The sequence below is a fragment of the Lactuca virosa genome, chromosome 7, assembly GCF_052849685.1.
Source record: "Lactuca virosa cultivar CGN04683 chromosome 7, Lactuca_virosa_CGN04683_v6, whole genome shotgun sequence".
NCBI classification, from domain to species: domain Eukaryota; kingdom Viridiplantae; phylum Streptophyta; class Magnoliopsida; order Asterales; family Asteraceae; genus Lactuca; species Lactuca virosa.
Genome location: NC_136432.1, coordinates 142,696,915 through 142,769,003, shown reverse-complemented (window position 1 = coordinate 142,769,003; position 72,089 = coordinate 142,696,915). Strand labels below are relative to the sequence as shown.

At 34.8% G+C, this 72,089-nt stretch overlaps 3 protein-coding genes and 1 pseudogene across 19 annotated transcripts in view; 3 read left to right on the top strand and 1 right to left on the bottom strand.

Annotated features, from left to right (window-relative positions):
* The window catches only part of LOC145124862 (receptor-like protein kinase FERONIA), an 8,275-nt gene extending 5,608 nt beyond the window's left edge, over positions 1 to 2,667 (top strand). For 2 of the 8 annotated variants that reach the window (XM_079060341.1, XM_079060334.1), the window contains exons 6-10: positions 1 to 893; positions 1,272 to 1,372; positions 1,453 to 1,605; positions 2,161 to 2,308; positions 2,422 to 2,665. The exon at positions 1 to 893 is cut by the window's left edge and continues 64 nt beyond it. In XM_079060341.1, the coding sequence (XP_078916467.1) occupies positions 1 to 244 (244 nt within the window). In that variant the 3' untranslated portion in view covers positions 245 to 893; positions 1,272 to 1,372; positions 1,453 to 1,605; positions 2,161 to 2,308; positions 2,422 to 2,665. The other 6 variants (XM_079060336.1, XM_079060335.1, XM_079060337.1 and 3 more) reach the window with 6 other exon arrangements.
* A 16,641-nt stretch (positions 2,668 to 19,308) lies between these two features.
* LOC145123444 (putative receptor-like protein kinase At5g59700) lies at positions 19,309 to 27,622 on the top strand. 5 transcript variants are annotated; one of them, XM_079058653.1, is made up of 13 exons: positions 19,309 to 20,461; positions 21,858 to 22,144; positions 23,611 to 23,749; positions 23,814 to 23,944; positions 24,048 to 24,171; positions 24,935 to 25,243; positions 25,326 to 25,364; positions 25,470 to 25,891; positions 26,270 to 26,370; positions 26,455 to 26,603; positions 26,708 to 26,884; positions 27,152 to 27,299; positions 27,413 to 27,622. In XM_079058653.1, exons 1-6 carry the CDS (start codon positions 19,390 to 19,392, stop codon positions 25,240 to 25,242), a joined length of 2,061 nt encoding a protein of 686 aa, XP_078914779.1. In that variant the 5' UTR covers positions 19,309 to 19,389; the 3' UTR covers position 25,243; positions 25,326 to 25,364; positions 25,470 to 25,891; positions 26,270 to 26,370; positions 26,455 to 26,603; positions 26,708 to 26,884; positions 27,152 to 27,299; positions 27,413 to 27,622. The 5 variants fall into 5 exon arrangements, with proteins under 5 accessions (XP_078914779.1, XP_078914780.1, XP_078914777.1 ...); XM_079058654.1 differs by having other exon boundaries at positions 21,882 to 22,144; positions 25,326 to 25,891; XM_079058651.1 differs by having other exon boundaries at positions 25,326 to 25,891; positions 26,712 to 26,884.
* A 9,578-nt stretch (positions 27,623 to 37,200) lies between these two features.
* LOC145127199 (peroxisome biogenesis protein 2-like) lies at positions 37,201 to 38,676 on the bottom strand (annotated as a pseudogene).
* Positions 38,677 to 51,593: 12,917 nt separating this feature from the next.
* LOC145127886 (putative receptor-like protein kinase At5g59700) lies at positions 51,594 to 60,213 on the top strand. Of its 6 annotated transcripts, none has more exons than XM_079063017.1 (11): positions 51,594 to 52,846; positions 54,188 to 54,474; positions 56,606 to 56,744; positions 56,809 to 56,939; positions 57,043 to 57,166; positions 57,449 to 57,757; positions 57,840 to 57,878; positions 57,984 to 58,884; positions 58,965 to 59,117; positions 59,666 to 59,813; positions 59,927 to 60,211. In XM_079063017.1, exons 1-6 carry the CDS (start codon positions 51,739 to 51,741, stop codon positions 57,754 to 57,756), a joined length of 2,097 nt encoding a protein of 698 aa, XP_078919143.1. In that variant the 5' UTR covers positions 51,594 to 51,738; the 3' UTR covers position 57,757; positions 57,840 to 57,878; positions 57,984 to 58,884; positions 58,965 to 59,117; positions 59,666 to 59,813; positions 59,927 to 60,211. The 6 variants fall into 6 exon arrangements, with proteins under 6 accessions (XP_078919143.1, XP_078919141.1, XP_078919139.1 ...); XM_079063015.1 differs by adding an exon at positions 59,226 to 59,398 and having other exon boundaries at positions 51,595 to 52,846; positions 57,840 to 58,884; positions 59,927 to 60,213; XM_079063013.1 differs by adding an exon at positions 59,222 to 59,398 and having other exon boundaries at positions 51,595 to 52,846; positions 57,840 to 58,884; positions 59,927 to 60,213.
* Positions 60,214 to 72,089: the final 11,876 nt, after the last annotated feature.

The window sequence follows — 72,089 nt, the reverse complement described above, 5'->3', positions numbered from 1 at the left end:
TGATGGGGCATGGGGGTCGCCTAATTATCAATTAAATTTGGCAGAACTGGCAGGTCCATTCCTAACAAGCAGAAGCAAGCTAGATAAAATAATGGATCCACGTCTACAGAAAGATTACCAGCTAAAAGGTGCTTTCAAATGTGCTGCACTCGCATTAAGATGTGTAGCTACCGATTCTAAGGATAGACCTTCAAGTGAAGAAGTTTTGCAGCGCTTGGAACGAATATATGCTCTAACCAAATAATGTAACTGTTAAAATATGAACTTGATACTTTGGTGCAGAGTCATTAAGGATTCTTATGTTGGCTAGAATTTGTCAAATTGCAGAAAGCTTGAAGGTCTCAAATACCACTACTAGAAAAAGAGGTATCAGCGATGAATTAGCCACCGAAAAAATCCCTAGCTAATCAGTGATGAACTTGCAAGGGTTTAGCGACCGAAGTTATATTAATGTGTAATACTGAATTTCAGATGTGGTTGATTCAATGGATTCTTTTCATCCGGGAAAAATCGGTAGCTGATTTTTTAATTCCCTCCCATTTATTTGGTTCAACTTTTTGTTTCCCTCCCACTTATTTCGTTCCCCCCATTCATCTCTCCCAAATCGACACCCTCAACCTCTCTTCCCAAATCGACTCCCTCACTTCTCCTCCCAAATCTTCTGTAAATCTTATGTAACATTCTTTTACATTTAGCCCTTCGTCTTTCTCATCCTCCATTGCGCATCGAGATGGCGCCGATCGATCTCAGGTTACAAAATGCGAGAAACCCTAGCGATAGCATCATATTCATCATCGACGACAACAAATGTCATCCCACCAGCCGAAGCAGCTTGGGTTAATACATATGAAAGATTATCACCGCGCTGAAAATCATTCACCCCTCCTTCTCAGGTATTGACTGGACATCTTTTTTTTTAGTTTGCTTTCTATTAATTCTTCTTCCCATGTCAATCCAAACGAAATCAATGTTCATGAATCTCATGTCGTACTAAATAGTTAAAATCAGAGTGATAATATATTGAGCTGTTAGAAGCAAAATCATTATTTAGGATTATGAATCTCATATTGAACTAAATGATTAACCTCAGAGTTATTTAGTTGGGTTACTGGAAAGAAAATTAATGCTCAAAGACCTCATATAAATTCATCAACATCTTTCTAGGAGAAAACAAGTTTTTTTTTCATATCCCTGAAGGTTCCTTAGCCCCTCTCATTTTTAACACGACCTAATGGATTTGTTGGTGATTTCCCTGCACTCTGCAATTCCAGTTGTGATATCTAGAGTTAACCAGGTGGATACAGCAAGACTTGATGTTGAGATGTCAGCCATGTTGAAAGAGCAATTAGTCAAGGTTTGCTCTGAAATGAAGGTATATTATCACATAGTCGAGGTTTTTCTTTTTGTTTCCATCTTTAATTTAATTACCAAATCTTATCCTTTTGGGATTAGCCAGGATTGTTTTTCAATACGAAGCTGAGCTTGATGCTTTCCTTGAGTTTCTCTTATGGAGGTTCTCCATTTGGGTTGATAAACCTACTCCAGGAAATGCTCTCATGAATCTAAAAAATAGAGATGAGCATGTCATGACTACAAGAGGAAAAAGTAAGAAGTTTCAAATATATTATTATATCCCTAATCCATTCTATCATGTGCAAATTGTGTGGGTGTGACCATTTAGCCTTACATCTCAATTAATTTCAATCTATTCTCTAGTTAGATCATGATTGGAGGGACCTGAACTCACTATTGCGTAAAATATATGGTGTTGTGTTGCTACAGTTGGTGGACAATATATTTGGACTTGTCTACAATATTTTTCTGGTTTTTGTCGATGGGGTGATTTTAATTAGATATATGCTATTCCATGTTTAGATAATTGAACCTAATAAGGTATAATTGCAATCCTCCCCTCGTATTCTGTTAGTTTTTATATTTTAGTGCTGCTACAACTTATTTATAACTAACTATTTAAGTAACTTAATTTTATTATAAAATGGTACTAGATGTCAGCAAATACTTACTTGGGATAAGGGAAAAGAAACTTGGAAGCACATACAATATAAAAGAATATGGCTAAATATATTAGGCATATCCTGATATATGATATATTTGAATCTAGAAATGAAGACATCATTATTAGTTGTATATTATTTACAGGTACAAGAATCTTAGTGAGAGAGCCCTAGACATATTCGCCCCTACACAGTCAAATTGACGTATTTGCCCTTCTGGTTTGCTACTAGTACCAAGATAAACTCCAAATGATTCACCCGAGATGGAAAACTAGTGCAAAGTCTCTTATAAGGTATAATGTTATCATCAATTAATGGTTTGTTTTCCTTTTAAAATGATTTTATTTTTAAAGTATAAAGGATGAGCTTATTGAAAGTACATTGTTACAAATTGTTTTCTTTGTAGGCTATTCTTGATCGTATACGTGAGGAGATAAAGGATGTGCTTAGGGTGGAACGTGAATAAATTAAGCCATAAAAACAAGAAATTTTCAAGATTTATAACGACATTCACACTTAATTCACTAGAGGAAGTAACCTACCCAACTAATTAAACTTTCACATTTGATTTTTCTAATTTGGTTTCGATACTTTGAAATCGATTTACACTTTGACTCTCGATACTTGTGATTTAGTTTCAATACTTTGAATGTGATTTGGTTTCGATACTTTGAAATTGAATATTAATCTTCATTTACCTGGTCAAATATTTATATTTAATTTAGTAATTGAATTTTAATTGTAATTTATTATATACATTAGATTTATTTTGTAGATTTTGGTTATAGATTTAGAATATTAAAACAAATGATATAATTGGCAATCAACGACAAAATTTATTGGTTTTATGAGCTTTCTTAAAAAATTATATTGTAGCTAAATAACTCATCAATGACGGATTAGCGACAAACATCAACGACAGATTAACGACAAAATCCAGAGGTTCCATAAGCAATTTGTGACTTCGCTAATCCGTCACTAATTTGTCGCTAACTATTAGCGACAAGGTTTTTTCGACTACCAAATTCCGTCGCTAATCCGTCGTTGATGGCCTTGAGCAACGGATCAGCGCAGAATTGTCCGTCAGTGATACCTCTATTTCTAGTAGTGTAGAAGCTGAAGATGTTGATGATTGTTCGTGACTAAGAAAAAGATGTTGGGGCTAGATGGAGCAAATGTTCCAAGTATAAGAAGAATAAGATGCTTAGGGTGCATTTAGTTACAGATAAATGGGCCATTTTTTGGAAAAAATTTCCAAGAAAAATGAGAATTTTAAAAACGTGTTTAGTTCATCGATTTTTCTCGGAAAATAAAAATTTTCCGTTTTTTAAAACTACAAAGAACTTAGAAAATTTTGGAAAACCGATAATCATTGTTTTCCACATTTTTCTAATTTCAAAAATATAAACATACACCCACCCCAACCCTACACACCTCTACATACCCCCACCTTAACACCCCCAACCCACACACTCCTAAGAGCATCATGGGGTTTAATCAGAGTTGAATAGATGATTACTAGGATTGAATAGAAGTTTAATGGAATGTGAGTGATGACATGGAGGAGAGTTGAATGAGAGAGTTGTATGATCATTGAGTGGTTCAATATATTTAATCTTTTCTTTTCCAATTAAATTTCAAACAAAATATAGAAATCCATTAAACTTTGTAGAGTTTAATAGAGTGTGGATGTTAAAGAGTATAGTTGAATAAAAAGTGAAATGTTGATGTTGTAGTGATGTGTCAATCCATTGAACTTCGTAGAGTTCAATGGATTGTGGATGCCCTAAGCTCACCTCAACCCCACCCCCACCCCCACAAATATACACACACACACACGCACACCACAATTACCCCCTACAAACACACCCACACCCACCCCCTACAAACACACACACACACATACAACCACTCCATCCCCCCCCCCCCTCATAAACACACACCACCACTAGCACTACCCCCACAAAAACACTCTCACACAAACCACTACTGTAAATTCCGACCTACCATCACATCCACCATTACCCTGTCACCGCCACAATCACCTATGCCACCTTGTCACCACCGTCATACCGCCACCACCACAACTATCGCCATCATCGCCACCACGTTGCCGCCGCCACCACCACAACTATCGCCATCATGGCCGCCACCACCACCACCATTGTCACACCCCCAAACCGGATGGCGGAAACGTCCGGAGGTGGAATGAGAACACAGTATCACAAGTACATAAACAACCATCATATCATATGATTATATCAGTTACATGACCCAAATGTTACTTACTATCAGAATACATTACAAGGTTTGCATGTTATCAAAGAAAGTAGTTCTCGTAATGATATTTGGTGTTTTGTCTTCAAAAGTAGCTCCACTGATCCGAGCTTAATTGTTTCCTGAGATTACATGTCGTTTTAAAAGTCAACATAAAGTTGGTGAGTTCATAAGAGTTCAGTTGTAGAAAAATCCGATATTTTTCCTTAGATGAAAATTGTATCTCCGTCTTGTAAAAAGTTTTGTATTTGTACGCCTTCAGCGTAAAAGAAGAATGTATGTGTGTAGTATGTATCCCAAAGCATTAATAAAATAAAAGTTCCCATAACTTCTAAAGTTATAGAAAGTGTGACTTGTCATGTGATTTTTATTATCCAAAAATCGAGTGTATAAGTAAATAACCATACTTATAAATGTGTTTTGTACTAGAATTTCACTATTCGATGTTATAGTGAGCCCTTATGATCGAGCTATCGACTGTAATGCTGCCCGCTACGATGCTTCTTCGGATGTCGTGAAAATGTTAAGACAATTGTCACCCTTGACCCGTCGATCGTGGTTGTAGCTAGAAACCATAGGTGCGGGTTGTCAATCCCATATAGATCTATACACAATTATCCCGCTCACTTAAGATTTAACGATTATAAGGTCCGGGTCTTAGCATAATGGTTAAAGAAATGTCTCACATAACCCGTCGAAAGTATGTTATTCTAGGTTGTAAATGAAATTGAAGTTTTCTCATGTTCAAAGTGTTGTTCTACATGTATGTTGGTTACCCAGTGTATAATAGTATTACCCAGTGGATAATGGTATTATCCAATGGGTAATGGTTTTATTCAATGTGTAAACACAAAGTTTTAATCTTTCAAAGCTACACTTTTGGTAAAAATGTTAGTTTGTGTTTATCCAATGTGTAATAATATTATCCAATGGATAAAGATATTATCGATCAAAGAATAGATCCAATATTAGGAGCTTGTGCATATGAAAGAATGAGACTTGTGTGTTTTCTTTGAAAACATGAATGTATGTATATATTTCATAAATAGAACATAAACATGCATGTACGAGTCTTACCCAAAGGTTAAAAGTTTTATCCATCATATATTAGATCTAGGACCTTTGTGTAAAGTCATTGTCCAAAATGTATTTTGTTTGCATGGCATGTAATCTCCTCCGAAAGTGTAAAATGAGTGAAAATGTAACGACCCAATTTTCAAAAGAAAATTTTCATTTTTCAATAGCCAAAAACACTTTCCATAAACCATAAAATCTCAAATACAATTTTTTTCAAATTCATATCAATAATAATGTTATTTCAAAACATCAGAGTGTCCCATAAAAACGCATGAGAGAGAGCGCACGTCGCGTCATCAAACCTTGCCCTTACCGTTAGGGTCAGATGAACCAGAAACAAATCCACAAACTGTAAGCTAATTCTTAGTGAGTTCCCAAAGCATACCCCACACAATCCACATAATCACATTATCATATTAGCTATAAAAGCTACATAAACGACATAAGCCATGCATACAACATATAGGGATGTCATGGGCTCGTCCCCAGGGTTTTACTCCAGGATGCCATGGGCTCCCCACATGATCTTACACCTAAGTGTCATGGGCTCTCCCATGGTCTTTAATAGGAAAGCCATGGGCTCTCCACATGGTCTTACATCCGAGTGCCATGGTGTCACAACTAGCAAATTAGGGTTGAGATTTTGATTCTTGTACGAGACAATATCCTCCATCTAACCTTGCAACACCCCATTTAGTGAAATTCAAACTACAATGTTATTTAAAATCATACGTGCATACATTGTAAATTAAGCCTCGTACAAGCCCAAAAACTTGATCCAATAGTTAAGACCAATCCGTTTTGGGCTTTCATCCAAGAATTCTCGGCCCAACACCCTATTGGGCCTTGTTGGGCCGACAACCCTTCGTTGGGCCCTATTGAGCCGAAAAGTTCTATTGGGCCGAAAACCCTTCCTTAGGCCTTATTGGGCCGAAAACTCCTACCTTTGGGCTTTAATGGACCGAAAACTTTTATTGGGCCAAGCAAAAAATCGAAACCCACTCTTTTTGGGCCACCCTTTGGACCAAGAACCCTATGGGGTCGGTTAGGGTTTGAACAAAAAAAAAGGAAAAATGAATGGAACAAGGAGGTGTCACCTCATTTTTGCCCTACATGCAACAATGTTTTAACCTCCATGTATCAAGGCATGCTTCCCATCAACTTTCCACAAGTCAACTTCTTTCTCCTTCCTCTCTCTTAGGATCGCCCGACGCCCCCCCCCCCTCCAACACACCTCAAAAACTTCATTTTCCTTCACTTAGTCTCAAGAACTCCTCCTACTTCTTACTCTCAAAAAATCAAACATCTCTTATTTTTCCTCTAAAATTTCGTGGGTGTCTGTGTACCGTCTTCAAAGGAGTCTACTTCAAAGGTTCATAAGTTTGGTAAGACCTTCATGTAACTCTTGTAAATCTAAACATTATTATGATAACAACTCCTTGTTTACACACTTTTGTTGTGTGTTAAGCTCTTAGAACACCACCATTCTCGAGAATCTCTCCAAGACAAGGCTAGGCTCGAAAATTTCCTTCTTCTTCTTCTACCTCACGAAATCAACCAAGGTGAGCTTCATACCCCACTATTTTCGTGTTTTTCATCCTTTTGGGGGGAATACAAGTCAAGTTTGTTTAAATCTTTGGATATTTGCATGCACTTGTGTATTTATGTAACAACTTGTGGTTGAAATGTTGAATACCTCATGCTAACACTCCATAAACTCGAGATTTACAAGCCTCATGAGACTAGAGTAAATCTATCCTTTGGAAAGTTTCATGTATCATGGTTATGAGTTGAAGATAAAACAAGTTCTCAAATAAAAAGGGTGCTTAATGTATGTTAAAAATGAAAGACAATGTTAACAACATATTTGTGTTATAAAAGTTTGTGGGGTCATCTTAAAACACCTAAAATGGCGAAAATATGGGTGTTACACTAAAATATGGTTAACTTTGGACATATGCATTTTTTTAACACTTATACTTACAAAAATGTTTGGATGTAATAAATTTCAAGATTTTATGTGTATTTTGGTGAAAATCGTGATATGCTAGAGTCACAACAAAATGTTATATTTGGTGTTACAAAAGTCTTAAACTAAATTTGGTGTGTTAAGCAAACTACAAAACTTGATTATTTTACTAAAAATAATTTTTACTAGCAAGATAGTCGTAATATGTTGTCACCATTTTTGTGGGTTAAAAACTTAGAGGATTATGCTATTTACACAACATATTTTACAAGTAGACAAGTCCATAAATGATTATTTATAAAATGTGTTATAAATAATTTAACGGTATACAAAACAGAATTATTACGACAGAAAAATCTGTGTGTCATAATCTGTCCATCATAAAGCTTTTAAAAGTACAAGTATAAAATGTATGTCATAAAGCTGTAAAACGCGTGTCATAAAACTCCAGTCACGAATTTACACTAGTAATGTTATTTTCATTATTCAATAATGGGAGTCAAAGTTCGCGTAAATTTGTTAAGTCACTTGTGAGACTTTCCTTCGCCGTACCTACCTAGTGTACACCGTAAGTCCTGTAGTTATAACCAGAGTCTCCTGGAGGGAGAGCGAGGTAATTATGTATAGATCTATAGGGGGTTGACACCCCCACACCTGAGTTGTTCACTACAGCCAGACGAGGCCAGTCTAGGGTGACAAATATCTTACCAAAACCGACACCTGAAGAACATCATGACATACATTTTAGTCGTATCAAGCATGGTTGTAACGACTCACATAGGGATTAACAATGTTATTTTGGATTTACGAAATTATACACTTCACTGGTTTTATAAAATATAAAACCACACTCATATTTTTGTACATTAATATCACCATCCCAGTCTTAGGGTTTTAAGACTACAATTTTTCATAAAACAGGAAATATGTGATTTTCTGGGAACACACACTCTCTCTAATTACAAATAAAAGAAAACAAAGGACACGCATGCAATTATTCACAGTTTTAGAAGGAGACTTACAAACCATTTTTCACAGAAAATATCGGATTTTCTGGAGTTTTACAAATTATTACAATCAAAGATGTTACAAAGCTTTTTATACAAATATGCTTATGAACTCACCAAATTTTTAGTTGACGCTTTTCAAAAAGACTTGTATTCTTAGGGACTCAGTGAGCAGGTATTTGGGCTATGGATTTTGGATATTTGCTACATTTTGGAACATCATATTTTATGTCACTATTTTTGTAAATTTGTGAACAAATACAATCTGTAAACAATTTATGTTGGTATCTTTTAATGTATGATGTTTGGTTACTGTGTTTCATTCATATTCAATTGTTATGATACTATACAATGACGTCATCCGCCCCCGGACGTTTCCGACGTCCTGGTTCGGGGGTGTGACAGATTGGTATCAGGGCATTGTTTATAGTGAACTAGTATATCTAACCATACAAGATATACAACTATAAATACAATGGGACTAAAACACTCTGATTAAAAGTATACTTTAAAAATATAAATATTTTACCAAAGTGTACACACATACATGCATATTAGAAAACAATATGTAACATCCCAATTTTCAAGACAAAAAAATTTCATTTTGATATAATAATTTAGAAAACATTTATAAGAAAACATCATCAAGTCACATCATTTCATAAAATCATAATCTCATGTCTCAAAGTCATGTCATAAAAATAGTAATAAAATCAGAGTACAATCCCATAGATCTCAATATGTGGAATCCTATGTGAATGTGATGTGCAGCTACCGCGCCGGCTCCTTCCTCTTCGCTGAAGATGTACCTGACACAAAACTGAAAACTGTAAGAACGGAGCTTTGTGAGTTCCCCCATCATACCACATACCATACAATAACATACTGTCAGGCATATCTGGGTGCCCGACCTACCCAGCTGAGCATACCGGGGTGCTCAACCTACCCCTGTCAGACATACCGGGGTGTCCGACCTACCCCTCGGTCCTAACAACCGAACTTGGGGACTATTCCCCTCCTACTACCACTACCACATACAACATATCATACTAGCACATAAACATCTCAGGTAGTAGCACACCTAGATGAATATCACAAAGACAATCATCTAACATACAACTCCTACTGGTGGGTCGGCATTGTGGCCGTAGACCCACCGCTACTGGAAGGTAACTCACCTCGATGTCGTGTAGTATCTGTTGGATTAGGTGTCTAAGTTCATAACTATTCCTGGAATGTACTTGACCCGATTGGCAAGGTCCATTTGGGTTGCATGGCATTGCAACACTTGAATAGACTAAATGAGAAAAATGACACTTAAGGATTATTAATATATTATAAGTTCTAATATATTAATAATATTATTTAATTAGTATTGATCAAAGAATTAATTTGGAATTAATTAAGTGATCAAAAGGAGACTAATTAAATATATGGGGTTGATTGTGTAAATCATCTATTCTTGTATAGTGGGCTAATGATCCATGGTTTGTATGGATTGGGTTAAAACCCATAAGGTGCTCCATGGATAATCCATGGAGGTTACAAACCCATGGATCATGGAATATGGAAAGCCATGACAATTAGGGTTTACATGGTGTAACCCTACTTGTGCCACAACTATATAAAGAACCCTATGCAAGCAAAATCGGCACTATGACTACTACTTGTACAAGAAAGAGGGCAAGCCGATTTTGAGGTGTAAGTGAACTTCTCTCAAGGTCATTCCAAGTGTTGTAGTGTTGTGTGAGACATTTGAGGCATCACACTTGAGGTTCTAGGCTCACAAGGTTCTCAAGGAATCCAAACCACAAAAGGTATGTTCTTCTTCTAGCATTTATGTTTAAAAGTTCCCCATGCTATGCTAGATAGTTGAAGAACCTTGGAAAATCAATTTTGCATGTATCTTAGTAAAACATAGATCCAATGTTTCTAGGTTTGCATGTACACCATAGGAGTGTTAGAATGCTCAAAACCCAACAGTGGTATCATAGCCTAGGCTTGTTTGTTTGATACTTGATGCAAACTTGTTAAAAAAACTCAGTTTTCTGTATTCTGCAGCATGAACTCGCCGAGTCCATGGGGGGGACTCGACGAGTCCATGAGTAAATTCATCCTACTCGTCGAGTAGGTTCGTGCACTCGACGAGTAGGAGCCCCTGAATGCATATTTTCGAGTTTTGCTGCTGGAAATGGACTAGAAACATTACCCTAAACTGTTTTGATGTTATAAAACTTGTTTTAGATGGTGTAATGGTTATGCTAATCCATTTTCAATAGCTATTATCAAAATTTCAAGTTTTACATGGTTTATTTATGATTCTTGAAATTGTTGATATGAACATTCATGAACTTATGAGTTTAGAAGATCATAGGAATTATTTGTAACTTGCTTGTTAGTTTAATTCTTGATCTTGATGTGTTTTAATGGAATCCATAATTTGCCCTCAAGTTATGGATTACCTAAAGTCACTCTTTTAAAGTCCATTATTAAACACATAGGTTACATAAAATGAAAAGTCTCTCATTTTATTAATCCATTAACTCATATGTTATGAAAGATGAAAAGTTTTGAAAGTTACAAAAATTGCCCTCAAGTTTTGGAACATGTAAAGTCACTTTAAAAACTTTAGTTCCAACCCCTAGAATTTTAAAAGTTAAAATTCAACCATTATACTTTATAGTATTATAAGTTAATAATATATATATGTATAAAAATAAGTCGTTTTACCGTTAGTAGGCCTCATTCACGAAGCCGGTCTATAAGGGGGTATAAGGTTGTTGCCTATAAAATGACAGCTTAATGGGTGTCCACTCTCTCCCACCGCTTCCTTGACTGGTGGAGGGTCGTTAGCCGAACGGGTAATACAAGGACTTTAAATCCTCATTAAAAGTATGATGGAATATAAAGTAAATAAATGCTTTATAAAATTCCCAATCTTAGTTACTTTAGGAAAATGTGAATAAGGTGCTAACCCATGAAATTACACTTTGCACTTTGATTAAGTCGTTAGTGGAGTGTGTGTGGTTAACCGACACACTAACCTGGACTTAACAAGGTAGGCAAAGGGTAACTTAATGTTTATAATAGTATCAATGGAGCGTGTGTGGTTAACCGACACATCGATTGACGGGTAAATATTAAGGGTACCAAGTATATTTGCATGGTTATTCACACCTTGTTTTGTGATCCTCGACATCCCAGTCACAAAACCTGAAGGGCACACTCGAGATTGAAACATGCCATTGAAAAGTTCAATGAATCTCAAAGGATCTAGGAGTTTCAAAACCAATTAAAACCTAATAATTTATTTCATTTTTCATGGTAGAAATTGGTGAATCATCATTCACCTACCTTCAAATATTTTATAGCTTGGATTACGGCATCCCTCTTCTAAGTTATAAAATATTGTGTTGGGTCCTAGCCTTAATATTTCATATTGGGTGTTATATTAAGGACTTTAAATCAACTATCTTTAATATCTCCCAAAAGATATCTGCTTCAGACAATTATGATCTTCCCAAAAACTCTTGAAGATGATGTCCCGAAAATCATTCTTCACTCCCTCCACCTCCTCCAATCATTCTCCCTAACCCACAAGTTCTTGAATAGTTCAAGGTCACTCAAGCCCTATTGGCAAGCAAGGTCTATATGTGCTCACATCGTGGAGATAAAGTCACATATTGACAAGTCGGGAGAGTTGGGTGTCAAAGTCTTGAGAAAGTTGGTTGTTCAATCACTTTCTAAGTCACACAGTGAGTTCCTTTGGGACTGCTATGTAACAGACTATGACATGACCCTAATGATCTTATCTATTTGCTTGGTGCTGCTGAATCAGCAATGATTTGGAGCTCTGGTAAAGCAATTTGATTAGTAGATCAACTTCCAAACTACCATGGACATTGACAATTGGTAACATTGGATATCTAGAAAAGCCTTTTCTTCCCAATGGAAAGGGATCGGCGATAGTCAACTCGGTTGACCAAATGGTAAAGAGAAAGGCTAAGTCTAAGATAGTCCTGTGTGCCCTTCCCAAAGGGTTCATATGTTTCTGTTGCCAAAGGAAGGGGCATTGGTTGCGAAGCTGCCTTAACTACCTGAAAGATCTGAGAGAAGGTCAAGTCAAAAGTTTGACTCTGCTTCAGGTAAGTCCACTATATAACTCTATTAAGTTCCTATTTTGAGATTCTTATTACATGATGTGACTGGGTCACATGTTGAAGTTTTAAGAATCAAAGAAAAGAGAGGAAGCTTAAAGAAGAGTAAGTTGATTCTGATCGCGAAGATGGATTTCGATCGTATGGTTTGGTGATCAGAATTTTTGAGCTGCTGCTTAAGAGTTATGATAGATTGCTTAGGAATAGGTAAGAACAGAATTTTCATATGCATTTGCATTGTAAGGGTAAGTTTTTCCGCAAGTTTAAAATAAAAGAAAATGTTTGATTTTATTTATTTTAAGTATCCTTACAATGGCATTTGTGAAAAATTGTTGTTTATATGATTCCATTGATAGCAACATTGGAAAATGGATCTAATTCTGTCGTTTGTGGTAGTGTCATAATTTACCAAATAAGGAAAGATTCTCATTGACCAAGTTTCAGTTGGAAGAAAACTTGGAATCATGCAAGTTGTATTGTATGATGAATGAGAATTTTTGGAAAATTAAGACTAGTTCCTTATTCACATGTATATGTGAGTCAAGTGAAGGACTAAGGGATCGAGTGCACATTCTTGTGCACTGGTTAAGTCCACCACAAAAAGATCGATAAGACTATTCACCATGCTTTACTAAAGTTTAGTAAATATGGTTATACTTACCAGTTTAAGTATAATTCTGAAACATTGGAAAAGTTTCAATGTATGGCAGGACGAATGAGAAGAATCAAATTAGGTAGAAAGATAAAAGTTTCTCAAATGTGAAAAGATGGGAGAGTAATTTAGTATCATGTTTTGTGATCATCTTAATGGTTTAGAAATCATATCACAATTAGTCCTCTAAGGACATCTTAGTGCATTTCTATGGCTAAGAAGAGGAATCGTGAATTGTTGAAATGGTTACAGTATGTAACCTAACGCATTCGCATAACACTCAATTGACATCAATGAAAGTTTCTACATAGCACAAAGCAAGCAGCATTCAAGCATTGACATTAAACAATTAGGGAATTCTATCTCGTAACACCTGAAGATCTCTAATAACTAGCATGCATCACTACAAACTCATATAACAGGCATAAAGGTATCTCTCATAAACATGCATTCTATCATTCAATCGTAAGCAGATTCTTAGCCCTACTCTAGCATGCAATCCACATATAAACATACTAGACATATCAATATGTGTATATATATATATATATATATATATATATATATATATGTATCTTGGGGAAACACTTACTTGAGCTTGGCTGATTGCATGCATCACGCCCCTTTTTCTTTTATAAGACTTTTTAGAAATTTTCTTTTCTTTTAATTTTTTACCAACTCCTTAGTTTGAGTTTAGGCACACCCGAGAGTATGCCCAAACCCCTTAAACCAAGGCTCTGATCCCAACTTGAAATGTCCCAAAAATTGATGGGTTTTGATACAAAATATAAGTGTGTTTTTTCATATAAAACGGTCAATAGAAGCATAAAAAATAACAAGTTTATTTTGAGTTTATAACAAAACCAAACCATCTAGGATCCATTTATAGAGGTTATAATGATATTAAAACAACGACAGAGTGTTTTAGAATGACAAACTTTGGAGCCTTTGAACCCGCGTGGTTTTGGGGTGTTGATGAAGATAGAAAAATCAAAGAGTATGATTTTCTCTACAAATATCCACCATCAAGATTAAGGCACTTCGAATGCTAGTTCCTTCTAGTATTGTTGAGTGTCTTAAGCCTTTAAGTACTTTACTCAAATAAGAACTAAAGGAGACAACTCAATAGGTCTTTTAATCATCAAACTAGCTTCTAGAGAAAGAGAGAGAGAGAGAGAGAGAGAGAGAGAGAGAGAGAGAGAGAGAGAGAGAGAGAGAAAGATAAAGAGAGAGAGAGAGAGAGACGAGATGAGAGGAAGAAAGAGGATTCGACCACTAGATGAAAGAGTAGAAAAACTAGCCAAAAAAGCAAGCACATGAATCTTTTTTATACTCCCATGCAAGACATACATTTAGATTATAATAACATAAAGTATTGGTAGCCTTTTAGAAGCATGGGGGACATAAGCAGAAAGTTGACAAGCAACCTCTTATTGTAAAAATGATTTTGGCCATGCTTAAGAAGAAGACAAAAATTGTCTACCTTATGATATAATAACTACATATACTCTCTTTAATTATTATTTTCACAAAACAATAATTATTCTCTAAATAAATACAAAATTTGATATTATTTATTAATAATCATATTAATAAATATACAAAATGTGCCAATTTGATAAAGGCGTGACCCTATAGGATCATATATTATTAACAATATCTCTCAATAACGATTCTTACACATATAGATTTTACAATCTCCTACTTGTACAAGATTCATTATAGACTGACATAGACAATAGTTTACATCAAGCAACGAGCTACTGCCCTTAATAACATATGAAGGGTGCCATCTTATCAACAACCAATTCCATGAGCTCTAAGCTACAATATTTACTAAAAGGTGTGGTATCAATTATTCATTTGTCTTAGACATCATGTTGAACATGAGATACGGATCGCCATCAATCTCATTTGGTGTTCAACTTTTAGTAAGGGCTTAGATGTCTAATTCTAAAACAATAAGAGGAACAAATCTCATCTTGACTACATATGCCCATCATTGTAGTTCATGTCATACCTAATGATGGCTCTTATGACTGCCTTTTACGGAACTGTGTTAAAAGATGTCAAAGCACAAAAATTCATACACTTCAAGTCCCAAATATGTATCTTAGGTCAAAGAATACAAAGATACTACCTTGATCAAAAATTCACTCATGAATACGATCCATAGAGTGATTTTGATGCGGGTCAGGTCCAATACTTATTCTCTTAATCAAGTACCTATGAACTTGGTAGCAACTCTTGCTATTTTCATCTATTTGCAAATCATCCAATTCACTTATATTAGTTTTATCTGATAGATGCTCCCACAACTATGAATGACTATGGACATTTAGAATAACCTAGTTATTCAAGGATTAAACATGCTAATATAGAACACAACAATATATGTTGCTTATATTACAGAGAAAACTATTGAGAACAAATTAGATGCTTAAATATGACTTAGATACCAATACATGCGTAATGGGATTACTCATAGTCAAAATGAACTATACATTAAGCATCTTAGTATGTGGTTCCCCGACAATAATCTACTCTAACTATGACGTGTAATTGTAATTAAAATCTACATGGAGCTACTATCCATGTAATTTAAATCTACATGGAACTACTATCCATGTAGAAAAACTAGCCAAAAAATGCAAACACATGCATCTTTTTATACTCCCATGCAATACATACATTTAGATTATAATAACATAAAATATTGGTAGCCTTTTAGAAGCATGGAGTACATAAGAACAAAGTTGACAAGCAATCTCTTCTCTTATAAAAATGATTTTGGCCTTGCTTAAAAAGAAGACAAAAATTTTCTAGCTAGTTTATTAACCATGGTATCTTAACTCATTAACTTAATCACGGTTCACCAAAGTGTCCAAAACTTTGTACATGAATTATTAAATCATACCATGTGATATAATAACTAGTTATACTCTCTTTAATTATTATTTTCACAAAACAATAATTATTCCCAAAATAAATACAAAAATTGATATTATTTATTAATAATCATAGTAATAAATATACAAAATGTGCCAACTTGATAAATGTATGACCCTATATGATAATATGTTATTATCAATATCACTCAACAATGATTCTTGGGCATATAGATTTAACAAAAATCACAGTAATTTTTTTTTTTAAATCAACCAAAAACCCAACATCCTTTCATTCAAATCATCGATAATCAAAGTTATGGTGTATCCTCAAAACAACAACGATAAAACAAAAAAGATAGTGCAAAATAAAATCACGGGGTGTGCAATGCAATCATACCTAGATCTTTTGGAACCAGAAGTAGCTGAAAACGTTTAAACATAAAACTATAAGCACAAAGCTTAATAAGTTCCCGAATATACAAACAGGCCTCGCCCAACATACAAACATGTCTCACCTAACGGGCCTAATCCAACATACAAACAGGTCTCAACCAATAGATATAACGAGCCTTTCCTACATACAACGAGTCTCACCCAAAGGGCCTCGCCTAACATACAAACAGGCCTCGCCCAACAATCATGCAAGAGTTACACAGACCGCCTAGCATCCTACATTATAGTGAGAAGACTCACCTCGATGTAGTCAAAATCCAACAGCTCTCATACAGTCGAGGAACATGTGATAAACACCACCTAGTCAACCATACAAGATGAAACCTTAGTTCACCTACCAAACTAGTAATTTGACCAAAAGTCAACCCATGTCAAAGTCAGCGATCAAAGTCAATTGTCCCAAGTTGACTTCATAGGGTCACCACGTCATGACCTCCTATTGGTCACGTCGTTGCCTAATAAAGAAAAAATAGGCGTGTGTCTTCCCCAGTCGCCACGTCATGGCAGCCAAACGTCATGTCGTGGAAATTGGGTCTAACAACTTAAAGGGTTAAGCCGTTTTCCATCGAACCCATGAGCTCTAAAGCTCAGATATGATTCTTTTCATGGTCTGGATGGATAAAGTTTCCAACTTTATCCATTAATACATCCCTCTAAGCCTAGATCTGAATTCTAAGGTCCAAAAAGGAAACTTAATGCATGGGATTTAACCATTAACCACTTAATCCATGAAGTCTTTAGTTCAAAACTTCCAAAAGGACTTTAGGGACCCAAATGATTACTAAAAATGCAAATTTTATGGATATGCATACCCCCATGCATGTCCTTTCCCAAATCTAGGCCAAAAGATGCAATATAACCTAAAATTCATGCAAGGTTCCCAAATCACCACCACCTCCTAGATCTATGAGATATAATGCTCTTGGGACATAGAGAAACCATAAAGTTGCAAACTTTTATCTCTTCAAACTATACCAACCACATCAAGTGAACCAAAATATGACATAAAACCTAGATATAAAGAGGAAAGAATCAAAAGATGGAAACATGAGGACTTACAAAGATTCCGCGAGATGCACACAAGTGAAGGAAAGATTTGTTTGTTGAATCAAGGCACCAACTCTTCTTCTTCCTTTAAAACCACCAAGAACTTGCAAAATTAGCACAAAAGCTTCAACAGGGCCAGGGTTTGGACAAATAGTTGTTTGAAGGTGATGGAGGCTGAGGGTGGAGGAAACCCTAACCATCATTTCCTTTAAATAGGGTTAAAAGCCCGAAAAATAGGGTTTGGCCCAAAATGGTTGTCACATCGTGGGCAACATGGTGTCATGTCGTCACACTCATTTAAGATGCACGTTTCCAAACCAATTTGCCACGTCTTGGTGATACCTTCACCACGTTATGGCCAACCAGATTTTCAATATATATATATACATATATATATATATATATATATATATATATATATATATATATAATTTTTTTAAAAATTCATACCTCAAAAAAATCGGATGTTACAAAGATCCACATGTGTTAAAGATCATTAATTACCTATTGCCGAGTTTATGCGTTTATAAGGACCAGTCCAACCGTGTCTTCTTGAATCACAGTTGTTTTATTTTATTAAAATAATTATGAGTAGTGATTTACCGGATGGTAGTGTTAGGATGATAAATCCTTGAAACTTAATGTGCATACATTCATTAAAGGATCATTATATACATGATTTATTTCTTACGACCATTAAGATTAATGAAAATCAAAACATGCACAATACGATTCAGAAAAAAAAAGTAATCACAATAGGAATCGGTGAATAATGAATAAATATCCATTGTATTGTAGTAATTAACCATGATTTTGAGATGCAACCGTGTTTAAACAAAAATACCTGAAGTGGTTTGATTCTAATCACTTTATCTAGTTAGTTATTGATTTATGTCTACTGAGTTTATCATCAAAACCCATTTTTGTTGCTTTGTGTGTGCCAAGTTTATCATATAATCAAACATTCTAATATTACTATCGTTCTCCTAGTGTTTGACAATATGGTTTACCACAACTATACTGTTACACAATTAGGTTCGCTGTCTAGTGTGTATAATAATATGGCTGCGATAAAATCAGTTTTACGAATTTAAAAATTTCATCGATATTTATATATAGTTAATCACACATCATGTTTATTCTTAAAATCTTTGGTGGACTTGGTACCATTTTGAATTGATTGAGTCTATCTATGAACAAAATTATTGTCTAGCAAACAACTGAATAACAAATGGTTTTGGCCTAACGGTAATTATAAATAGATTAATTTTTCGTTAAAGAAAAAAAAAACAAATGAATACAAATGACTTTATCCGGATCATGTAGGCACCAATTGCCATGGTAAAGTCACTTAAAAACAAAATTGCCGTCTCTAAAATAAATTAAATACAAATGTCTTTGATCGATAAGCTCAATTAAAAACAAAATTGCCGCCTATAAAACAAATTAAATACAGAATGTCTTTGATGAGGTCAGGTTGAAACTAATTTGCAGTCTATAAAACAAATAATTGAACATATTATATAGATGTCCTTGAGTGGGCCATGCAGGAACAAAATGGCGTCTATTGATATTTAGTCTTAGACGGGGTCATGTAGGAACACAATTATTCTTTTTCAGAAGATAAGTATACAAAGGTTGTGGAGTATGTCATGTTGGAAACAAATTGCTGTCTATAAAAAAATTATGCACAAATTGTCTTTCCTCTGGTAATGTAGGAACAAAACTGCCATTTAAAAAAAACAAATTAAATATAGATGTCTCTGATGTGGCAGGGGTCCATCTCTCTTTCTGGGAAGAAGACTACCATTTAATAGGTTGACTATAGAGCTCCAATATCATTTATGAAACAACCATTGCAATCTGCTTTTGCTTTTACTTCAACAATGATTATGTTCGATGCTACTGGACCAATGAAGGAATCTCAAGCCTCCACCTCCTCCTCTATGGAATCATCACAACCATGCCGTCAGTTTGAATTTCCTGAGATTCTGTTAGCAACCAATAACTTTGACGAGTCATTAGTAATTGGGAACGGAGGTTTTGGAAATGTTTACAAAGGCAACATTCTTAACGGTTCAAGTGTCGTTATTGCTGCTATTAAACGGTTGGATCCTGAGTCAACTCAAGGGGCAGTAGAATTTTGGGCTGAAGTTGAGATGCTTTCAAAGTTGCGTCACTGTCATCTTGTATCCTTGTTTGGTTATTGTAATTATGAAAAAGAGATGATCCTCATCTATGAGTATATGAGTACCCCTCTTTCTTGGCTTCAGAGACTCAAGATCTGCATAGGTGCTGCACGTGGGTTAGACTACCTCCATACAGGTACAGGGATTGAGTCGGGTGTTATACATCGTGATGTTAAGAGTTCAAATATTTTGTTAAATGAAAGTGGGGCAGCTAAAATTTCGGACTTTGGGTTGTCCAAAATAGGCCCAACCAACCAGCCATCTACATATGTCAACACACTTGTTAAAGGAACTTTTGGGTATTTCGATCCAAATTATTTCACAACTGGAAGGTTGACTAGGAAATCTGATGTGTATGCTTTTGGGGTAGTGTTGTTGGAAGTGTTGTGTAGGAAGCGTACAGTGGATAGAAGTCTTGATGAGGAGCAATGCAGTTTAGTGACATGGGCTCAAGATTCTGTCAAAGAGGGAAAACTAAAGAATATAATTGATTCTGATATAAGGGGTCAAATATCCACAAAATGTTTGAAGGAGTTTATTCGAATGGTAGATAGATGTTTGCTTGGAAATCCAAAACAACGACCTACGATGGCTGAGGTTGTGGTCAGTCTTGATTCTATACTAACATTACAGGAGAAAACCAATAATTCCTTGGAGACTTCCGGAAAAACATTATATGAAAGAATGCTTGATTTGTTGCCCTTTCCCTCCAACGAAGAGAACTCTGGTATTTCAAAATCCAATACGCAAATACTTTAAATTTTCTCCCAACGTCAAAAAAGAAAAGAGTACTGACGTTGATTTGTCAATCGACATTATAGTTAGTAGTTTTGGAAAGATTGCTGAATGATAGTTTATGGCGTTCATATCTGTCCAGACTTTGAGAGCGAAACTTTTTTATGTGACATAACTTGCAAAATTATAAGAAAGATTAGCTTCAATTTTATGCCTTTTACCTTCTTCTCTTCTCAACTTAGACAAAATCCTTTTTTTGTTCAGGGATTATACTTTCTGTCTCTAGCTTCAAGTTTACACTTCCCTTCCATGTGGTCGAATTCTATATATATATATATATATATATATATATAATATATATATATATATATATATATATATATCCGTATTTTATTGAAATTGACATGAACAAGATCACATTATATAAGAGGTCATTCTAACATTGTAACATAATACATGTATTTACATTCCTTTTCTGTTTTTATGGAGTCCATGGTAATGGAAAGTTGTACCAATATAAGAATTTGATGTGAACAAACTATCAAAGGTACAATCTGTTAACGATTTCAAGCCTTGTCTTTATATAAATCATCATTCAGAGAATTATGAATTACTTTATAATGTGGGAATGATAAGAATGGCTTATGTACTGAACTCTAAAAATCCATGTATTATACTTTTAAAACAAGAAAAACACTAGAAACCAATTATATAGTTGTTTATTACAGTACTGTCTGTTATTGGTCTTTTGACTATCCAACTTTCTTGTACAAATCCTCTTGTAAAAGGTTTTGTGGCATCCCTAGCTTGACAAACACCATAATAGTCATTTATTACAGTTTTAAGTTATCTATGCTGTTACAACGTAGTGCTTGTTTATTACAAATGTGTTGATTCCTAGAGGCTCAATTACACTGTTACTTGTGAAAGCTGTGGTCATCAACTATGATATGCTTGAGAAGTTGTATGTGCAATGTTTTAGCATCACAAGTCCTAATGCATGTTCTTCATCACATTCATCTTATTCTGTAAGCTAGTGGGTGCAATAAAAGTATTTTAGTATACTATACTCTTGCTTTCCTTATTCTATGGGAATATACCTTTTGTTGAATGTAATATCTGACGATGTAAAATGGGTATACTAGTCGAAATCCTACGGCTTTCCTGGAGTCTATGAGGAAGTGTGCACGAATTGAAGAGATGCAGCCTATTACCTAAAGTAGTTACAATTTTAAACATATTCATTGATTGTAATTAAGAATAGTACTCTAGAGACTTTACAAGTCACATCAAAACCTAGTGAAAAAAATAATAATTTACCGAGTATATATGGTGCTGAAAAAGTAACAATAGCAATTATATAATATTTTTCTATTCCTCTGTTTCAGCCCATGGTGTTGTGATATTATCAGGTGATAAAAAGGGAAAGAGTCGAAATGCTGGTGATACAATAAAAGCTGACAACAAATATTCCTCAAATCCTTCTCCGAATTTGAAAGCGTTTAAGTTTGCTGATCTGCAAAGGGCAACTAAAAATTTTAGTCAAGACTTTCTCTTGGGAGATAATGGAGTTATGTTCTTATGTTGGGTTGACAAGTTCACATCCGTTCCTTCAACAAAGGGTGTTGGGATTGCAGTTGCTGTTAAAAGGTGTCAAGGTCTTCAAGAATATGAGGTAAGAATCAATCCACATCAATTTACATTCATTAATATAATAAAACTTCGTGAAAATTCTATTAGAGACTTGTCTCCCAGAGTCTTTATATACCATTAACATCAAAATCAACCTCACACCGAATGCAAAATCATCATTTACAAGAAGTAGCACATACAATATATTATCTGAAACACCATGCTAACTTAAGCATCAGCCAAACTATCCTAGTTTCTATCTTGTTGAGAGCTCCAAGTAGCATTGTCACAGTATGGTTGCAGAAGTATTACTAGAACTTCATGAAAATTTCTTTCTAGATATATACGTTATACTTTGGAGCGAAACAAAAAGAAAAGAGGATAAAAGATGGTAAAAAGGTTTGTGTTCTAAGAAAGGTCTTCTGTTATTTATTATCATGTGCCTGAGAGAAGGCAAAAGAAAGATAACAAATTCACCGAGAGTAAATAGTTTAATTCAAGTCCGAGGTAGTTAATTCGTTTCGAAAAAAGAATGATAAATCATATGCTTTCCGTTCTATTCAAATGTTTCGAAATTTATGAGGCATGTCTTAGAGAGAATATCACCCAAAATTTTATCTACCCTTCCTTTATGTTCTCTCCAGAAAAGCTCGAGAACATGCAATTTTTTTGTTTCTTTTTATTTCTTTCAAAATCACTCTTTTTTCTACAAGAAAGTAACTCAAAAGGACAGATTTATTTGTTAGGTAAAGAACAACGGTAAACGAAAAATAGATATGAGAAATACAAGAAATCAGAAACAAAATAAAAGCCTACAGAACACAACACAAAATTTAAGTGGTTCATACTATCTTGCAATAGGCTACGTGCACTGTCGAACCAGAGAGAGAGAGATTTTATTCCAGCTATTCTGCTACAAGGTTACAGATATGGCTATTCATAAGTATATATACGAGAAAACATGACCTAAACCTAAAAGGTCAAGCCCAACTGAAAAACACAAATAATAATAATAATAATAATAATAATAATAATAATAATAATAAAGACAAAAAAAACAAAAGAGAAAAAATTGGCCTGCCCAAAACTTTCCGGTCTTTAAAATTCAAATCTAATGAAAAGACTGCATATTTAACATTATTAACAATAGGTGGAAAAGAACATGACGTTTCAACCATGGCAATCTGACATATAGGTAGATTGTGGCTGTTAACCGGTGACAGATGAACAAATGTGGATCTAATGATAACCTTTAAATTGGATTAAACTTAAGCCTATATTTCTTTCTACATCTTAGTTTTAAGTTGTATGTGCAAACTTATGAGTCATTTTTTCATAGAACAATTCATCGTCTAAAACAACGATTTTTATCGGATGTAAAAAAGAAAGAAGCTCAGAGAAGTCGAAATATGAAAAAAAATAGTATGATATGATAGGCGAAATCTCAATGCTAAATGTTTTGTTGATTGAAATCCTTTCAATGACTAACTTTAAATTTTGTGAGATCAGACAGTGGTAGGCGTATTAGGAAGTTTGGCTCATCCAAATATTATTAGTCTTTTGGGACACTCTAATGATAAACCACACGAATACTTTCTTGTTTACGAGTACATGGAAAAGAGAAATCTTGATCACTTCTTATTTGAAGGTAATATATATTATTGGATTATTTTGACTCAGAAGTACTTTATCTAACATGAACAATTTTGCAGATGCACCACTTTCCTGGGGACGACGACTTATAATATTGATAGGAGTAGCACGTGCACTTGGGTATATACATTCGTCAAGCTATCAAGTGATACACCGTAATGTTAAACCCTCTAATATATTCCTCGATCAGGTAGTCTTAAGTTATTGAAGATTTTTGGTGGTGAGGGAACCACTTCCAGGCATTTGTTTTTTTGCCATGAAAATTAACAAATTATTTTTCTTGATTATGCCAGGATTTTAATGCAAAACTCGGGGATTTTGGGTTTGCAAAATTTGGGTCTGAAATTCACAAATTAGATGCTATTACACGTGTTATGGGTACCATTGGTTATGTTGACCCATTGTATGTAAAGACAGGTAGGCTACCTACAAAATAATATTTAATCAAGTGAACTTCTACCAGATTTGCGATTAATTTTTCCTAAGGGAGGAGGGAGTCATTCCCTCCCAACCCACTGAACCCACTGCCATATCATTTTTTCTCTTTTATTTTTTCTTCATCTTTCCCAACCCACAACACACGGAAACACTATCTTTTTGAACCCACTCAACTCATTCAATTAAAAAAAAAACATACAAAGCAATCAAGGTAAAATCTTAATTAGCAATAGAGTTACCGCTGATACCACTCCCGCTTCAATGGGTTGTTTAATTGGTTTCACTAACCCACTTCATCATCTCTCTCTACTTTCTCTCTCTCATTTTCTCTTGTACAATGTATTTTAAAATTTGTACCTTGGTTTTTTTGTATTTTATTTAATTTAGTGGGTTGAGTGGGTTGAGTGGGTTGAGAAAGATAGGATTTCCGTTTGTTATGGGTTGGAAAAGATGAAGAAAAAGAAGAGACAAAAATTGATGTGACAGTGGGTTCAGTGTGTTAGGAGGGAATGACTCCCTCCTCCCAAAGAAAACAAATCATTCTTCCAGAGTTTCAGAATGAGCCCATTTTAGATAAATATGGAAATGTAAATATGTAGAAAAAAGATCATACTTGAACTCTTTTGTCTATAAGTATATATTTTCACAGGAACCATGGATTGTTAAACAAATATGCCAAGTTGTAGTGATTAATTTAAAGGTTAATCTCTATATTGTGATCATAAAAAAATACAAATTACAGGTCATCTGACTATGAAGAGTGATGTCTATAGCTTCGGAGTGGTATTGCTGGTAACCCTAACAGGTGATGGGGCATGGGGGTCGCCTAATTATCAATTAAATTTGGCAGAACTGGCAGGTCCATTCCTAACAAGCAGAAGCAAGCTAGATAAAATAATGGATCCACGTCTACAGAAAGATTACCAGCTAAAAGGTGCTTTCAAATGTGCTGCACTCGCATTAAGATGTGTAGCTACCGATTCTAAGGATAGACCTTCAAGTGAAGAAGTTTTGCAGCGCTTGGAACGAATATATGCTCTAACCAAATAATGTAACTGTTAAAATATGAACTTCATACTTTGGTGCAGAGTCATTAAGGATTCTTATGTTGGCTAGAATTTGTCAAATTGCAGAAAGCTTGAAGGTCTCAAATAGCACTACTAGAAAAAGAGGTATCAGCGATGAATTAGCCACCGAAAAAATCCCTAGCTAATCAGTGATGAACTTGCAAGGGTTTAGCGACCGAAGTTATATTAATGTGTAATACTGAATTTCAGATGTGGTTGATTCAATGGATTCTTTTCATCCGGGAAAAATCGGTAGCTGATTTTTTAATTCCCTCCCATTTATTTGGTTCAACTTTTTGTTTCCCTCCCACTTATTTCGTTCCCCCCATTCATCTCTCCCAAATCGACACCCTCAACCTCTCTTCCCAAATCGACTCCCTCACTTCTCCTCCCAAATCTTCTGTAAATCTTATGTAACATTCTTTTACATTTAGCCCTTCGTCTTTCTCATCCTCCATTGCGCATCGAGATGGCGCCGATCGATCTCAGGTTACAAAATGCGAGAAACCCTAGCGATAGCATCATATTCATCATCGACGACAACAAATGTCATCCCACCAGCCGAAGCAGCTTGGGTTAATACATATGAAAGATTATCACCGCGCTGAAAATCATTCACCCCTCCTTCTCAGGTATTGACTGGACATCTTTTTTTTTAGTTTGCTTTCTATTAATTCTTCTTCCCATGTCAATCCAAACGAAATCAATGTTCATGAATCTCATGTCGTACTAAATAGTTAAAATCAGAGTGATAATATATTGAGCTGTTAGAAGCAAAATCATTATTTAGGATTATGAATCTCATATTGAACTAAATGATTAACCTCAGAGTTATTTAGTTGGGTTACTGGAAACAAAATTAATGCTCAAAGACCTCATATAAATTCATCAACATCTTTCTAGGAGAAAACAAGTTTTTTTTTCATATCCCTGAAGGTTCCTTAGCCCCTCTCATTTTTAACACGACCTAATGGATTTGTTGGTGATTTCCCTGCACTCTGCAATTCCAGTTGTGATATCTAGAGTTAACCAGGTGGATACAGCAAGACTTGATGTTGAGATGTCAGCCATTTTGAAAGAGCAATTAGTCAAGGTTTGCTCTGAAATGAAGGTATATTATCACATAGTCGAGGTTTTTCTTTTTGTTTCCATCTTTAATTTAATTACCAAATCTTATCCTTTTGGGATTATCCAGGATTGTTTTTCAATACGAAGCTGATCTTGATGCTTTCCTTGAGTTTCTCTTATGGAGGTTCTCCATTTGGGTTGATAAACCTACTCCAGGAAATGCTCTCATGAATCTAAAAAATAGAGATAAGCATGTCATGACTACAAGAGGAAAAAGTAAGAAGTTTCAAATATATGATTATATCCATTCTATCATGTGCAAATTGTGTGGGTGTGACCATTTAGCCTTACATCTCAATTAATTTCAATCTATTCTCTAGTTAGATCATGATTGGAGGGACCTGAACTCACTATTGCGTAAAAGATATGGTGTTGTGTTGCTACAGTTGGTGGACAATATATTTGGACTTGTCTACAATCTTTTTCTGGTTTTTATCGATGGGGTGATTTTAATTAGATATATGCTATTCCATGTTTAGATGGTTGAACCTAATAAGGTATAATTGCAATCCTCCCCTCGTATTCTGTTAGTTTTTATATTTTAGTGCTGCTACAACTTATTTATAACTAACTATTTAAGTGACGTAATTTTATTATAAAATGGTACTAGATGTCAGCAAATACTTACTTGGGATAAGGGAAAAGAAACTTGGAAGCACATACAATATAAAAGAATATGGCTAAATATATTAGGCATATCCTGATATATGATATATTTGAATCTAGAAATGAAGACATCATTATTAGTTGTATATTATTTACAGGTACAAGAATCTTAGTGAGAGAGCCCTGGACATATTCGCCCCTACACAGTCAAATTGACGTATTTGCCCTTCTGGTTTGCTACTAGTACCAAGATAAACTCCAAATGATTCACCCGAGATGGAAAACTAGTGCAAAGTCTCTTATAAGGTATAATGTTATCATCAATTAATGGTTTGTTTTCCTTTTAAAATGATTTTATTTTTAAAGTATAAAGGATGAGCTTATTGAAAGTACATTGTTACAAATTGTTTTCTTTGTAGGCTATTCTTGATCGTATACGTGAGGAGATAAAGGATGTGCTTAGGGTGGAACGTGAAGAAATTAAGCCATAAAAACAAGAAATTTTCAAGATTTATAACGACATTCACACTTAATTCACTAAAGGAAGTAACCTACCCAACTAATTAAACTTTCACATTTGATTTTTCTAATTTGGTTTCGATACTTTGAAATCGATTTACACTTTGACTCTCGATACTTGTGATTTAGTTTCAATACTTTGAATGTGATTTGGTTTCGATACTTTGAAATTGAATATTAATCTTCATTTACCTGGTCAAATATTTATATTTAATTTAGTAATTGGATTTTAATTGTAATTTATTATATACATTAGATTTATTTTGTAGATTTTGGTTATAGATTTAGAATATTAAAACAAATGATATAACTGGCAATCAACGACAAAATTTATTGGTTTTATGAGCTTTCTTAAAAAATTATATTGTAGCTAAATAACTCATCAATGACGGATTAGCGACAAACATCAACGACAGATTAACGACAAAATCCAGAGGTTCCATAAGCAATTTGTGACTTCGCTAATCCGTCACTAATTTGTCGCAAACTATTAGCGACAAGGTTTTTTCGACTACCAAATTCCGTCGCTAATCCGTCGTTGATGGCCTTCAGCAAGAATTGTCCGTCAGTGATACCTCTATTTCTAGTAGTGTAGAAGCTGAAGATGTTGATGATTGTTCGTGACTAAGAAAAAGATGTTAGGGCTAGATGGAGCAAATGTTCCAAGTATAAGAAGAATAAGATGCTTAGGGTGCATTTAGTTACAGATAAATGGGCCATTTTTTGGAAAAAATTTCCAAGAAAAATGAGAATTTTAAAAACTTTTTTTGTTCATCGTTTTTTAAAACTACAAAGAACTTAGAAAATTTTGGAAAACCGATAATCATTGTTTTCCACATTTTTCTAATTTCAAAAATATAAACATACACCCACCCCAACCCTACACACCTCTACATACCCCCACCTTAACACCCCCAACCCACACACTCCTAAGAGCATCATGGGGGTTTAATCAGAGTTGAATAGATGATTACTAGGATTGAATAGAAGTTTAATGGAATGTCAGTGATGACATGGAGGAGAGTTGAATGAGAGAGTTGTATGATCATTGAGTGGTTCAATATATTTAATCTTTTCTTTTCCAATTAAATTTCAAACAAAGTATAGAAATCCATTAAACTTTGTAGAGTTTAATGGAGTGTGGATGTTAAAGAGTATAGTTGAATAAAAAGTGAAATGTTGATGTTGTAGTGATGTGTCAATCCATTGAACTCCGTAGAGTTCAATGGATTGTGGATGCCCTAAGCTCACCTCAACCCCACCCCCACCCCCACAAATACACACACCACCACCACTACCCCCCACAAACACACATACACTCACACAACCACCCCCACCCCCACAAATAAACACACACACACACACACGCACACCACAATTACCCCCTACAAACACACCCACACCCACCCCCTACAAACACACACACACACACATACAACCACTCTATCCCCCCCCCCCATAAACACACACCACTACTAGCACTACCCCCACAAAAACACTCTCACACACACCACTTCTGTAAATTCCGACCTACCATCACATCTACCATTACCCTGTCACCGCCACAATCACCTATGCCACCTTGTCACCACCGTGATACCGCCACCACCACAACTATCGCCATCATCGCCACCACGTTGTCGCCGCCACCACCACAACTATCGCCATCATCGCCGCCGCCACCACCACCACCGTTGTCACACCCCCAAACCGGATGGCGGAAACGTTCGGAGGTGGAATGAGAACACAGTATCACAAGTACATAAACAACCATCATATCATATGATTATATCAGTTACATGACCCAAATGTTACTTAGTATCAGAATACATTACAAGGTTTGCATGTTATCAAATAAAGTAGTTCTCGTAATGATATTTGGTGTTTTGTCTTCAAAAGTAGCTCCACTGATCCGAGCTTAATTGTTTCCTGAGATTACATGTCGTTTTAAAAGTCAACATAAAGTTGGTGAGTTCATAAGAGTTCAGTTGTAGAAAAATCCGATATTTTTCCTTAGATGAAAATTGTATCTCCGTCTTGTAAAAAGTTTTGTATTTGTACGCCTTCAGCGTAAAAGAAGAATGTATGTGTGTAGTATGTATCCAAAAGCATTAATAAAATAAAAGTTCCCATAACTTCTAAAGTTATAGAAAGTGTGACTTGTCATGTGATTTTTATTATCCAAAAATCGAGTGTATAAGTAAATAACCATACTTATAAATGTGTTTTGTACTAGAATTTCACAATTCGATGTTATAGTGAGCCCTTATAATCGAGCTATCGACTGTAATGCTGCCTGCCACGATGCTTCTTCGGATGTCGTGAAAATGTTAAGACAATTGTCACCCTTGACCCGTCGATCGTGGTTGTAGCTAGCAACCATAGGTGGGGGTTGTCAATCCCATATAGATCTATACACAATTATCCCGCTCACTTAAGATTTAATGATTATAAGGTCCGGGTCTTAGCATAATGGTTGAAGAAATGTCTCACATAACCCGTCGAAAGTATGTTATTCTAGGTTGTAAATGAAATTGAAGTTTTCCCATGTTCAAAGTGTTGTTCTACATGTATGTTGGTTACCCAGTGTATAATAGTATTACCTAGTGGATAATGGTATTATCCAATGGGTAATGGTTTTATCCAATGTGTAAACACAAAGTTTTAATCTTTCAAAACTACACTTTTGGTAAAAATGTTAGTTTGTGTTTATCCAATGTGTAATAATATTATCCAATGGATAAAGATATTATCCATCATACAATAGATCCAATATTAGAAGCTTGTCCATACGAAAGAATGAGACTTGTGTGTTTTCTTTGAAAACATGAATGTATGTATATATTTCATAAATAGAACATAAACATGCATGTAAGAGTCTTACCCAAAGGTTAAAAGTTTTATCCATCATATATTAGATCTAGGACCTTTGTGTAAAGTCATTGTCCAAAATGTATTTTGTTTGCATGGCATGTAATCTCCTCCGAAAGTGTAAAATGAGTGAAAATGTAACGACCCAATTTTCAAAAGAAAATTTTCATTTTTCAATAGCCAAAAACACTTTCCATAAACCATAAAATCTCAAATACAATTTTTTTCAAATTCATATCAATAACAATGTTATTTCAAAACATCAAAGTGTCCCATAAAAACGTTTGAGAGAGAGCGCACATCGCGTAATCAAACCTTGCCCTTGTCGTTAGGGTCAGATGAACCTGAAACAAATCCACAAACTGTAAGCTAATGCTTAGTGAGTTCCCCAAAGCATACCCCACACAATCCACATAATCACATAATCATATTAGCTATAAAAGCTACATAAATGACATAAGCCATGCATACAACATATAGGGATGTCATGGGCTCGTCCCCAGGGTCTTACTCCAAGATGCCATGGGCTCCCCACATGATCTTACACCTAAGTGACATGGGCTCTCCCATGGTCTTTAATAGGAAAGCCATGGGCTCTCCACATGGTCTTACATCCGAGTGCCATGGTGTCACAACTAGCAAATTAGGGTTGAGATTTTGATTCTTGTACGAGACAATATCCTCCATCTAACCTTGCAACACCCCATTTAGTGAAATTTAAACTACAATGTTATTTAAAATCATACGTGCATACATTGTAAATCAAGCCTCATACAAGCCCAAAAACTTGATCCAATAGTTAAGACCAATCCGTTTTGGGCTTTCATCCAAGAATTCTCGGCCCAACACCCTATTGGGCCTTGTTGGGCCGATAACCCTTCGTTGGGCCCTATTGGGCCGAAAAGTTCTATTGGGCCGAAAACTCCTACCTTTGGGCTTTAATGGACCGAAAACTTTTATTGGGCCAAACAAAAAATCGAAACCCACTCTCTTTGGGCCACCCTTTGGACCAAGAACCCTATGGGGTCGGTTAGGGTTTGAACAAAAAAAAGGAAAAAGGAATGGAACAAGGAGGTGCCACCTCATTTTTGCCCTACATGCAACAATGTTTTAACCTCCATGTATCAAGGCATGCTTCCCATCAACTTTCCACAAGTCAACTTCTTTCTCCTTCCTCTCTCTTAGGATCGCCTGACCCCCCCCCTCCAACACACCTCAAAAACTTCCTTTTCCTTCACTTAGTCTCAAGAACTCCTCCTACTTCTTCCTCTCAAAAAATCAAACTTCTCTCATTTTTCCTCTAAAATTCCGTGGGTGTCTGTGTACCGTCTTCAAAGGAGTCTTCTTCAAAGGTTCATAAGTTTGGTAAGACTTTCATGTAACTCTTGTAAATCTAAACATTATTATGATAACAACTCCTTGTTTACACACTTTTGTTGTGTGTTAAGCTCTTAGAGCACCACCATTCTCGATAGTCTCTCCAAGACAAGGCTAGGCTCGAAAATTTCCTTCTTCTTCTACCTCACGAAATCAACCAAGGTGAGCTTCATACCCCACTATTTTCGTGTTTTTCATCCTTTTGGGGGGAATACAAGTCAAGTTTGTTTAAATCTTTGGATATTTGCATGCACTTGTGTATTTATGTAACAACTTGTGGTTGAAATGTTGAATACCTCATGATAACACTCCATAAACTCGAGATTTGCAAGCCTCATGAGACTAGAGTAAATCTATCCTTTGGAAAGTTTCATGTATCATGGTTATGAGTTGAAGATAAAACAAGTTCTCAAATGAAAAGGGTGCTTAATGTATGTTAAAAATGAAAGACAATGTTAACAACATATTTTTGTTATAAAAGTTTGTGGGGTCATCTTAAAACACCTAAAATGGCAAAAATATGGGTGTTACACTAAAATATGGTCAACTTTGGACATATGCATTTTTTTAACACTTATACTTACAAAAATGTTTGGATGTAATAAATTTCAAGATTTTATGTGTATTTTGGTGAAAATCGTGATATGCTAGAGTCACAACAAAATGTTATATTTGGTGTTAGAAAAGTCTTAAACTAAATTTGGTGTGTTAAGCAAACTACAAAACTTGATTATTTTACTAAAAATAATTTTTACTAGCAAGATAGTCGTAATATGTTGTCACCATTTTTGTGGGTTAAAAACTGAGAGGATTATTCTATTTACACAACATATTTTACAAGTAGACAAGTCCATAAATGATTATTTATAAAATGTGGTATAAATAATTTATCCAAAACGGTATACAAAACAGAATTATTACGACAGAAAAATCTGTGTGTCATAATCTGTCCATCATAAAGCTTTTAAAAGTACAAGTATAAACTGTATGTCATAAAGCTGTAAAACGCGTGTCATAAAACTCCAGTCACGAATTTACACTAGTAATGTTATTTTCATTATTCAATAATGGGAGTCAAAGTTCGCGTAAATTTGTTAAGTCACTTGTGAGACTTTCCTTCGCCGTACCTACCTAGCGTACACCGTAAGTCCTGTAGTTATAACCAGAGTCTCCTGGAGGGAGAGCGAGGTAATTGTGTATAGATCTATAGGGGGTTGACACCCCCACACCTGAGTTGTTCACTACAGCCAGACGAGGCCAGTCTAGGGTGACAAATATCTTACCGAAACCGACACCTGAAGAACATCATGACATGCATTTTAGTCGTATCAATCATGGTTGTAACGACTCACATAGGGATTAACAATGTTATTTTGGATTTACGAAATTATACACTTCACTAGTTTTATAAAATATAAAACCACACTCATATTTTTGTACATTAATATCACCATCCCAGTCTTAGGGTTTTAAGACTACAATTTTTCATAAAACAGGAAATATGTGATTTTCTGGGAACACACACTCTCTCTAATTACAAATAAAAGAAAACAAAGGACACGCATGCAATTATTCACAGTTTTAGAACGAGACTTACAAACCATTTTTCACAGAAAATATCGGATTTTCTAGAGTTTTACAAATTATTCCAATCAAAGATGTTACAAAGCTTTTTATACAAATATGCTTATGAACTCACAAACTTTTTAGTTGACGCTTTTCAAAACGACTTGTATTCTTAGGGACTTAGTGAGCAGGTATGGTGTATCCTCAAAACAACAATGATAAAACAAAAAAGATAGTGCAAAATAAAATCACGGGGTGTGCAATGCAATCATACTGAGATCTTTTGGAACCAGAAGTAGCTGAAAACGTTTAAACATAAAACTATAAGCACAAAGCTTAATAAGTTCCCGAATATATAAACAGGCCTCGCCCAACATACAAACAGGTCTCACCTAACGGGCCTAATCCAACATACAAACAGGCCTCGACCAATAGATATAACGAGCCTTTCCTACATACAACGAGTCTCACCCAAAGGGCCTCGCCTAACATACAAACAAGCCTCGCCCAACAATCATGCAAGAGTTACACAGACCGCCTAGCATCCTACATTATAGTGAGAAGACTCACCTCGATGTAGTCAAAATCCAACAGCTCTCATACAGTCGAGGAACATGTGATAAACACCACCTAGTCAACCATACAAGATGAAACCTTAGTTCACCTACCAAACTAGTAATTTGACCAAAAGTCAACCCATGTCAAAGTCAGCGATCAAAGTCAATTGTCCCAAGTTGACTTCATAGGGTCACCACGTCATGACCTCCTATTGGTCACGTCGTGGCCTAATAAAGAAAAAATAGTCGTGTGTCTTCCCCAGTCGCCAGGTCGTGGCAGCCAAACGTCATGTCGTGGAAATTGGGTCTAACAACTTAAAGGGTTAAGCCGTTTTCCATCGAACCCATGAGCTCTAAAGCTCAGATATGATTCTTTTCATCGTCTGGATGGATAAAGTTTCCAACTTTATCCATTAATACATCCCTCTAAGCCTAGATCTGAATTCTAAGGTCCAAAAAGGCAACTTAATGCATGGGATTTAACCATTAACCACTTAATCCATGAAGTCTTTAGTTCAAAACTTCCAAAAGGACTTTAGGGACCCAAATGATTACTAAAAATGCAAATTTTATGGATATGCATACCCCCATGCATGTCCTTTCCCAAATCTAGGCCAAAAGATGCAATATAACCTAAAATTCATGCAAGGTTCCCAAATCACCACCACCTCCTAGATCTATGAGATATAATGCTCTTGGGACATAGAGAAACCATAAAGTTGCAAACTTTTATCTCTTCAAACCATACCAACCACATCAAGTGAACCAAAATATGACATAAAACCTAGATATAAAGAGGAAAGAGTCAAAAGATGGAAACATGAGGACTTACAAAGATTCCGCAGATGCATACAAGTGAAGGAAAGATTTGTTTGTTGAATCAAGGCACCAACTCTTCTTCTTCCTTTAAAACCACCAAGAACTTGCAAAATTAGCACAAAAGCTTCAACAGGGCCAGGGTTTGGACAAATAGTTGTTTGAAGGTGATGGAGGCTGAGGGTGGAGGAAACCCTAACCATCATTTCCTTTAAATAGGGTTTAAAGCCCGAAAAATAGGGTTTGGCTCAAAATGGTTGCCACATCGTGGGCAACATGGTGTCATGTCGTGATACTCATTTAAGATGCACGTTTCCAAACCAATTTGCCACGTCTTGGTGATACCTTCACCACGTTATGGCCAACCAGATTTAAAATATATATATATATATATATATATATATATATATATATATATATATATATATATATATATATATATATATATATATATATATATATATACATATAATTTTTTTTAAAATTCATACCTCGGAAAAATCGGATGTTACAAAGATCCACATGTGTTAAAGATCATTAATTACCTATTGCCGAGTTTATGCGTTTATAAGGACCAGTCCAACCGTGTCTTCTTGAATCACAGTTGTTTTATTTTATTAAAATAATTATGAGTAGTGATTTACCGGATGGTAGTGTTAGGATGATAAATCCTTGAACCTTAATGTGCATACATTCATTAAAGGATCATTATATACATGATTTATTTCTTACGACCATTAAGATTAATAAAAATCAAAACATGCACAATACGATTCAGAAAAAAAAACTAATCACAATAGGAATCGGTGAATAATGAATAAATATCCATTGTATTGTAGTAATTAACCATGATTTTGAGATGTAACCGTGTTTAAACAAAAATACCAGAAGTGTTTGATTCTAATCACTTTATCTAGTTAGTTATTGATTTATGTCTACTGAGTTTATCATCAAAACCCATTTTTGTTGCTTTGTGTGTGCCAAGTATATCATATAATCAAACATTCTAATATTACTATCGTTCTCCTAGTGTTTGACAATATGGTTTACCACAACTATACTGTTACACAATTAGGTTCACTGTCTAGTGTGTATAATAATATGGCTGCGATAAAATCAGTTTTACGAATTTAAAATTTTCATCGATATTTATATATAGTTAATCACATATCATGTTTATTCTTAAAATCTTTGGTGGACTTGGTACCATTTTGAATTGATTGAGTCTATCTATGAACAAAATTGTTGTCTAGCAAACAATTGAATAACAAATGGTATTTGGCCTAACGGTAATCATAAATAGATTAATTTTTCGTTAAATAAAAAAAAACAAATGAATACAAATGACTTTATGCGGATCATGTAGGCACAAATTGCCATGGTAAAGTCACTTAAAAACAAAATTGCCGTCTCTAAAATAAATTAAATACAAATGTCTTTGATCGATAAGCTCAATTAAAAACAAAATTGCCGTCTATAAAACAAATTAAATACAGAATGTCTTTGATGAGGTCAAGTTGAAACTAATTTGCAGTCTATAAAACAAATAATTGAACATATTTTATAGATGTCCTTGAGTGGGCCATGCAGTCGAAAAAATTAAATACAGAATGTCTTTGACGAGGTCAGGTTGAAACTAATTTGCAGTCTATAAAACAAATAATTGAACATATTTTATAGATGTCCATGATCCGTTGCTGAAGGCCATCAACGACGGATTAGCGACGGAATTTGGTAGTCGAAAAAACCTTGTCGCTAATAGCTAGCGACAAATTAGTGACGGATTAGCGAAGTCACAAATTGCTTATGGAACCTCTGGATTTTGTCGTTAATCTGTCGTTGATGTTTGTCGCTAATCCGTCATTGATGAGTTATTTAGCTACAAAATAATTTTTTAAGAAAGCTCATAAAACCAATAAATTCTGTAGTTGATTGCCAATTATATCATTTGTTTTAATATTATAAATCTATAACCAAAATCTACAAAATAAATCTAATGTATATAATAAATTACAATTAAAATCCAATTACTAAATTAAATATAAATATTTGACCAGGTAAATGAAGATTAATATTCAATTTCAAAGTATCGAAACCAAATCACATTCAAAGTATTGAAACTAAATCACAAGTATCGAGAGTCAAAGTGTAAATCGATTTCAAAGTATCGAAACGAAATTAGAAAAATCAAGTGTGAAAGTTTAATTAGTTGGGTAGGTTACTTCCTCTAGTGAATTAAGTGTGAATGTCGTTATAAATCTTGAAAATTTCTTGTTTTTATGGCTTAATTTCTTCACGTTCCACCCTAAGCACATCCTTTATCTCCTCACGTATACGATCAAGAATAGCCTACAAAGAAAACAATTTGTAACAATGTACTTTCAATAACTCATCCTTTATCCTTTAAAACTAAAATCATTTTAAAAGGAAAACAAACCATTAATTGATGATAACATTATACCTTATAAGAGACTTTGCACTAGTTTTCCATCACAGGTGAATCATTTGGAGTTTATCTTGGTACTAGTAGCAAACCAGAAGGGCAAATACGTCAATTTGACTGTGTAGGGGCGAATATGTCCAGGGCTCTCTCACTAAGATTCTTGTACCTGTAAATAATATACAACTAATAATGATGTCTTCATTTCTAGATTCAAATATATCATATATCAGGATATGCCTAATATATTTAACCATATTCTTTTATATTGTATGTGCTTCCAAGTTTCTTTTCCCTTATCCCAGGTAAGTATTTGCTGACATCTAGTACCATTTTATAATAAAATTATGTCACTTAAATAGTTAGTTATAAATAAGTTGTAGCAGCACTAAAATATAAAAACTAACAGAATACGAGGGGAGGATTGCAATTATACCTTATTAGGTTCAACTATCTAAACATGGAATAGCATATATCTAATTAAAATCACCCCATCGACAAAAACCAGAAAAAGATTGTAGACAAGTCCAAATATATTGTCCACCAACTGTAGCAACACAAAACCATATCTTTTACGCAATAGTGAGTTCAGGTCCCTCCAATCATGATCTAACTAGAGAATAGATTGAAATTAATTGAGATGTAAGGCTAAATGGTCACACCCACACAATTTGCACATGATAGAATGGATATAATCATATATTTGAAACTTCTTACTTTTTCCTCTTGTAGTCATGACATGCTCATCTCTATTTTTTAGATTCATGAGAGCATTTCCTGGAGTAGGTTTATCAACCCAAATGGAGAACCTCCAGAAGAAAAACTCAAGGAAAGCATCAAGATCAGCTTCGTATTGAAAAACAATCCTGGATAATCCCAAAAGGATAAGATTTGGTAATTAAATTAAAGATGGAAACAAAAAGAAAAACCTCGACTATGTGATAATATACCTTCATTTCAGAGCAAACCTTGACTAATTGCTCTTTCAAAATGGCTGACATCTCAACATCAAGTCTTGTTGTATCCACCTGGTTAACTCTAGATATTACAACTGGAATTGCAGAGTGCAGGGAAATCACCAACAAATCCATTAGGTCGTGTTAAATATGAGAGGGGCTAAGGAACCTTCAGGGATATGAAAAAAAAACTTGTTTTCTCCTAGAAAGATGTTGATGAATTTATATGAGGTATTTGAGCATTAATTTTGTTTCCAGTAACCCAACTAAATAACTATGAGGTTAATCATTTAGTTCAATATGAGATTCATAATCCTAAATAATGATTTTGCTTCTAACAGCTCAATATATTATCACTCTGATTTTAACTATTTAGTACGAGATGAGATTCATGAACATTGATTTCGTTTGGATTGACATGGGAAGAAGAATTAATAGAAAGCAAACTAAAAAAAAAGATGTCCAGTCAATACCTGAGAAGGAGGGGTGAATGATTTTCAGCGCGGTGATAATCTTTCATATGTATTAACCCAAGCTACTTCGGCTGGTGGGATGACATTTGTTGTCGTCGATGATGAATATGATGCTATCGCTAGGGTTTCTCTAATTTTGTAACTTCAGATCGATCGGCGCCATCTCGATGCGCAATGGAGGATGAGAAAGACGAAGGGCTAAATGTAAAAGAATGTTACATAAGATTTACAGAAGATTTGGGAGGAGAAGTGAGGGAGTCGATTTGGGAAGAGAGGTTGAGGGTGTCGATTTGGGAGAGATGAATGGGGGGAACGAAATAAGTGGGAGGGAAACAAAAAGTTGAACCAAATAAATGGGAGGGAATTAAAAAATCAGCTACCGATTTTTCCCGGATGAAAAGAATCCATTGAATCAACCACATCTGAAATTCAGTATTACACATTAATATAACTTCGGTCGCTAAACCCTTGCAAGTTCATCACTGATTAGCTAGGGATTTTTTCGGTGGCTAATTCATCGCTGATACCTCTTTTTCTAGTAGTGCTATTTGAGACCTTCAAGCTTTCTGCAATTTGACAAATTCTAGCCAACATAAGAATCCTTAATGACTCTGCACCAAAGTATGAAGTTCATATTTTAACAGTTACATTATTTGGTTAGAGCATATATTCGTTCCAAGCGCTGCAAAACTTCTTCACTTGAAGGTCTATCCTTAGAATCGGTAGCTACACATCTTAATGCGAGTGCAGCACATTTGAAAGCACCTTTTAGCTGGTAATCTTTCTGTAGACGTGGATCCATTATTTTATCTAGCTTGCTTCTGCTTGTTAGGAATGGACCTGCCAGTTCTGCCAAATTTAATTGATAATTAGGCGACCCCCATGCCCCATCACCTGTTAGGGTTACCAGCAATACCACTCCGAAGCTATAGACATCACTCTTCATAGTCAGATGACCTGTAATTTGTATTTTTTTATGATCACAATATAGAGATTAACCTTTAAATTAATCACTACAACTTGGCATATTTGTTTAACAATCCATGGTTCCTGTGAAAATATATACTTATAGACAAAAGAGTTCAAGTATGATCTTTTTTCTACATATTTACATTTCCATATTTATCTAAAATGGTCTCATTCTGAAACTCTGGAAGAATGATTTGTTTTCTTTGGGTGGAGGGAGTCGTTCCCTCCCAACATAGACAAGTCCATAAATGATTATTTATAAAATGTGTTATAAATAATTTAACCAAAACGGTATACAAAACAGAATTATTACGACAGAAAAATCTGTGTGTCATAATCTGTCCATCATAAAGCTTTTAAAAGTACAAGTATAAACTGTATGTCATAAAGCTGTAAAACGCGTGTCATAAAACTCCAGTCACGAATTTACACTAGTAATGTTATTTTCATTATTCAATAATGGGAGTCAAAGTTCGCGTAAATTTGTTAAGTCACTTGTGAGAATTTCCTTCGCCGTACCTACCTAGCGTACACCGTAAGTCCTGTAGTTATAACCAGAGTCTCCTGGAGGGAGAGCGAGGTAATTGTGTATAGATCTATAGGGGGTTGACACCCCCACACCTGAGTTGTTCACTACAGCCAGACGAGGCCAGTCTAGGGTGACAAATATCTTACCGAAACCGACACCTGAAGAACATCATGACATGCATTTTAGTCGTATCAAGCATGGTAGTAACGACTCACATAGGGATTAACAATGTTATTTTGGATTTACGAAATTATACACTTCACTGGTTTTATAAAATATAAAACTACACTCATAGTTTTGTACATTAATATCACCATCCCAGTCTTAGGGTTTTAAGACTAAATTTTTTCATAAAACAGTAAATATGTGATTTTCCGGGAACACACACTCTCTCTAATTACAAATAAAAGAAAACAAAGGACACGCATGCAATTATTCACAGTTTTAGAACGAGACTTACAAACCATTTTTCACAGAAAATATCGGATTTTCTGGAGTTTTACAAATTATTACAATCAAAGATGTTGCAAAGCTTTTTATACAAATATGCTTATGAACTCACCAACTTTTTAGTTGACGCTTTTCAAAACGACTTGTATTCTTAGGGACTCAGTGAGCAGGTATTTGGGCTATGGATTTTGGATATTTGCTACATTTTGGAACATCGTATTTTAGGTCACTATTTTTGTAAATTTGTGAACAAATACAATCTGTAAACAATGTATGTTGGTATCTTTTAATGTATGATGTTTGGTTACTGTGTTTCATTCATATTCAATTGTTATGATACTATACAATGACGTCATCCGCCCCCGGATGTTTCCGACGTCCTGGTTCGGGGGTGTGACAGACTGGTATCAGAGCATTGTTTATAGTGAACTAGTATATCTAACCATACAAGATATACAACTATAAATACAATGGGACTAAAACACTCTGATTAAAAGTATACTTTAAAAATATAAATATTTTACCAAAGTGTACACACATACATGCATATTAGAAAACAATATGTAACATCCCAATTTTCAAGACAAAAAAATTTCATTTTGATATAATAATTTAGAAAACATTTATAAGAAAACATCAACAAGTCACATCATTTCATAAAACCACAATCTCATGTCTCAAAGTCATGTCATAAAAATAGTAATAAAATCAGAGTACAATCCCATAGATCTCAATATGCGGAATCCTGTGTGAATGTGATATGCAGCTACCGCGCCGGCTCCTTCCTCTTTGCTGAAGATGTACCTGACACAAAACTGAAAACTGTAAGCACGGAGCTTTGTGAGTTCCCCCATCATACCACATACCATACAATAACATACTGTCAGACATATTTGGGTGCCCGACCTACCCAGCTGAGCATACTGGGGTGCTCAACCTACCCCTGTCCGACATACCGGGGTGTCCGACCTACCCCTCGGTCCTAACAAACGAACTTGGGGACTATTCCCCTCGTACTACCACTACCACATACAACATATCATACTATCACATAAACATCTCAGGTAGTAGCACACCTAGATGAATATCACAAAGACAATCATCTACCATACAACTCCTACTGGTGGGTCGGCATTGTGGCCGTAGACGCACCGCTACTGGATGATGTCGTGTAGTATCTGTTGGATTAGGTGTCTAAGTTCATAACTATTCCTGGAATTTACTTGACCCGATTGGCATGGTCCATTTGGGTGCATGGAATTGCAACACTTTGATAGACTAAATGAGAGAAAGGACACTTACGGATTATTAATATATTATAAGTTCTAATATATTAATAATATTATTTAATTAGTATTGATCAAAGAATTAATTTGGAATTAATTAAGTGATCAAAAGGAGACTAATTAAATATATGGGGTTGATTGTGTAAATCATCTATTCTTGTATAGTGGGCTAATGGTCCATGGTTTGTATGGATTGGGTTAAAACCCATAAGGTGCTCCATGGATATTCCATGGAGGTTACAAACCCATGGATCATGGAATATGGAAAGCCATGACAATTAGGGTTTACATGGTGTAACCCTACTTGTGCCACAACTATATAAAGAACCCTATGCAAGCAAAATCGGCACTATGACTACTACTTGTACAAGAAAGAGGGCAAGCCGATTTTGAGGTGTAAGTGAACTTCTCTCAAGGTCATTCCAAGTGTTGTGGTGTTGTGTGAGACATTTGAGGCATCACACTTGAGGTTCTAGCATTTATGTTTAAAAGTTCCCCATGCTATGCTAGATAGTTGAAGAACCTTGGAAAATCAATTTTGCATGTATCTTAGTAAAACATAGATCCAATGTTTCTAGGTTTGCATGTACACCATAGGAGTGTTAGAATGCTCAAAACCCAACAGTGGTATCAGAGCCTAGGCTTGTTTGTTTGATACTTGATGCAAACTTGTTAAAAAAACTCAGTTTTCTGTATTCTGCAGCATGAACTCGTCGAGTCCATGGGGGGGACTCGACAAGTCCATGAGTAAATTCATCCTACTCGTCGAGTAGGTTCGTGCACTCGACGAGTAGGAGCCCCTGAATGCAGATTTTCGAGTTTTGCTGCTGGAAATGGACTAGAAACATTACCCTAAACTGTTTTGATGTTATAAAACTTGTTTTAGATGGTGTAATGGTTATGCTAATCCATTTTCAATAGCTATTATCAAAATTTCAAGTTTTACATGGTTTATTTATGATTCTTGAAATTGTTGATATGAACATTCATGAACTTATGAGTTTAGAAGATCATAGGAATTATTTGTAACTTGCTTGTTAGTTTAATTCTTGATCTTGATGTGTTTTAATGGAATCCATAATTTGTCCTCAAGTTATGGATTACCTAAAGTCACTCTTTTAAAGTCCATTATTAAACACATAGGTTACATAAAATGAAAAGTCTCTCATTTTATTAATCCATTAACTCATATGTTATGAAAGATGAAAAGTTTTGAAAGTTACAAAACTTGCCCTCAAGTTTTGGAACATGTAAAGTCACTTTAAAAACTTTAGTTCCAACCCCTAGAATTTTAAAAGTTAAAATTCAACCATTATACTTTATAGTATTATAAGTTAATAATATATATATGTATTAAAATAAGTCGTTTTACCGTTAGTAGGCCTCATTCACGAAGCCGGTCTATAAGGGGGTATAAGGTTGTTGTCTATAAAATGGCAGCTTAATGGGTGTCCACTCTCACCCACCGCTTCCTTGACTGGTGGAGGGTCGTTAGCCGAACGGTTAAGACAAGGACTTTAAATCCTCATTAAAAGTATGATGGAATATAAAGTAACTAAATGCTTTATAAAATTCCCAATCTTAGTTACTTTAGGAAAATGTGAATAAGGTGCTAACCCATGAAATTACACTTTGCACTTTGATTAAGTCGTTAGTAGAGTGTGTGTGGTTAACCGACACACTAACCTGGACTTAACAAGGTATGCAAAGGGTAACTTAATGTTTATAATAGTATCAATGGAGCGTGTGTGGTTAACCGGCACATCGATTGACGGGTAAATATTAAGGGTACCAAGTATATTTGCATGGTTATTCACACCTTGTTTTGTGATCCTCGGCATCCCAGTCACAAAACCTGAAGGGCACACTCGAGATTGAAACATGCCATTGAAAAGTTCAATGAATCTCAAAGGATCTAGGAGTTTCAAAACCAATTAAAACCTAATAATTTATTTCATTTTTCATGGTGGAAATTGGTGAATCATCATTCACCTACCTTCAAATATTTTATATCTTGGATTACGGCATCCCTCTTCTAAGTTATAAAATATTGTGTTGGGTCCTAGCCTTAATATTTCATATTGGGTGTTATATTAAGGACTGTAAATCAACTATCTTTAATATCTCCCAAAAGATGTCTGGTTCAGACAATTATGATCTTCCCAAAAACTCTTGAAGATGATGTCCCGAAATCATTCTTTACTCCCTCCACCTCCTCCAATCATTCTCCCTAACCCACAAGTTCTTGAATAGTTCAAGGTCACTCAAGCCCTATTGGCAAGCAAGGTCTATATGTGCTCACATCTTGGAGATAAAGTCACATATTGACAAGTCGGGAGAGTTGGGTGTCAAAGTCTTGAGAAAGTTGGTTGTTCAATCACTTTCTAAGTCACACAGTGAGTTCCGTTGGGACTACTATGTAACAGACTATGACATGACCCTAATGATCTTATCTATTTGCTTGGTACTGCTGAATCAGCAATGATTTGGAGCTCTGGTAAAGCAATTTGATTAGTAGATCAACTTCCAAACTACCATGGACATTGACAATTGGTAACATTGGATATCTAGAAAAGCCTTTTCTTCCCAATGGAAAGGGATTGGCCATAGTCAACTCGGTTGACCAAATGGTAAAGAGAAAGGCTAAGTCTAAGATGTCATGTGTGCCGTTCCCAAAGGGTCCATATGTTTATGTTGCCAAAGGAAGGGGCATTGGTTGCGAAGCTGCCTTAACTACCTGAAAGATCTGAGAGAAGGTCAAGTCAAAAGTTTGACTCTGCTTCAGGTAAGTCCACTATATAACTCTATTAAGTTCCTATTTTGAGATTCTTATTACATGATGTGACTGGGTCACATGTTGAAGTTTTAAGAATCAAAGAAAAGAGAGGAAGCTTAAAGAAGAGTAAGTTGATTCTGATCGCGAAGATGGATTTCGATCGTATGGTTTGGTGATCAGAATTTTTGAGCTGCTGCTTAAGAGTTGTGATAAATTGCTTAGAAATAGATAACAACATAGTTTTCATATGCATTTGCATTGTAAGGGTAAGTTTTTCAGCAAGTTTAAAATAAAAGAAAATGTTTGATTTTTTTTATTTTAAGTATCCTTACAATGGCATTTGTGAAAAATTGTTGTTTATATGATTCCATTGATAGCAACATTGGAAAATGGATCTGATTCTGTCGTTTGTGGTAGTGTCATAATTTACCAAATAAGGAAAGATTCTCATCGACCAAGTTTCAGTTGGAAAGAAACTTGGAATCATGCAAGTTGTATTGTATGATGAATGAGAATTTTCATCTTTGGAAAATTAAGACTAGTTCCTTATTCACATGTATATGTAAGTCAAGTGAAGGACTAAGGGATCGAGTACACATTCTTGTGCACTGGTTAAGTCCACCACAAAAAGATCGATAAGACTATTCACCATGATTTACTAAAGTTTAGTAAATATGGTTATACTTACCAGTTTAAGTATAATTCTGAAACATTGGAAAAGTTTCAATGTATGGCAGGACGAATAAGAAGAATCAAATTAGGTAGAAAGATAAAAGTTTCTCAAATGTGAAAAGATGGGAGAGTAACTTAGTATCATGTTTTGTGATCATCTTAATGGTTTAGAAATCATATCACAATTAGTCCTCTAAGGACATCTTAGTGCATTTTTATGGCTAAGAAGAGGAATCGTGAATTGTTGAAATGGTTACAGTATGTAACCTAACGCATTCGCATAACACTCAATTGACATCAATGAAAGTTTCTACATAGCACAAAGCAAGCAGCATTCAAGCATTGACATTAAACAATTAGGGAATTCTATCTCGTAACACCTGAAGATCTCTAATAACTAGCATGCATCACTACAAACTCATATAACAGGCATAAAGGTATCTCTCATAAACATGCATTCTATCATTCAATCGTAAGCAGATTCTTAGCCCTACTCTAGCATGCAATCCACATATAAACATACTAGACATATCAATATGTATATATATATATATATATATATATATATATATATATATATATATATATATATATATATATATATCTTGGGGAAACACTTACTTGAGCTTGGCTGATTGCATGCATCACTCCCCTTTTTCTTTTATAAGACTTTTTAGAAATTTTCTTTTCTTTAATTTTTTACCAACTCCTTAGTTTGAGTTTAGGCACACCCGAGAGTATGCCCAAACCCCTTAAACCAAGGCTCTGATCCCAACTTGAAATGTCCCAAAAATTGATGGGTTTTGATACAAAATATAAGTGTGTTTTTTCATATAAAACGGTCAATAGAAGCATAAAAAATAACAAGTTTATTTTGAGTTTATAACAAAACCAAACCATCTAGGATCCATTTATAGAGGTTATAATGATATTAAAACAACGACAGAGTGTTTTAGAATGACAAACTTTGGAGCCTTTGAACCCGCGTGGTTTTGGGGTGTTGATGAAGATAGAAAAATCAAAGAGTATGATTTTCTCTACAAATATCCACCATCAAGATTAAGGCACTTCGAATGCTAGTTCCTTCTAGTATTGTTGAGTGTCTTAAGCCTTTAAGTACTTTACTCAAATAAGAACTAAAGGAGACAACTCAATAGGTCTTTTAATCATCAAACTAGCTTCTAGAGAAAGAGAGAGAGAGAGAGAGAGAGAGAGAGAGAGAGAGAAAGATAAAGAGAGAGAGAGAGAGAGACGAGATGAGAGGAAGAAAGAGGATTCGACCACTAGATGAAAGAGTAGAAAAACTAGCCAAAAAAGCAAGCACATGAATCTTTTTTATACTCCCATGCAAGACATACATTTAGATTATAATAACATAAAGTATTGGTAGCCTTTTAGAAGCATGGGGGACATAAGCAGAAAGTTGACAAGCAACCTCTTATTGTAAAAATGATTTTGGCCATGCTTAAGAAGAAGACAAAAATTGTCTACCTTATGATATAATAACTACATATACTCTCTTTAATTATTATTTTCACAAAACAATAATTATTCTCTAAATAAATACAAAATTTGATATTATTTATTAATAATCATATTAATAAATATACAAAATGTGCCAATTTGATAAAGGCGTGACCCTATAGGATCATATATTATTAACAATATCTCTCAATAACGATTCTTACACATATAGATTTTACAATCTCCTACTTGTACAAGATTCATTATAGACTGACATAGACAATAGTTTACATCAAGCAACGAGCTACTGCCCTTAATAACATATGAAGGGTGCCATCTTATCAACAACCAATTCCATGAGCTCTAAGCTACAATATTTACTAAAAGGTGTGGTATCAATTATTCATTTGTCTTAGACATCATGTTGAACATGAGATACGGATCGCCATCAATCTCATTTGGTGTTCAGCTTTTAGTAAGGGCTTAGATGTCTAATTCTAAAAAAATAAGAGGAACAAATCTCATCTTGACTACATATGCCCATCATTGTAGTTCATGTCATACCTAATGATGGCTCTTATGACTGCCTTTTACGGAACTGTGTTAAAAGATGTCAAAGCACAAAAATTCATACACTTCAAGTCCCAAATATGTATCTTAGGTCAAAGAATACAAAGATACTACCTTGATTAAAAATTCACTCATGAATACGATCCATAGAGTGATTTTGATGCGGGTCAGGTCCAATACTTATTCTCTTAATCAAGTACCTATGATGTTGGTAGCAACTCTTGCTATTTTCATCTATATGCAAATCATCCAATTCACTTATATTAGTTTTATCTCATAGATGCTCCCACAACTATGAATGACTATGGACATTTAGAATAACCTAGTTATTCAAGGATTAAACATTCTAATATAGAACACAACAATATATGTTGCTTATATTGTTCCAATATCTAAATACTAATTTTCAATCAATTACATCTACATATATCAACACGATCCTATAGCACCAACTTGACTTTCATACTTTAGCTAATGAATGAGTTATGTTAAGTAGATTTGACAAACTTGATTGGTATAAACTGTGTGAATACAAACATTTTCATTTATATATATATATATATATATATATATATATATATATATATATATATATATATAACTCATTACAGAGAAAACTATTGAGAACAAATTAGATGCTTAAATATGACTTAGATACCAATACATGCGTAATGGAATTACTCATAGTCAAAATGAACTATACATTAAGCATCTTAGTATGTGGTTCCCCGACAATAATGTACTCTAACTATGACGTGTAATTGTAATTAAAATCTACATGGAGCTACTATCCATGTAATTTAAATCTACATGGAACTACTATCCATGTAGAAAAACTAGCCAAAAAATGCAAACACATGCATCTTTTTATACTCCCATGCAATACATACCTTTATATTATAATAACATAAAATATTGGTAGCCTTTTAGAAGCATGGAGGACATAAGAACAAAGTTGACAAGCAATCTCTTCTCTTATAAAAATGATTTTGGCCTTGCTTAAAAAGAAGACAAAAATTTTCTAGCTAGTTTATTAACCATGGTATCTTAACTCATTAACTTAATCACGGTTAACCAAAGTGTCCAAAACTTTGTACATGAATTATTAAATCATACCATGTGATATAATAACTAGTTATACTCTCTTTAATTAATATTTTCACAAAACAATAATTATTCCCAAAATAAATACAAGAATTGATATTATTTATTAATAATCATAGTAATAAATATACAAAATGTGCCAACTTGATAAATGTATGACCCTATATGATAATATGTTATTATCAATATCACTCAACAATGATTCTTGGGCATATAGATTTAACAAAAGTCACAGCAAAAATTTTGTTTTTAAATCAACCAAAAACCCAACATCCTTTCATTCAAATCATCGATAATCAAAGTTATGGTGTATCCTCAAAACAACAACGATAAAACAAAAAAGATAGTGCAAAATAAAATCACGGGGTGTGCAATGCAATCATACCGAGATCTTTTGGAACCAGAAGTAGCTGAAAACGTTTAAACATAAAACTATAAGCACAAAGCTTAATAAGTTCCCGAATATACAAACATGCCTCGCCCAACATACAAACAAGTCTCACCTAACGGGCCTAATCCAACATACAAACAGGCCTCGACCAATAGATATAACGAGCCTTTCCTACATACAACGAGTCTCACCCAAAGGGCCTCGCCTAACATACAAACAAGCCTCGCCCAACAATCATGCAAGAGTTACACAGACCGCCTAACATCCTACATTATAGTGAGAAGGCTCACCTCGATGTAGTCAAAATCCAACAGCTCTCATACAGTCGAGGAACATGTGATAAACACCACCTAGTCAACCATACAAGATGAAACCTTAGTTCACCTACCAAACTAGTAATTTGACCAAAAGTCAACCCATGTCAAAGTCAGCGATCAAAGTCAATTGTCCCAAGTTGACTTGATAGGGTCACCACGTCATGACCTCCTATTGGTCACGTCGTGGCCTAATAAAGAAAAAATAGTCGTGTGTCTTCCCCAGTCGCCACGTCGTGGCAGCCAAACGTCATGTCGTGGAAATTGGGTCTAACAACTTAAAGGGTTAAGCCGTTTTCCATCAAACCCATGAGCTCTAAAGCTCAGATATGATTCTTTTCATGGTCTGTATGGATAAAGTTTCCAACTTTATCCATTAATACATTCCTCTAAGCCTATATCTGAATTCTAAGGTCCAAAAAGGCAACTTAATGCATAGGATTTAACCATTAACCACTTAATCCATGAAGTCTTTAGTTCAAAACTTCCAAAAGGACTTTAGGGACCCAAATGATTACTAAAAATGCAACATTTATGGATATGCATACCCCCATGCATGTCCTTTCCCAAATCTAGGCCAAAAGATGCAATATAACCTAAAATTCATGGAAGGTTCCCAAATCACCACCACCTCCTAGATCTATGAGATATAATGCTCTTGGGACATAGAGAAACCATAAAGTTGCAAACTTTTATCTCTTCAAACCATACCAACCACATCAAGTGAACCAAAATATGACATAAAACCTAGATATAAAGAGGAAAGAATCAAAAGATGGAAACATGAGGACTTACAAAGAGTCCGCGAGATGCACACAAGTGAAGGAAAGATTTGTTTGTTGAATCAAGGCACCAACTCTTCTTCTTCCTTTAAAACCACCAAGAACTTGCAAAATTAGCACAAAAGCTTCAACAGGGCCAGGGTTTGGACAAACAGTTATTTGAAGGTGATGGAGGCTGAGGGTGGAGGAAACCCTAACCATCATTTCCTTTAAATAGGGTTTAAAGCCCGAAAAATAGGGTTTGGCCCAAAATGGTTACCACATCGTGGGCAACATGGTGTCATGTCGTGACACTCATTTAAGATGCACGTTTCCAAACCAATTTGCCACGTGTTGGTGATACCTTCACCATGTTATGGCCAGCCATATTTTCAATATATATATATATATATATATATATATATATATATATATATATATATATATATATATATATATATATATATAATTTTTTAAAAAATTCATACCTCGGAAAAATCGGATGTTACAAAGATCCACATGTGTTAAAGATCATTAATTACCTATTGCCGAGTTTATGCGTTTATAAGGACCAGTCCAACCGTGTCTTCTTGAATCACAGTTGTTTTATTTTATTAAAATAATTATGAGTAGTGATTTACCGGATGGTAGTGTTAGGATGATAAATCCTTGAACCTTAATGTGCATACATTCATTATAGGATCATTATATACATGATTTATTTCTTACGACCATTAAGATTAATGAAAATCAAAACATGCACAATACGATTCAGAAAAAAAAACTAATCACAATAGGAATCGGTGAATAATGAATAAATATCCATTGTATTGTAGTAATTAACCATGATTTTGAGATGTAACCGTGTTTAAACAAAAATACCTGAAGTGGTTTGATTCTAATCACTTTATCTAGTTAGTTATTGATTTATGTCTACTGAGTTTATCATCAAAACCTATTTTTGTTGCTTTGGGTGTGCCAAGTTTATCATATAATCAAACATTCTAATATTACTATCGTTCTCCTAGTGTTTGACAATACGGTTTACCACAACTATACTGTTACACAATTAGGTTCACTGTCTAGTGTGTATAATAATATGGCTGCGATAAAATCAGTTCTACGAATTTAAAATTTTCATCGATATTTATATATAGTTAATCACACATCATGTTTATTCTTAAAATCTTTGGTGGACTTGGTACCATTTTGAATTGATTGAGTCTATCTATGAACAAAATTATTGTCTAGCAAACAACTGAATAACAAATGGTATTTGGTCTAACGGTAATTATAAATAGATTAATTTTTCGTTAAAGAAAAAAAAACAAATGAATACAAATGACTTTATCCGCATCATGTAGGCACAAATTGCCATGGTAAAGTCACTTAAAAACAAAATTGCCGTCTCTAAAATAAATTAAATACAAGTGTCTTTGATCGATAAGCTCAATTAAAAACAAAATTGCCGTCTATAAAACAAATTAAATACAGAATATCTTTGATGAGGTCAGGTTGAAACTAATTTGCAGTCTATAAAACAAATAATTGAACATATTATATAGATGTCCTTGAGTGGGCCATGCAGGAACAAAATGGCGTCTATTGATATTTAGTCTTAGACGGGGTCATGTAGGAACACAATTATTCTTTTTCAGAAGATAAGTATACAAAGGTTGTGGAGTATGTCATGTTGGAAACAAATTGCTGTCTATAAAACAAATTATGCACAAATTGTCTTTCCTCTGGTAATGTAGGAACAAAACTGCCATTTAAAAAAAAACAAATTAAATATAGATGTCTCTGATGTGGCAGGGGTCCATCTCTCTTTCTGGGAAGAAGACTACCATTTAATAGGTTGACTATAGAGCTCCAATATCATTTATGAAACAACCATTGCAATCTGCTTTTGCTTTTACTTCAACAATGATTATGTTCGATGCTACTGGACCAATGAAGGAATCTCAAGCCTCCACCTCCTCCTCTATGGAATCATCACAACCATGCCGTCAGTTTGAATTTCCTGAGATTCTGTTAGCAACCAATAACTTTGACGAGTCATTAGTAATTGGGAACGGAGGTTTTGGAAATGTTTACAAAGGCAACATTCTTAACGGTTCAAGTGTCGTTATTGCTGCTATTAAACGGTTGGATCCTGAGTCAACTCAAGGGGCAGTAGAATTTTGGGCTGAAGTTGAGATGCTTTCAAAGTTGCGTCACTGTCATCTTGTATCCTTGTTTGGTTATTGTAATTATGAAAAAGAGATGATCCTCATCTATGAGTATATGCCCAATGGAACACTTGAAGACCACCTCCATAAACTTGGTACCCCTCTTTCTTGGCTTCAGAGACTCAAGATCTGCATAGGTGCTGCACGTGGGTTAGACTACCTCCATACAGGTACAGGGATTGAGTCGGGTGTTATACATCGTGATGTTAAGAGTTCAAATATTTTGTTAAATGAAAGTGGGGCAGCTAAAATTTCGGACTTTGGGTTGTCCAAAATAGGCCCAACCAACCAGCCATCTACATATGTCAACACACTTGTTAAAGGAACTTTTGGGTATTTCGATCCAAATTATTTCACAACTGGAAGGTTGACTAGGAAATCTGATGTGTATGCTTTTGGGGTAGTGTTGTTGGAAGTGTTGTGTAGGAAGCGTGCAGTGGATAGAAGTCTTGATGAGGAGCAATGCGGTTTAGTGACATGGGCTCAAGATTCTGTCAAAGAGGGAAAACTAAAGAATATAATTGATTCTGATATAAGGGGTCAAATATCCACAAAATGTTTGAAGGAGTTTATTCGAATGGTAGATAGATGTTTGCTTGGAAATCCAAAACAACGACCTACGATGGCTGAGGTTGTGGTCAGTCTTGATTCTATACTAACATTACAGGAGAAAACCAATAATTCCTTGCAGACTTCCGGAAAAACATTATATGAAAGAATGCTTGATTTGTTGCCCTTTCCCTCCAACGAAGAGAACTCTGGTATTTCAAGCTCCTATTTAATTATGCACGCAAATACTTTAAATTTTCTCCCAACGTCAAAAAACAAAAGAGTACTGACGTTGATTTGTCAATCGACATTATAGTTAGTAGTTTTGGAAAGATTGCTGAATGATAGTTTATGGCGTTCATATCTGTCCAGACTTTGAGAGCAAAACTTTTTTATGTGACATAACTTGCAAAATTATAAAAAAGACTAGCTTCAAGTTTATGCCTTTTACCTTCTTCTCTTCTCAACTTAGACAAAATACTTTTTTTGTTCAGCAAATATACTTTCTGTCTCTAGATCGTCAGACAAATGTTTTGTAACAATGATTTTTTTCAACTTATTCAAAATTAATTATATATTCAGTATATACACACTTCCCTTCCATGTGGTCGACTTCTATACATATCCGTATTTTATTGAAATTGACATGAACAAGATCACATCGTATAAGAGGTCATTCTAACATTGTAACATAATACATGTTTTTACATTCCTTTTCTGTTTTTATGGAGTCAATGGTAATGGAAAGTTGAATCAATATAAGAATTTGATGTGAACAAACTATCAAAGGTATTTCAAGCCTTGTCTTGATATGAATCATCATTAAGAGAATTATGAATTACTTTATAATGTGGGAATGATAAAAATGGCTTATATACTGAACTCTAAAAATCCATGTATTATACTTTTAAAACAAGAAAAACACTAGAAACCAATTATATAGTCGTTTATTACAGTACTGTCTGTTATTGGTCTTTTGACTATCCAACTTTCACAAGTTACAGTGTAATTGAGCCTCTAGGAGTCAACACATTTGTAATAAACAAGCACTACGTTATGCTTGAGGCTCAATTGCACTGTTACTTGTGAAAGCTGTGGTCATCAACTATGATATGCTTGAGAAGTTGTATGTGCAATGTTTTAGCATCACAAGTCCTTCTAATGCATGTTCTTCATCACATTCATCTTCTTCTGTAAGCTAGTGGGTGCAATAAAAGTATTTTAGTATACTATACTCTTGCTTTCCTTATTCTATGGGAATATACCTTTTGTTGAATGTAATATCTGACGATGTAAAATGGGTATACTAGTCGAAATCCTACGGCTTTCCTGGAGTCTATGAGGAAGTGTGCACGAATTGAAGGGATGCAGCCTATTACCTAAAGTAGTTACAATTTTAAACATATCCATTGATTGTAAGTAAGAATAGTACTATAGAGACTTTACAAGTCACATCAAAACCTAGTGAAAAAAATAATAATTGACCGAGTATATATGGTGTTGAAAAAGTAACAATAGCAATCATATAATATTTTTTTATTCCTCTGTTTCAGCCCATGGTGATGTAAAATTATCAAGTGATAAAAAGGGAAAGAGTCCAAACTTTGGTGATACAATAAAAGCTGACAACAAATATTCCTCAAATCCTTCTCCGAATTTGAAAGCGTTTAAGTTTGCTGATCTGCAAAGGGCAACTAAAAATTTTAGTCAAGACTTTCTCTTGGGAGATAATGGAGTTATGTTCTTATGTTGGGTTGACAAGTTCACATCCGTTCCTTCAACAAAGGGTGTTGGGATTGCAGTTGCTGTTAAAAGGTGTCAAGGTCTTCAAGAATATGAAGTAAGAATCAATCCACATCAATTTATACTATTTATTAATAGGGAAAATACCGGGTATAGACATTTTTTGGGGTTGAATTCAGAAATATAGACACAAAAAGTTGGATTTCCGAGTATAGACATGGATTCCACGGAGGTAGCTGCGAGGGGCTCCGCGGAATGCACTGTAGCTCCACGGAATGACAAAATCATAAATAAATCAGGGTATTAAAAAAAAGAAACTCAAGATCCATTCTTCGGAGATACCTCCGAGGAATGAATCTTCAGAAAGAAAAAAAAATCACCTCCAATGATTCTTTTATGTAAAGATCTCTAATTAAAAGACCAATTTTTTTTCCACCTCACATATCATTCCAAACATTGTCAAGAAAAATTTATACTATCATAATCTTTTCTTGAAAATAATTAGTTGGCGAATGAATATAAACCCCGAAGAATCGATGTGAAAAAAAATTCTGAAGATCCATTCCTCGGAGCTACCTCCGCCGAATGAGTTCATTTCTCGAAGGTAGCTCCGCGGAATGGATCTTGAGCTTTTTTTTAATACCCTGATTTATTTATGATTTTGTCATTCCGCGGAGCTACAGTGAATTCCATAAAGCCCCTCGGAGCTACCTCCGCGGAATCCATGTCTATACCCGGAAATTCAATTTTTTGTGTCTATATTTTAGAATTCAACCCCAAAAAATGTCTATAGCCAGTATTTTCCCTTATTAATATAATAAAACTTGTTGGAGGTTCTCTTAGAGACTTGTCTCCCAGAGTCTTTATATACCATTAACATCAACATCAACCTTACACCGAATACAAAATCATCATTTACAAGAAGTAGCACATACAATATATTATCTGAAACACCATGTTAACTTAAGTATTAGCCAAACTATCCTAGTTTCTGTCTTGTTGAGAGCTCCAAGTAGCATTGTCATAGTATGGTTGCAGAAGTATTACTAGAACTTCATGAAAATTTCTTTCTAGATGTATACCTTATACTTTGTAGTGAAACAAAAAGAAACGAGGATAAAAGATGGTAAAAAGGTTTGTGTTCTAGGAAAGGTCTTATGTTATTTATTATCATGTGCATGAGAGAAGGCAAAAGAAAGATAACAAATTCATTAAAAGTAAATAGGTTAATTCAAGTCCGAGGTAGTTAATTTATTTCGAAAAAAGATGATAAATCATATGCTTTCGATTCTATTCAAATGTTTCGACATTTATGAGAATGTCTTAGAGAGAATACAAAATTTATCTACCCTTCCTTTATGTTCTCTCCAGAAAAGCTCGAGAATATGCAATTTTTTTTTGTTTCTTTTTATTTCTTACAAAATTACTCTTTTTGTCTACAAGAAAGTGACTCAAAACGACATATTTATTTGTTAGGTAAAGAACAACGGTAAACGAAAAACAAACATGAGAAATACAAGAAATCAGAAACGAAATCAAAACACACAGAACACAACACAATATTTAAGTGGTTCACATTATCTTGCGATAGGCTACGTCCACTGTCGAACCAGAGAGAGAGAGATTTTATTCCAGCTATTCTGCTACAATGTTACAGATATGGTTGTTCATAAGTATATATATACAAGAAAATTTGACCTAAACCTAAAAGGTCAAGCCCAACCGAAAAACACTAATAATAATAATAATAATAATAATAATAATAATAATAATAAAGACAAAAAAACAAAAGAGAAAACATTGGTCTGCCCAAAACTTTCCGGTCTTTAAAATTCAAATCTAATGAAAAGGCTGCATATTTAACATTATTAACAATAGGTGGAAAAGAACATGACCTTTCAACCATATTGCATATAGGTAGATTGTGGCTGTTAACCGGTGACAGATGAACAAATGTGGATCTAATGATAAACTTTAAATTGGATTGAACTTAAGCCTGTATTTCTTTCAACATCTTAGTTTTAAGTTGTAAATGCAACTCATGAGTCATTTTTTCATAGAACAATGGATCGTCTAAAACAACGATTTTTATCAGATATAAAAAAGAAAGAAGCTCATAGAAGTCGAAATATGAAAAAATAGTATGATATGATAGGCGAAATCTCAATGCTAAATGTTTTGTTGATTAAAATCCTTTCAATGACTAACTTTAAATTTTGTGAGATCAGACAGTGGCAGGCGTATTAGGAAGTTTGGCTCATCCAAATATTATTAGTCTTTTGGGACACTCTAATGATAAACCACACGAATACTTGCTTGTTTACGAGTACATGGAAAAGAGAAATCTTGATCACTTCTTATTTGAAGGTAATATATATTATTGGATTATTTTGACTTAGAAGTACTTTATCTAACATGAACAATTTTGCAGATGCACCACTTTCCTGGGGACGACGACTTATAATATTGATAGGAGTAGCACGTGCACTTGCGTATATACATTCGTCAAGCTATCAAGTGATACACCGTAATGTTAAACCCTCTAATATATTCCTCGATCAGGTAGTCTTAAGCTATTGAAGATTTTTAGTGGTGAAGGAACCACTTCCAAGCATTTGTTTTTTTGCCATGAAAATTAACAAATTATTTTTCTTGATTATGCAAGGATTTTAATGCAAAACTGGGGGATTTTGGGTTTGCAAAATTTGGGTCTGAAATTCACAAATTAGATGCCACTACACGTGTTATGGGTACCATTGGTTATGTTGACCCATCGTATGTAAAGACAGGTAGGCTCCTACAAAATAATATCTATTCAAGTGAACTTCTACCACATTTGCGATTAATTTTTCGTAAGAAAACAAATCATTCTTCCAGAGTTTCAGGATGAGCCCATTTTAGATAAATATGGAAATGTAAATATGAAGAAAAAAGACCATCCTTGAACTGTTTTTTCTATAAGTATATATTTTCACCGGAACCATGGATTGTTAAACAAATATGCCAATTTGTAGTGATTAATTTAAAGGTTAATCTCTATATTATGATCATAAAAAAAATACAAATTACAGGTCATCTGACTATGAAGAGCGATGTCTATAGCTTCGGAGTGGTATTGCTGGTAACCCTAACAGGTGATGGGGCATGGGGGTCGCCTAATTATCAATTAAATTTGGCAGAACTGGCAGGTCCATTCCTAACAAGTAGAAGCAAGCTAGATAAAATAATGGATCCACGTCTACAGAAAGATTACCAGCTAAAAGGTGCTTTCAAATGTGCTGCACTCGCATTAAGATGTGTAGCTACCGATTCTAAGGATAGACCTTCAAGTGAAGAAGTTTTGCAGCGCTTGGAACGAATATATGCTCTAACCAAATAATGTAACTGTTAAAATATGAACTTGATACTTTGGTGCAGAGTCGTTAAGGATTCTTATGTTGGCTAGAATTTGTCAAATTGCAGAAAGCTTGAAGGTCTCAAATAGCACTACTAGAAAAAGAGGTATCAGCGATGAATTAGCCACCGAAAAAATCCCTAGCTAATCAATGATGGACTTGCAAGAGTTTAGCGACCAAAGTTATATTAATGTGTAATACTGAATTTCAGATGTGGTTGATTCAATGGATTCTTTTCATCCGGGAAAAATCGGTAGCTGATTTTTTAATTCCCTCCCATTTATTTGGTTCAACTTTTTGTTTCCCTCCCACTTATTTCGTTCCCCCATTCATCTCTCCCAAATCGACACCCTCAACCTCTCTTCCCAAATCGACTCCCTCACTTCTCCTCCCAAATCTTCTGTAAATCTTATGTAACATTCTTTTACATTTAGCCCTTCGTCTTTCTCATCCTCCATTGCGCATCGAGATGGCGCCGATCGATCTCAGGTTACAAAATGCGAGAAACCCTAGCGATAGCATCATATTCATCATCGACGACAACAAATGTCATCCCACCAGCCGAAGCAGCTTGGGTTAATACATATGAAAGATTATCACCGCGCTGAAAATCATTCACCCCTCCTTCTCAAGTATTGACTGGACATCTTTTTTTTTAGTTTGCTTTCTATTAATTCTTCTTCCCATGTCAATCCAAACGAAATCAATGTTCATGAATCTCATGTCGTACTAAATAGTTAAAATCAGAGTGATAATATATTGAGCTGTTAGAAGCAAAATCATTGTTTAGGATTATGAATCTCATATTGAACTAAATGATTAACCTCAGAGTTATTTAGTTGGGTTACTGGAAACAAAATTAATGCTCAAAGACCTCATATAAATTCATCAACATCTTTCTAGGAGAAAAGAAGTTTTTTTTTTCATATCCCTGAAGGTTCCTTAGCCCCTCTCATTTTTAACACGACCTAATGGATTTGTTGGTGAATTCCCTGCACTCTGCAATTCCAGTTGTGATATCTAGAGTTAACCAGGTGGATACAGCAAGACTTGATGTTGAGATGTCAGCCATGTTGAAAGAGCAATTAGTCAAGGTTTGCTCTGAAATGAAGGTATATTATCACATAGTCGAGGTTTTTCTTTTTGTTTCCATCTTTAATTTAATTACCAAATCTTATCCTTTTGGGATTAGCCAGGATTGTTTTTCAATACGAAGCTGAGCTTGATGCTTTCCTTGAGTTTCTCTTCTGGAGGTTCTCCATTTGGGTTGATAAACCTACTCCAGGAAATGCTCTCATGAATCTAAAAAATAGAGATGAGCATGTCATGACTACAAGAGGAAAAAGTAAGAAGTTTCAAATATATGATTATATCCATTCTATCATGTGCAAATTGTGTGGGTGTGACCATTTAGCTTTACATCTCAATTAATTTCAATCTATTCTCTAGTTAGATCATGATTGGAGGGACCTGAACTCACTATTGCGTAAAAGATATGGTGTTGTGTTGCTACAGTTGGTGGACAATATATTTGGACTTGTCTACAATCTTTTTCTGGTTTTTGTCGATGGGGTGATTTTAATTAGATATATGCTATTCCATGTTTAGATAGTTGAACCTAATAAGGTATAATTGCAATCCTCCCCTCGTATTCTGTTAGTTTTTATATTTTAGTGCTGCTACAACTTATTTATAACTAACTATTTAAGTGACATAATTTTATTATAAAATGGTACTAGATGTCAGCAAATACTTACTTGGGATAAGGGAAAAGAAACTTGGAAGCACATACAATATAAAAGAATATGGCTAAATATATTAGGCATATCCTGATATATGATATATTTGAATCTAGAAATTAAGACATCATTATTAGTTGTATATTATTTACAGGTACAAGAATCTTAGTGAGAGAGCCCTGGACATATTCGCCCCTACACAGTCAAATTGACGTATTTGCCCTTCTGGTTTGCTACTAGTACCAAGATAAACTCCAAATGATTCACCCGAGATGGAAAACTAGTGCAAAGTCTCTTATAAGGTATAATGTTATCATCAATTAATGGTTTGTTTTCCTTTTAAAATGATTTTAGTTTTAAAGGATAAAGGATGAGCGTATTGAAAGTACATTGTTACAAATTGTTTTCTTTGTAGGCTATTCTTGATCGTATACGTGAGGAGATAAAGGATGTGCTTAGGGTGGAACGTGAAGAAATTAAGCCATAAAAACAAGAAATTTTCAAGATTTATAACGACATTCACACTTAATTCACTAGAGGAAGTAACCTACCCAACTAATTAAACTTTCACATTTGATTTTTCTAATTTGGTTTCGATACTTTGAAATCGATTTACACTTTGACTCTCGATACTTGTGATTTAGTTTCAATACTTTGAATGTGATTTGGTTTCGATACTTTGAAATTGAATATTAATCTTCATTTACCAGGTCAAATATTTATATTTAATTTAGTAATTGGATTTTAATTGTAATTTATTATATACATTAGATTTATTTTGTAGATTTTGGTTATAGATTTAGAATATTAAAACAAATGATATAATTGGCAATCAACGACAAAATTTTTTGGTTTTATGAGTTTTCTTAAAAAATTATATTGTAGCTAAATAACTCATCAATGACGGATTAGCGACAAACATCAACGACAGATTAACGACAAAATCCAGAGGTTCCATAAGCAATTTGTGACTTCGCTAATCCGTCACTAATTTGTCGCTAACTATTAGCGACAAGGTTTTTTCGACTACCAAATTTCGTCGCTAATCCGTCGTTGATGGCCTTCAGCAACGGATCAGCGCAGAATTGTCCGTCAGTGATACCTCTATTTGTAGTAGTGTAGAAGCTGAAGATGTTGATGATTGTTCGTGACTAAGAAAAAGATGTTGGGGCTAGATGGAGCAAATGTTCCAAGTATAAGAAGAATAAGATGCTTAGGGTGCATTTAGTTACAGATAAATGGGCCATTTTTTGGAAAAAAATACCAAGAAAAATGAGAATTTTAAAAACGTGTTTAGTTCATCGATTTTTCTCGGAAAATAAAAATTTTCCGTTTTTTAAAACTACAAAGAACTTAGTAAATTTTGGAAAACCGATAATCATTCTTTTCCACATTTTTCTAATTTAAAAAATATAAACATACACCCACCCCAACCCTACACACTTCTACATACCCCACCTTAACACCCCCAACCCACACACTCCTAAGAGCATCATGGGGGTTTAATCAGAGTTGAATAGATGATTACTAGGATTGAATAGAAGTTTAATGGAATGTGAGTGATGACATGGAGGAGAGTTGAATGAGAGAGTTGTATGATCATTGAGTGGTTCAATATATTTAATCTTTTCTTTTCCAATTAAATTTCAAACAAAATATAGAAATCCATTAAACTTTGTAGAGTTTAATGGAGTGTGGATGTTAAAGAGTATAGTTGAATAAAAAGTGAAATGTTGATGTTGTAGTGATGTGTCAATCCATTGAACTCGGTAGAGTTCAATGGATTGTGGATGCCCTAAGCTCACCTCAACCCCACCCCCACCCCCACAAATACACACACCACCACCACTACCCCCCACAAACACACACACACACACACACAACCACCCCCACCCCCACAAATAAACACACACACACACGCACACCACAATTACCCCCTACAAACACACCCACACCCACCCCCTACAAACACACACACACACACACACACACATACAACCACTCCATCCCCCCCCCCCATAAACACACACCACCACTAGCACTACCCCCACAAAAACACTCTCTCACACACACCACTACTATAAATTCCGACCTACCATCACATCCACCATTACCCTGTCACCGCCACAATCACCTATGCCACCTTGTCACCACCGTCATACCGCCGCCACCACAACTATCGCCATCATCGCCACCACGTTGCCGCCGCCACCACCACAATTATCGCCATCATCGCCGCCACCACCACCACCATTGTCACACCCCCAAACCAGATGGCAGAAACGTCCGGGGGTGGAATGAGAACACAGTATCATAAGTACATAAACAACCATCATATCATATGATTATATCAGTTACATGACCCAAATGTTACTTAGTATCAGAATACATTACAAGGTTTGCATGTTATCAAATAAAGTAGTTCTCGTAATGATATTTGGTGTTTTGTCTTCAAAAGTAGCTCCACTGATCCGAGCTTAATTGTTTCCTGAGATTACATGCCGTTTTAAAAGTCAACATAAAGTTGGTGAGTTCATAAGAGTTCAGTTGTAGAAAAATCTGATATTTTTCCTTAGATGAAAATTGTATCTCCGTCTTGTAAAAAGTTTTGTATTTGTACGCCTTCAGCGTAAAAGAAGAATGTATGTGTGTAGTATGTATCCAAAAGCATTAATAAAATAAAAGTTCCCATAACTTCTAAAGTTATAGAAAGTGTGACTTGTCATGTGATTTTTATTATCCAAAAATCGAGTGTATAAGTAAATAACCATACTTATAAATGTGTTTTGTACTAGAATTTCACTATTCGATGTTATAGTAAGCCCTTATAATCGAGCTATCGACTGTAATGCTGCCCGCCATGATGCTTCTTCGGATGTCGTGAAAATATTAAGACAATTGTCACCCTTGACCCGTCGATCGTGGTTGTAGCTAGCAACCATAGGTGGGGGTTGTCAATCCCATATAGATCTATACACAATTATCCCGCTCACTTAAGATTTAACGATTATAAGGTCCGAGTCTTAGCATAATGGTTGAAGAAATGTCTCACATAACCCGTCGAAAGTATGTTATTATAGGTTGTAAATGAAATTGAAGTTTTCCCATGTTCAAAGTGTTGTTCTACATGTATGTTGGTTACCCAGTGTATAATAGTATTACCCAGTGGATAATGGTATTATCCAATGGGTAATGGTTTTATCCAATGTGTAAACACAAAGTTTTAATCTTTCAAAACTACACTTTTGGTAAAAATGTTAGTTTGTGTTTATCCAATGTGTAATAATATTATCCAATGGATAAAGATATTATCCATCATACAATAGATCCAATATTAGAAGCTTGTGCATATGAAAGAATGAGACTTATGTGTTTTCTTTGAAAACATGAATGTATGTATATATTTCATAAATAGAGCATAAACATGCATGTAAGAGTCTTACCCAAAGGTTAAAAGTTTTATCCATCATATATTAGATCTAGGACCTTTGTGTAAAGTCATTGTCCAAAATGTATTTTGTTTTTATGGCATGTAATCTCCTCCGAAAGTGTAAAATGAGTGAAAATGTAACGACCCAATTTTCAAAAGAAAATGTTCATTTTTCAATAGCCAAAAACACTTTCCATAAACCATAAAATCTCAAATACAATTTTTTTCAAATTCATATCAATAACAATGTTATTTCAAAATATCAGAGTGTCCCATAAAAACGCGTGAGAGAGAGCGCACGTCGCGTCATCAAACCTTGCCCTTGCCGTTAGGGTCAGATGAACCTGAAACAAATCCACAAACTGTAAGCTAATGCTTAGTGAGTTCCCCAAAGCATACCCCACACAATTCACATAATCACATAATCATATTAGCTATAAAAGCTACATAAACGATATAAGCCATGCATACAACATATAGGGATGTCATGGGCTCGTCCCCAGGGTCTTACTCCAGGATGCCATGGGCTCACCACATGATCTTACACCTAAGTGTCATGGGCTCTCCCATGGTCTTTAATAGGAAAGCCATGGGCTCTCCACATGGTCTTACATCCGAGTGCCATGGTGTCACAACTAGCAAATTAGGGTTGAGATTTTGATTCTTGTACGAGACAATATCCTCCATCTAACCTTGCAACACCCCATTTAGTGAAATTCAAACTACAATGTTATTTAAAATCATACGTGCATACATTGTAAATCAAGCCTCGTACAAGCCCAAAAACTTGATCCAATAGTTAAGACCAATCCGTTTTGGTCTTTCATCCAAGAATTCTCGGCCCAACACCCTATTGGGCCTTGTTGGGCCGATAACCCTTTGTTGGGCCCTATTGGGCCGAAAAGTTCTATTGGGCCGAAAACCCTTCCTTAGGCCTTATTGGGCCAAAAACTCCTACCTTTGGGCTTTAATGGACCGAAAACTTTTATTGGGCCAAGCAAAAAATAGAAACCCACTCTTTTTGGGTCACCCTTTGGACCAAGAACCCTATGGGGTCGGTTAGGGTTTGAACAAAAAAAAAGGAAAAATGAATGGAACAAGGAGGTGCCACCTCATTTTTGCCCTACATGCAACAATGTTTTAACCTCCATGTATCAAGGCATGCTTCCCATCAACTTTCCACAAGTCAACTTCTTTCTCCTTCCTCTCTCTTAGGATCGCCCGACCCCCCCCCCCCTCCAACACACCTCAAAAACTTCATTTTCCTTCACTTAGTCTCAAGAACTCCTCCTACTTCTTCCTCTCAAAAAATCAAACTTCTCTCATTTTTCCTCTAAAATTTCGTGCGTGTCTGTGTACCGTCTTCAAAGGAGTCTTCTTCAAAGGTTCATAAGTTTGGTAAGACCTTCATGTAACTCTTGTAAATCTAAACATTATTATGATAACAACTCCTTGTTTACACACTTTTGTTGTGTGTTAAGCTCTTAGAACACCACCATTCTCGAGAATCTCTCCAAGACAAGGCTAGGCTCTAAAATTTCCTTCTTCTTCTTCTACCTCACGAAATCAATCAAGGTGAGCTTCATACCCCACTATTTTCGTGTTTTTCATCCTTTTGGGGGGGAATCCAAGTCAAGTTTGTTTAAATCTTTGGATATTTGCATGCACTTGTGTATTTATGTAACAACTTGTGGTTGAAATGTTGAATACCTCATGCTAACACTCCATAAACTCGAGATTTACAAGCCTCATGAGACTAGAGTAAATCTATCCTTTGGAAAGTTTCATGTATCATGGTTATGAGTTGAAGATAAAACAAGTTCTCAAATAAAAAAGGTGCTTAATGTATGTTAAAAATGAAAGACAATGTTAACAACATATTTGTGTTATAAAAGTTTGTGGGGTCATGTTAAAACACCTAAAATGGCGAAAATATGGGTGTTACACTAAAATATGGTTAACTTTGGACATATGCATTTTTTTAACACTTATACTTACAAAAATGTTTGGATGTAATAAATTTCAAGATTTTATGTGTATTTTGGTGAAAATCGTGATATGCTAGAGTCACAACAAAATGTTATATTTGGTGTTACAAAAGTCTTAAACTAAATTTGGTGTGTTAAGCAAACTACAAAACTTGATTATTTTACTAAAAATAATTTTTACTAGCAAGATAGTCGTAATATGTTGTCACCATTTTTGCGGGTTAAAAACTTAGAGGATTATGCTATTTACACAACTTATTTTACAAGTAGACAAGTCCATAAATGATTATTTATAAAATGTGTTATAAATAATTTAACCAAAACGGTATACAAAACAGAATTATTACGACAGAAAAATCTGTGTGTCATAATCTGTCCATCATAAAGCTTTTAAAAGTACAAGTATAAACTGTATGTCATAAAGCTGTAAAACGCAAGTCACGAACTTACACTAGTAATGTTATTTTCATTATTCAATAATGGGAGTCAAAGTTCGCGTAAATTTGTTAAGTCACTTGTGAGACTTTCCTTCGCCGTACCTACCTAGCGTACACCGTAAGTCCTGTAGTTATAACCAGAGTCTCCAGGAGGGAGAGCGAGGTAATTATGTATAGATCTATAGGGGGTTGACACCCCCACACCTGAGTTGTTCACTACAGCCAGACGAGGCCAGTCTAGGGTGACAAATATCTTACCGAAACCGACACCTGAAGAACATCATGACATGCATTTTAGTCGTATCAAGCATGGTAGTAACGACTCACATAGCGATTAACAATGTTATTTTGGATTTACGAAATTATACACTTCACTGGTTTTATAAAATATAAAACTACACTCATATTTTTGTACATTAATATCACCATCCCAGTCTTAGGGTTTTTAGACTAAAATTTTTCATAAAACAGGAAATATGTCATTTTCTGGGAACACACACTCTCTCTAATTACAAATAAAAGAAAACAAAGGACACCGCATGCAATTATTCACAGTTTTAGAACGAGACTTACAAACCATTTTTCACAGAAAATATCGGATTTTCTGGAGTTTTACAAATTATTACAATCAAAGATGTTGCAAAGCTTTTTATACAAATATGCTTATGAACTCACCAACTTTTTAGTTGACGCTTTTCAAAACGACTTGTATTCTTAGGGACTCAGTGAGCAGGTATTTGGGCTATGGATTTTGGATATTTGCTACATTTTGGAACATCATATTTTATGTCACTATTTTTGTAAATTTGTGAACAAATACAATCTGTAAACAATGTATGTTGGTATCTTTTAATGTATGATGTTTGGTTACTGTGTTTCATTCATATTCAATTGTTATAATACTATACAATGACGTCATCCGCCCCCGGATGTTTCCGACGTCCTGGTTCGGGGGTGTGACAGACTGATATCAGAGCATTGTTTATAGTGAACTAGTATATCTAACCATACAAGATATACAACTATAAATACAATGGGACTAAAACACTCTGATTAAAAGTATACTTTAAAAATATAAATATTTTACCAAAGTGTACACACATACATGCATATTAGAAAACAATATGTAACATCGCAATTTTCAAGACAAAAAAATTTCATTTTGATATAATAATTTAGAAAACATTTATAAGAAAACATCATCAAGTCACATCATTTCATAAAACCATAATCTCATGTCTCAAAGTCATGTCATAAAAATAGTAATAAAATCAGAGTACAATCCCATAGATCTCAATATGCGGAATCCTGTGTGAATGTGATGTGCAGCTACCGCGCCGGCTCCTTCCTCTTCGCTGAAGATGTACCTGACACAAAACTGAAAACTGTAAGCACGGAGCTTTGTGAGTTCCCCCATCATACCACATACCATACAATAACATAATGTCAGACATATCTGGGTGCCCGACCTACCCAGCTGAGCATACCGGGGTGCTCAACCTACCCCTGTCAGACATACCGGGGTGTCCGACCTACCCCTCGGTCCTAACAACCGAACTTGGGGACTATTCCCCTCCTACTACCACTACCACATACAACATATCATACTAGCACATAAACATCTCAGGTAGTAGCACACCTAGATGAATATCACAAAGACAATCATCTAACATACAACTCCTACTGGTGGGTCGGCATTGTGTCCGTAGACCCACCGCTACTGGAGGATGTCGTGTAGTATCTGTTGGATTAGGTGTCTAAGTTCATAACTATTCCTGGAATGTACTTGACCCGATTGGCATGGTCCATTTGGGTTGCATGAAATTGCAACACTTGGATAGACTAAATGAGAGAAAGGACACTTAAGGATTATTAATATATTATAAGTTCTAATATATTAATAATATTATTTAATTAGTATTGATCAAAGAATTAATTTGGAATTAATTAAGTGATCAAAAGGAGACTAATTAAATATATGGGGTTGATTGTGTAAATCATCTATTCTTGTATAGTGGGCTAATGATCCATGGTTTGTATGGATTGGGTTAAAACCCATAAGGTGCTCCATGGATAATCCATGGAGGTTACAAACCCATGGATCATGGAATATGGAAAGCCATGACAATTAGGGTTTACATGGTGTAACCCTACTTGTGCCACAACTATATAAAGAACCCTATGCAAGCAAAATCGGCACTATGACTACTACTAGTACAAGAAAGAGGGCAAGCCAATTTTGAGGTGTAAGTGAACTTCTCTCAAGGTCATTCCAAGTGTTGTGGTGTTGTGTGAGATATTTGAGGCATCACACTTGAGGTTCTAGGGTCACAAGGTTCTTAAGGAATCCAAACCACAAAAGGTATGTTCTTCTTCTAGCATTTATGTTTAAAAGTTCCCCATGCTATGCTAGATAGTTGAAGAACCTTGGAAAATCAATTTTGCATGTATCTTAGTAAAACATAGATCCAATGTTTCTAGGTTTGCATGTACACCGTAGGAATGTTAGAATGCTCAAAACCCAACAGTGGTATCAGAGCCTAGGCTTGTTTGTTTGATACTTGATGCAAACTTGTTAAAAAAACTCAGTTTTCTGTATTCTGCAGCATCAACTCGCCGAGTCCATGGGGGGGACTCGACGAGTCCATGAGTAAATTCATCCTACTCGTAGAGTAGGTTTGTGCACTCGACGAGTAGGAGCCCCTGAATGCAGATTTTCGAGTTTTGCTGCTGGAAATGGACTAGAAACATTACCCTAAACTGTTTTGATGTTATAAAACTTGTTTTAGATGGTGTAATGGTTATGCTAATCCATTTTCAATAGCTATTATTGAAATTTCAAGTTTTACATGGTTTATTTATGATTCTTGAAATTGTTGATATGAACATTCATGAACTTATGAGTTTAGAAGATCATAGGAATTATTTGTAACTTGCTTGTTAGTTTAATTCTTGATCTTGATGTGTTTTAATGGAATCCATAATTTATCCTCAAGTTATGGATTTTACCTAAAGTCACTCTTTTAAAGTCCATTATTAAACACATAGGTTACATAAAATGAAAAGTCTCTCATTTTATTAATCCATTAACTCATATGTTATGAAAGATGAAAAGTTTTGAAAGTTACAAAACTTGCCCTGAAGTTTTGGAACATGTAAAGTCACTTTAAAAACTTTAGTTCCAACCCCTAGAATTTTAAAAGTTAAAATTCAACCATTATACTTTATAGTATTATAAGTTAATAATATATATATATGTATAAAAATAAGTCGTTTTACCGTTAGTAGGCCTCATTCACGAAGTCGGTCTATAAGGGGGTATAAGGTTGTTGCCTATAAAATGGCAGCTTAATGGGTGTCCACTCTCACCCACTGCTTCCTTGACTGGTGGAGGGTCGTTAGCCGAACGGGTAAGACAAGGACTTTAAATCCTCATTAAAAGTATGATGGAATATAAAGTAACTAAATGCTTTATAAAATTCCCAATCTTAGTTACTTTAGGAAAATGTGAATAAGGTGCTAACCCATGAAATTACACTTTACACTTTGATTAAGTCGTTAGTGGAGTGTGTGTGGTTAACCGACACACTAACCTGGACTTAACAAGGTAGGCAAAGGGTAACTTAATGTTTATAATAGTATCAATGGAGCGTGTGTGGTTAACCGGCACATCGATTGACGGGTAAATATTAAGGGTACCAAGTATATTTGCATGGTTATTTACACCTTGTTTTGTGATCCTCGGCATCCCAGTCACAAAACCTGAAGGGCACACTCGAGATTGAAACATGCCATTGAAAAGTTCAATGAATCTCAAAGGATCTAGGAGTTTCAAAACCAATTAAAACCTAATAATTTATTTCATTTTTCATGGTGGAAATTGGTGAATCATCATTCACCTACCTTCAAATATTTTATAGCTTGGATTACGACATCCCTCTTCTAAGTTATCAAATATTGTGTTGGGTCCTAGCCTTAATATTTCATATTGGGTGTTATATTAAGGACTTTAAATCAACTATCTTTAATATCTCCCAAAAGATGTCTACTTCAGACAATTATGATCTTCCCAAAAACTCTTGAAGATGATGTCCCGAAAATCATTCTTCACTCCCTCCACCTCCTCCAATCATTCTCCCTAACCCACAAGTTCTTGAATAGTTCAAGGTCACTCAAGCCCTATTGGCAAGCAAGGTCTATATGTGCTCACATCTTGGAGATAAAGTCACATATTGACAAGTCGGGAGAGTTGGGTGTCAAAGTCTTGAGAAAGTTGGTTGTTCAATCACTTTCTAAGTCACACAGTGAGTTCCTTTGGGACTACTATGTAACAGACTATGACATGACCCTAATGATCTTATCTATTTGCTTGGTGCTGCTGAATCAGCAATGATTTGGAGCTCTGGTAAAGCAATTTGATTAGTAGATCAACTTCCAAACTACCATGGACATTGACAATTGGTAACATTGGATATCTAGAAAAGCCTTTTCTTCCCAATGGAAAGGGATCAGCCATAGTCAACTTGGTTGACCAAATGGTAAAGAGAAAGGCTAAGTCTAAGATAGTCCTGTGTGCCGTTCCCAAAGGGTCCATATGTTTCTGTTGCCAAAGGAAGGGGCATTGGTTGCGAAGCTGCCTTAACTACCTGAAAGATCTGAGAGAAGGTCAAGTCAAAAGTTTGACTCTGCTTCAGGTAAGTCCACTATATAACTCTATTAAGTTCCTATTTTGAGATTCTTATTACATGATGTGACTGGGTCACATGTTGAAGTTTTAAGAATCAAAGAAAAGAGAGGAAGCTTAAAGAAGAGTAAGTTGATTCTGATCGCGAAGATGGATTTCGATCGTATGGTTTGGTGATCAGATAACAACATAGTTTTCATATGCATTTGCATTGTAAGGGTAAGTTTTTCCGCAAGTTTAAAATAAAAGAAAATGTTTGATTTTATTTATTTTAAGTATCCTTACAATGGCATTTGTGAAAAATTGTTGTTTATATGATTCCATTGATAGCAACATTGGAAAATGGATCTAATTCTGTCGTTTGTGGTAGTGTCATAATTTACCAAATAAGGAAAGATTCTCATTGACCAAGTTTCAGTTGGAAGAAAACTTGGAATCATGCAAGTTGTATTGTATGATGAATGAGAATTTTTGGAAAATTAAGACTAGTTCCTTATTCACATGTATATGTGAGTCAAGTGAAGGACTAAGGGATCGAGTGCACATTCTTGTGCACTGGTTAAGTCCACCACAAAAAGATCGATAAGACTATTCACCATGATTTACTAAAGTTTAGTAAATATGGTTATACTTACCAGTTTAAGTATAATTCTGAAACATTGGAAAAGTTTCAATGTATGGCAGGACGAATGAGAAGAATCAAATTAGGTAGAAAGATAAAAGTTTCTCAAATCTGAAAAGATGGGAGAGTAACTTAGTATCATGTTTTGTGATCATCTTAATGGTTTAGAAATCATATCACAATTAGTCCTCTAAGGACATCTTAGTGCATTTCTATGGCTAAGAAGAGGAATCATGAATTGTTGAAATGGTTACAGTATGTAACCTAACGCATTCGCATAACACTCAATTGACATCAATGAAAGTTTCTACATAGCACAAAGCAAGCAGCATTCAAGCATTGACATTAAACAATTAGGGAATTCTATCTCGTAACACCTGAAGATCTCTAATAACTAGCATGCATCACTACAAACTCATATAACAGGCATAAAGGTATCTCTCATAAACATGCATTCTATCATTCAATCGTAAGCAGATTCTTAGCCCTACTCTAGCATGCAATCCACATATAAACATACTAGACATATCAATGTGTATATATATATATATATATATATATATATATATATATATATATATATATCTTGGGGAGACACTTACTTGAGCTTGGCTGATTGCATGCATCACGCCCCTTTTTCTTTTATAAGACTTTTTAGAAATTTTCTTTTCTTTTAATTTTTTACCAACTCCTTAGTTTGAGTTTAGGCACACCCGAGAGTAAGCCCAAATCCCTTAAACCAAGGCTCTGATCCCAACTTGAAATGTCCCAAAAATTGATGGGTTTTGATACAAAATATAAGTGTGTTTTTTCATATAAAACGGTCAATAGAAGCATAAAAAATAACAAGTTTATTTTCAGTTTATAACAAAACCAAACCATCTACGATCCATTTATAGAGGTTATAATGATATTAAAACAACCGTAGAGTGTTTTAGAATGACAAACTTTGGAGCCTTTGAACCCGCGTGGTTTTGGGGTGTTGATGAAGATAGAAAAATCAAAGAGTATGATTTTCTCTACAAATATCCACCATCAAGATTAAGGCACTTCGAATGCTAGTTCCTTATAGTATTGTTGAGTGTCTTAAGCCTTTAAGTACTTTACTCAAATAAGAACTAAAGGAGACAACTCAATAGGTCTTTTAATCATCAAACTAGCTTCAAGAGAGAGAGAGAGAGAAAGATAGAGAGAGAGAGATATATATATATATATATATATATATATATATATATATATATATATATATATATATATATATATATATATGAGATGAGAGGAAGAAAGAGGATTCAACCACTAGATGAAAGAGTAGAAAAACTAGCCAAAAAAGCAAGCACATGAATCTTTTTTATACTCCCATGCAAGACATACATTTAGATTATAATAACATAAAGTATTGGTAGCCTTTTAGAAG

What these genes read in the sequence shown, in the direction of transcription:
- LOC145127886 (XM_079063015.1), top strand. Translation starts at nt 51,739, where the DNA reads ATGAAACAACCATTGCAATCTGCTTTTGCTTTTACTTCAACAATGATT. An exon ending in AAGGTCTTCAAGAATATGAA is followed by an intron (nt 54,475 to 56,605) that starts GTAAGAATCAAT and finishes TTGTGAGATCAG; the next exon opens with ACAGTGGCAGGCGTATTAGG. An exon ending in CTAATATATTCCTCGATCAG is followed by an intron (nt 56,940 to 57,042) that starts GTAGTCTTAAGC and finishes TGATTATGCAAG; the next exon opens with GATTTTAATGCAAAACTGGG.
- LOC145123444 (XM_079058653.1), top strand. Translation starts at nt 19,390, where the DNA reads ATGAAACAACCATTGCAATCTGCTTTTGCTTTTACTTCAACAATGATT. An exon ending in CTCCAACGAAGAGAACTCTG is followed by an intron (nt 20,462 to 21,857) that starts GTATTTCAAAAT and finishes CCTCTGTTTCAG; the next exon opens with CCCATGGTGTTGTGATATTA. An exon ending in CCCATTGTATGTAAAGACAG is followed by an intron (nt 24,172 to 24,934) that starts GTAGGCTACCTA and finishes TACAAATTACAG; the next exon opens with GTCATCTGACTATGAAGAGT.